This window comes from Benincasa hispida, chromosome 8 (assembly GCF_009727055.1).
Source record: "Benincasa hispida cultivar B227 chromosome 8, ASM972705v1, whole genome shotgun sequence".
Classification (NCBI taxonomy): domain Eukaryota; kingdom Viridiplantae; phylum Streptophyta; class Magnoliopsida; order Cucurbitales; family Cucurbitaceae; genus Benincasa; species Benincasa hispida.
The window spans coordinates 53,592,520-53,664,608 of NC_052356.1; the positions used below are offsets into that span (position 1 = coordinate 53,592,520).

The 72,089-nt window shown below is 35.4% G+C and overlaps 4 protein-coding genes and 3 long non-coding RNA genes across 8 annotated transcripts in view; 5 read left to right on the plus strand and 2 right to left on the minus strand.

Moving 5' to 3' along the window:
- Positions 1-11,263: 11,263 nt before the first annotated feature.
- On the plus strand, positions 11,264-12,171 carry LOC120083286 (15.4 kDa class V heat shock protein). The gene is made up of 2 exons (XM_039038961.1): positions 11,264-11,503; positions 11,600-12,171. Exons 1-2 carry the CDS (start codon positions 11,356-11,358, stop codon positions 11,854-11,856), a joined length of 405 nt encoding a protein of 134 aa, XP_038894889.1. The 5' UTR covers positions 11,264-11,355; the 3' UTR covers positions 11,857-12,171.
- A 6,204-nt stretch (positions 12,172-18,375) lies between these two features.
- Positions 18,376-20,508, minus strand: LOC120083267. Its single transcript, XR_005483394.1, has 5 exons — positions 19,762-20,508; positions 19,612-19,671; positions 19,410-19,542; positions 19,258-19,324; positions 18,376-18,437 (listed from the first exon to the last, which is right to left on the minus strand). It is a non-coding gene; the product is annotated as an uncharacterized LOC120083267 (long non-coding RNA).
- Positions 20,509-30,791: 10,283 nt separating this feature from the next.
- Positions 30,792-32,394, plus strand: LOC120082788. The gene is made up of 2 exons (XR_005483286.1): positions 30,792-31,171; positions 31,508-32,394. It is a non-coding gene; the product is annotated as an uncharacterized LOC120082788 (long non-coding RNA).
- Positions 32,395-34,522: 2,128 nt separating this feature from the next.
- Positions 34,523-35,804, plus strand: LOC120082787. The gene is made up of 3 exons (XR_005483285.1): positions 34,523-35,417; positions 35,508-35,572; positions 35,664-35,804. It is a non-coding gene; the product is annotated as an uncharacterized LOC120082787 (long non-coding RNA).
- A 2,957-nt stretch (positions 35,805-38,761) lies between these two features.
- On the plus strand, positions 38,762-39,930 carry LOC120084129. Its single transcript, XM_039040028.1, has 2 exons — positions 38,762-38,873; positions 39,443-39,930. Exons 1-2 carry the CDS (start codon positions 38,762-38,764, stop codon positions 39,928-39,930), a joined length of 600 nt encoding a protein of 199 aa, XP_038895956.1.
- A 192-nt stretch (positions 39,931-40,122) lies between these two features.
- On the plus strand, positions 40,123-40,617 carry LOC120084130. Its single transcript, XM_039040029.1, has one exon. The coding sequence runs from the start codon at positions 40,123-40,125 to the stop codon at positions 40,615-40,617; it is 495 nt and encodes a 164-aa protein (XP_038895957.1).
- Positions 40,618-65,545: 24,928 nt separating this feature from the next.
- Positions 65,546-72,089, minus strand: part of LOC120082467 (abnormal spindle-like microcephaly-associated protein homolog) — a 17,888-nt gene continuing 11,344 nt past the window's right edge. The window contains exons 10-20 of one of the 2 annotated variants that reach the window (XM_039037650.1): positions 71,034-71,141; positions 70,809-70,944; positions 70,430-70,570; positions 69,295-69,465; positions 68,630-69,189; positions 68,298-68,475; positions 67,987-68,222; positions 67,204-67,393; positions 66,621-66,846; positions 66,375-66,530; positions 65,546-66,007 (exon numbers count right to left, since the gene is read on the minus strand). In XM_039037650.1, the coding sequence (XP_038893578.1) occupies positions 65,917-66,007; positions 66,375-66,530; positions 66,621-66,846; positions 67,204-67,393; positions 67,987-68,222; positions 68,298-68,475; positions 68,630-69,189; positions 69,295-69,465; positions 70,430-70,570; positions 70,809-70,944; positions 71,034-71,141 (2,193 nt within the window). In that variant the 3' untranslated portion in view covers positions 65,546-65,916. Of the gene's footprint in view, positions 66,008-66,374; positions 66,531-66,620; positions 66,847-67,203; positions 67,394-67,986; positions 68,223-68,297; positions 68,476-68,629; positions 69,190-69,294; positions 69,466-70,429; positions 70,589-70,808; positions 70,945-71,033; positions 71,142-72,089 lie in introns of both variants that reach the window. The other variant, XM_039037649.1, reaches the window with a different exon arrangement.

The following is a 72,089-nucleotide window of genomic DNA, read 5'->3' on the forward strand; positions in this document are numbered from 1 at the left end:
ATGCGACCAACCACTTACTCTCCCGGACAGTTAGTTATTGCTGACTTTACTTAATAAACAAGCGTTGCATCTACCTATAGACAGGCGTAGCTACAACTTCACACTAAGCAAATAAGGTTTACTCACACACTCACGCAATGCACACCTCTCGGTGGTTTGCTACATGCTTCATATCCCTAATCCACATGACTAAGTATGTGATACTTTAACAATCTCACTTAGTGATGCAATGAAAGTTAAAGATGCTAAGTAAAAAAGATGGAGATGGAGTCAAAGGAAACACAAGAATGCATTGAACACATCATGTATTGATTCCTTAATCACAAAATGTAATACAATACAATATAAGAAAAGAAGAGAAAATGGAATGACTAGCTGGAAGTAATGACTTGCTTCCAGCAGATATGTGTCAAGGCTGCCAGTGGTGCCATGGATGGGCGGTGGAGCTGGCTCTCTCGAGATTTAGTTCCGGTCGAAGGCTCCGGTTGATCGAACGCGTTCGCCTTTGCGATGGAGAGTTTCTCAGTATGCGGTGGTCCGACTTTCACGTTTGCATCCACTTCCTGCGTTAGCCATAAAAATAGAACATTGAACGCATAATAATGGGTTAGTCGAGATTCACATGCTGAACGAAGCAAGCTCATTTTCTCATGAATTCTTAACATAATTGCCGCATATTCTACTTAACAACCTTCATAATTCTAAATAAAAGGCCTAAGATGACATGCATTTCTGCAATTCATCATGACCTTCAAACACCTTAATCGCAAGGGCATCTATAAATGGACCAGCAACGTCGTGTTGGGATTGGTGTCCTAATTCTCTCAGAGTCTCGCTCTTTTTAATTATACACATTGTTTATGAATAAAATAATTGTTATTTCATTCTGACATTTACTCATATCCAATAAAAGAGCTCCATGGTTATCTTATGTAAACTTAAGCATGTATATGAGATATACAAGTGGATCATGCCTTAAGTGATAACCTAAATAGGTCTGTAGTATAAGGATTAAGGTGGGATACCTGATTCTGGTGACACTATGGATACGACCCGCTTTGTAGGGGTTCGTAAGTGTTGTAAACTACTATAGATGGTAGATACTGACAAATCATGTGGAGACATGCGAGCGGGGGTGTTCTATACAAAGAGTTTGTATAAGATCGGACCATGAGATGATTCATCTTTGTATATAACGTCATTAATACTGAAGACTTACATCTCACCTAAACAACCATAGGTGACACGACCTCAATCCTGAGTGTTTTGGGAACTTTTGCCTTTGAAGGCGGTCCTTTGGTTAGTATGGGTGAGAGTGGCCAGACTGTCAACTCAACATGCCTACCTTTTTGAGGACTTGTCTGATCTGGGAGCTGGGAGCTTAATTACACAAGATGGAATTCACTCCTTCCCCCGAAGCAGGGTTAAGTAGATAGATTGCTTCCTTAAGGGCTAATTTTGGGGCTTGAACATAATGGCCACAACTTCTCTTTGGAAGAGAGGACCCAGACATAGTAGGACTATGACTTATATTCATTTGAGGGATCAGTGGTACTTAAGAAGTTAGATGTAACTACAGGGGCATAACGGTTATTGGCCGAGTTGTACTTACCAGCGATCTGTGAAGGGTTGTCGCACTATTGATTGGTTAAGATGGACACATAATATATCTGTAGTAAGGAGAGTTCAGTTGTTGGTCTTTAGTGAAGTGCCTGGTAGTTAACGGATGGTGGAACCCGTGACTAAAGAGTTTAGTAAGTTCTTCATGGATCGTTGGAGCTTCGAGCTACAGGTCCATAAGATCCCCTTGGTAGCTCAATGGATTCAAGCTGAGGATCAGTTCTTGGTGTTGATTTGAAATGTTCAAATTGACAAAAGGTAATTTGATTATATATGATATGATCGGTATGGTGTATGAGATATATCAAGTGGAGGGTTAATGTAAATGAGATTTACATTAAGTACCATGGAATAGAAAAAGAGCTATGGTTTATATGTTTCATGAGATGAAATATTAAAACTATAGGTTATAAATATACTATGGTAAGTTAGTTATCATTTATATTTATAATAATATTAGTTATTGGATAACTATCTCTTTTTCTCTAATAACCAATTGAGTGGGAGGTTATTGGTGGTTTCATGATAACCGTGAGATAAAAGGAAAAATGTTTTCCTAATTTTATTAAGATTTGCTAAGTTGTTGATTTGAGATTTCCAATCACGTAATAGTTGTCAAGTAAATCAGATTTACTAAACGACGGCTTGGAGTTAGCTAAACGATCGTGAAGTTTTCTTACACGATAGACACTCAGCTAGATGAACGATCGCATAGCTTTTACTAAACGATTGAACATCGACCTATACGATAGTCTGTTTCATCTCCCACTTGCTCAATCGTTTATACGATTGTTCTTTCTCTGGTTTTCTGCCTCTAACCAAGTCCACACAGAGCCCACCCTCTGAATTTTCACACCGAGAATACCGAGGTAACCTTGTTGGTGATGTCATACTCAACTCAACATGGTTGAGGTTCGTGGAGGGCGTTCGTGGTGTTTGGGGTATTCGTGACCTTAGCGATCGCTTTGTTCGAGTTCGCTGTGATCGTGTAGTGTGGCGATCATGTTGGACGAACGTTCGTGTGTTGCTGTGTTGCTGTGATCGAGCGTTCATGATCAAGGAACTTGAAGATGAGTCTTCAAAGGTTGGTTAATTCCTTCCTTTGATCATATATGGAAGCATGCTGTAATTTCTGTTTTATGCATAACCGTATGTTCCCGTTTGTGGCTGTAATTGTTGTTGTTCATATACGATTGAAATTTAGAAAGATTCTTCCACTACTCATGGAAATCCTTGTGTCCGATTTCCTTCAATTGGTATCATAGCCAAGTTGTTATGATATTCCAAATTTCAATTCTGTTTTGAACTTCTTTTACAGTCGTGGTGGATTTTTCTGTATTTGTGTTTAATTGTTAAATGTTTTTATGGATGGCGTTGATGAATGTTTACGGGTTTAATTGCCTCTGTTTGAAGCTTTCTTTAAATTACAAAGTGTTAATTTGTAAGGGCCCCTATGTTTTTGGGCTTAATTAACATGTTATCGAGTCTGTAATTCAAAGAGTTTGAGTTAGTTGAGTCATTTTTTTATGAAGTTTCGAAGCATGGAGATGCGGTTCTCAATGAAGAAGAAGACCAAGAGTTGGTCGTGTCGTGTAACCTCAAGTAAATAATAGTTGGGATTTATCTAAACGATTTGTAATATTTATTTAACGATGGGGTAAATCGTTTACTCTATCGCGTAGCGTTGGTTGCCCGATTGCGTAAACATTAGAGGTAGACGATCGTGGTGGGAGCATGTGATGCTTATCGTTAGAAGAAGGCGTGCGCTAAACAATCGTGTAGTTAGCATGCCTCATAGCATAGTTACTACCTATACGATCACGCAGTATACAATACGAAGGCGCTCGCTCAGCGATCGTTTAGACGATGGTGTTTCGTCACAATCGTTGTCGTTTAGACGATTGTATGAGGCTTGCATTGTGCGCAGTGCGCTAGACAATCGCGTACCTCGTGCTTCATTGCTTGGTAAAAGGTACATAATAGTTGCTAAATGATCGTTTAACATTGGGAGCATTGGTAAATGATAGAGCGAAGCGTTTGTTCTTTCGTGTAGACGATCGCGGGGAGTTTGGTGCACGATAAGTGGAGACGCGTTACTTTACCTGGACGGTTCAAGACTCGGTTCACCTGTTTGAACTGGAGACTCCTTGTTTTGTAATAGTTATCTTTAGTTTGAAAGATTTGAGGCAATTTTACCCGGTTCATCAACTTTTTTTTATTATACATGTGATGTATGTAGTTTATATGGCAAAATGTTTGACATATAGTTAAAAACCCACCTTAGGTTGTGCAATTATTCATGCATCACGTATTATAAATGTTGTAATCTTGCATGAAGAAATTACATAAAAACATGCACATGCATCATGAAATATAAGAGTTATATTTTGCAACTAGTGAGCATTATCATGCATCATCCTTTTATTATAAGTGTTTATAGTCTAAGGGTGAATGGAAACATGTTATGTTTGTTTCGCTGCTGTTTTGTATAAGAGTTATAGAAAAGGTAGTAATGAATGAACAATGCATTGAACATGACACTTAGGCCGTTTATAACGTTATGAATGCTTTGCACGTGTTAGCTTTGTGTTGTGGTTTTGGTTGTTTCCGAGCGTTATAAAGGAAATTAGAACTAAAATCGATAAGAAAGAGTTGCATGCGGACTTAAGGTGAACTCAAGTTTTTTAAAAGGGTTTTAAAATTGGATGGAGATAGACTTAAGTTCAATGTTTCTAAAGAGTTTAGCAACCTAGATTAATATTTTAAAATCGATTTAATAGGATTAAATTGATTGGCATAAAAGATTAAATTTGTTTTAAATCTATCTATAAGGGACCTTTTGTCTAAGGCGGTTCTATCTAGACTGAGGTTCTTAAGTTGACGGAAACGGAACACCCCTACCTGGGAACCTACTTGGAAAGGTGAATTAGATAGATTTTCTACAAGCACGCGACAACTGGTCAAAGACTCCGTTAAAGAGTCTAATGGATGATGATCAAAAGTTGTTTAACAATCCAAGGTAAAAGTTACTCTTGGGCAAACCTAAAAGTCACAAATCCTTAGCCGTGTTTTTTCAAAGTAAACTAAACCCTACGATTCGGGTGCTGCCAATCATGTCAGTTTCTCTTACCAAGGATTTAATTCCTGGTAAACGTTGCCACAGGGAGAGATGACTCTACGAGTCGGTACTGGTGAGGTTGTTTCAGCTGTTGCTGTAGGCAGGCTGAAGTTATTTGTTGACAAGAAACGTTATTTGTTATTAGATAATGTTTTCATAGTTCCTCATATTAAGAGGAACTTAATCTCGGTTTCTTGTCTCATTGAACAAGGGTATACCGTCTCTTGTTCTAAGAATAAAGTGTTTATTTTCAAAAATGAAATGAAGATTGCTTATGGTTCATGGAAAGTAACTTATATGTACTAAGGTCATTAGTCATAAAAGCCTTGTTAAACACTGAAATGTTCAGTACGACAACAACAGCTAAAAGACCAAAGGTTTCTCCTAAGGAAAACGCCTATCTTTGTCATCTTAGGTTAGATCACATCAACCTCAATAGGATTGAGAAGTTGGTGAAAAGTGGACTTCTAAAGAGTTTAGAAGAAAACTCCTTGTCGGTATGTGAATCATGCTTCGAAGGCAAGACGACTAAACGACCTTTTACTGGAAAAGGTTACAAAGCCAAGGAAGCCTCAAAGCTTGTACATTCAGACCTTTGTGGTCCGATGAGTGTTAGAGCTCGAGGTGGATATAAATATTTCATCTTTTTCATAGATGATTATTCAAGGTACGGGTATCTCTACCTAATGCAATGTAAGTCTGAAACCCTCGACAAGTTTAGGGAGTATAAGATTGAAGTTGAAAACTTGTTAGGCAAGAAGATAAAAATACTATGATCTGATCGTGATGGAGAGTATATGGACCTCTAATTCCAGAACTATATGATAGAACATGGGATTGCATCCCTACTCTTGGCCCCAGGTACACCTCAGTAGAATGGTGTATCAGAAAGAAGAAACAGAACCTTGTTGGACATGGTTCGGTTTATGATGAATTATGCTCATCTTTCAGACTCTTTTTGGGGTTTTGCAATGGAGACTGCATGCTCTTGAACAACATTCCCTTGAAAAGTGTTTCTGAAACACCTTTTGATTTATGGAGAGGCCATAAAGATAGTTTACGCCACTTCAGAATTTGGGGCTGTCCGACACATGTGCTTGTGACTAACCCAAAGAAGTTGGAACCGCATTCGAAAGTTTGCCTCTTTGTAGGTTATCCTAAGGAAACGAGAGGTGGATACTTCTATGATCCGAGTGAGAACAAAATGTTTGTTTCTAAAAATGCTATCTTCTTGGAAGAAGACCACATCCAAGATCATAAGCCATGAAGTAAGCTCGTTTTGCGTGAGATTGAGACTGCTGATGGTTCAACAAGAGTTGTTGAACACACTGACAAATCAAAAAGAGTTGTTAAGGTCGGTACATCTAGTCAACCAACTCAAGAGTTGAGACTGCCTCAACGTAGTGGAAGGGTCATGAACCCACCGGATCACTACATGGGTTTGACTGAAGCCTAAAACATCATTTCTAATGATGAGGTCGAGGATCCGTTGTCTTTTAAGAAAGAAATAGAGGATTTCGACAAAGATGAATGAGTTAAGGCCATGAACCAAGAAATGGAGTCTATGTACTTAAATAACATCTGGGAGCTTGTTAATCCGCCTGATGGGATAAGACCTATTGGATGTAAGTGGATTTATAAGCGAAGGAGAGATGTAGATGGAAAGGTGCAAAATTTTGAAGCTTGACTCGTGGCAAACGGTTATACCCAAGTCGAGGGAGTTGACTATGGGGAAACTTTCTCACTTGTTGTCATGCTCAAGTCTATCCAAATACTCCTATCCATCGACACATTTTATGACTATGAAATATGGCAAATGGACGTCAAGACTGTCTTTCTTAATGGTAATCTTGAGAAGACCATCTATATGACTCAACCAGAGGGGTTCATAGTTCCAAATCAAGAGTAAAAAGTTTGCAAGCTTAATAGGTCCATTTATGGGCTGAAACAAGCATCTAGATCATGGAACATTAGATTTAACACTGCGGTCAAGTCATTTGGCTTTGATCAGAACGTTGATGAGCCTTGTATTTACAAGAAAATAATCAACAGCTCAGTAGCTTTCCTGGTACTGTATGTGGATGAAATCCTACTCATTGGGAATGATGTAGGGTATCTGACAGACATTAAGAAATGGCTAGTTGCCTAGTTCCAAATAAAAGATTTGGGTGAGACACAGTATGTTCTAGGGATCCAGATCATTGGGATCATAAGAACAAGAGGTTAGCCTTATCTCAAGCATCATACATCGATCAAATATTGATCAAGTACAGGATGCAGGATTCTAAGAGGGGTTTGTTACCCTTTAGGCATGGAATCGTTTTGTATAAGGATCAATGTCCTAAGATACCTCAAGAAGTTGAGGAGATGAGACAGATTCTCTATGCTTCAGTTGTAGGAAGCTTATGTTGTGTACCAGACCCGACATTTGCTATACAGTAGGGATTGTCAGTCAGTATCAGTCCAATCTAAGATTTGATCATTGGATAGCGGTTAAGACGATCCTCAAATATCTTCGGAAACGAGGGACTACATTGAGGAGTTATAGTGTGGTGAAGCATACAATCACAAGACACTCATATATAGTAAATACAAAAGGCAACTCTAGAACCTTCTCAGATCTGATATAGAAGCACTTGCTTGCAAAGTAGATAATCGAGTGAGTTAGTGTCACTCTAAATTGAGGAGTTTATAAAACAACGATATGTTGATTATAGTGAAGCTAATCAGGCAAAGATGATGCAAATCGTGAACTCTATGCTAGGTATGTAAAGGTTCGAAAATACGTAGAGCTTGTAAGCAGCTAGAGAAGAGGAGCTGTTTGGCTGAGGGAACCATTACTCTTTTCAATCATTTGGAAGTCCTTGTTCAAATATGGATTTGCTACACTCCATGTTTTTGTGATAAAATAGCTGGACTGTGCAATTCTTGAAAAGAGCTCAGAGTCATCATCGAGGCAAGCTTATAGAAACGAAGTACTCATTCAACTTGATCAGGGAGTTGTGCATTGTGATGATGTGATAGTTCACGAAGATTGCGTCGGAGCACAACATTGCCTGATCTCTTTACAAGAGGCTCTCACCGTAAAAGTGTTGATCGGGACACCTGGATGAGTCTGAAGTCTGCCGGGACACAGACGTCTTGTCCTAGGGAAAGTGGAAAAATGATAAACTAGGGTAAATGCCCTAGTTTATTGTACATTATACATGTTTTTTCTTGTATTGTTACATTAGTCTCCCGAGGCATAGAACAGAAGTGTGTGATTGTTAGGATTGGTGTCCTAATATTCCCTGGAGTCCTCGCTGTTCTATATACATTATACACATTGTTTATGAATAAAATAACACATTATTATTGTAAAATCATTTTGTGCACGTTTAACCTTATAACATAAATATAGAAACACAATAGGCTTGCAATGATTAATCTTATATATCTTAACTTAAGCCATGTATATGTGATATATAGAGAGTGGATCAATACATATTAAAGTTGATTAACCTATAATTAGGCTCTGCTTTGTATGTTATATTTTTTTAATGATTAATGGTGGTGGATATAATGATTCTGGTTTACTACTTTGTGTAATTATCGCTCTGTAAAGCCGTATGGTAGCGGAGTATTGCTCAGAGTGTTGTAGAAATACTATGATGCAGTAAAGATTGTACCTGGGCATTCATATAGTGGAGTAGTCAAGACTAGAACAGGGGGTGTCCTATACAATAAAAATGTTGTATATTATGACTATGGATCCCAATCGAGAGAGTTGTACTTAAACTCTTGAATATACTATACGCCGTTGATATTAGAGACTTACATCTCACCTAAACGACCATAGGTGATACGACCTCAATCCTGAGTGTTTTGGGAACTTCTGCCTTTGAGGGTAGTCTTTTGATTAGTATGGGTGAGAGTGACCAGATTGCCAACTCAACATGCCTACCTTTTTGGAGACTTTTCTAATCTGGGAGTTGGGAACTCAATTACACAAGATGGAATTTACTCCTTTCCTGAGGCAGGGGTAAGTAGATAGATTGCTCCCTTAAGGGCTGATTCCGGGGCTTGAACATAGTGGCCACAACTTGTCTTTAGAAAAAAGGACTCAGCCATAGTAGAACTATGACTTATGTTCATTAGAGGGATCAGTGGTACTTAAGGAATTAGATGTAACTACAGGGGCATGACGGTTATTGGCCGAGTTGTACTTACGAGCGATTTGTGAAGGGTTGTTGTACTGTTGATTGGTTAAGATGGACACATAATATATCTATAGTAAGAAGAGTTTAGATGTCGGTCTTTAGTGGAGTGTCTAATTGTTAACGGATGGTGGATCTTGTGACTAAAGAGTTTAGTCAGTTATTCACGTACCGTTGGAGCTTCGAGCTACAGGTCCATAAGGTCCCCTTGGTAGCTCAATGGATCCAAGCTGAGGATTAGTTCTTGGTGTTGATTTGAAATATTCAAATTGACAAGAGGTAATTAAATTATAAATTATATGATCGGTATGGTGTATGAGATACATCAAGTGGAGGGCCAATGTAAATAAGATTTACATTAAGTGCCATGGAATAGAAAAAGAGCTATGGTTTATATGTTTCATAAGATGAAATATTAAAACTATAACATATAGTATGGTAAGTTAGTTATCATTTATATTTATATTAATATTAATTATTGGATAATTATCTCGTTTTCTCTAATAACCAATTAAGTGGGAGGTTATTGGTGGTTTCATGGTAACCGTGAGATAAAAGGAATAATATTTTCCTAATTTTAGTAAGATTTGCTAAGTTGTTTATTTGAGATTTCCAATCTCGAAAATTACTCACGGAATAGTTGTCAAGTAAATCAGATGTACTAAATGATAGCTTGGAGTTAGTTAAACAATCATTGAGTGTTTTTATACGATAGACAATCAGCTAGACGATGAGTTAAATGATTGCATAACTTTTACTAAACGATTGGGCATCAACCTATACGATAGGCTATTTCATCTCCCACTTGCTCAATCGTTTACACGATTGTTCTTCCTCTGGTTTTCTGCCTCTAACCAAGTCCACACAGAGCCACCCTCTGGATTCTCACACCAAGAATACCAAGGTAACCTTGTTGACAGTGTCATACTCAACTCGACACAGTTGAGGTTCTGTGGAGGCCGTTCGTGGTGTTCAGGGTGTTCTTGACCTTGGCGATCGTTTTGTTCGAGTTTGCTGTGATCGTACAGTGTAGTGGTCATGTTAGATGAACATTCGTGTGTTGCTGTGTTGCTGTGATCGAGTGTTCGTGATCAAGGAACTTGAAAATGAGTCTTCAAAGGTTTGTTAATTCCTTTTCTTGATCATGTAGGAAAGCATGCTGTAATTTATGTTTTATGCATAACCGTATGTTTCCGTTTGTGACTATAATTGTTGTTGTTCATATAGGATTGAAATTTGGAAAGATCCTTCCAGTGCTCATGAAAATCCTCTCGGACGAGATGATACTTCCGCTCTATGTGTTTCCCTCGATGCACATCACATATGAGCAGAAATCGTTAATAAATCTAAAATTTCAAAATGTTTATATTATTAGTATAGTGATCAATTTGTTTGAAACTTTAATGAGTTCTTACTATTAGCATATGAACAGAAACCGTTAACAATTCTAAAATTTTAAAATGCTTATACTGTTAGTATAGTGATCAATTTGTTTGAAACTTTAATGAGTTCTTACTGTTAGCATATGAGCAGAAACTGTTAATAAATCTAAAATTTCAAATTGCTTATACTACTAGTATAGTGATCAGTTTGTTTGAAACTTTAATGAGTTTGAAAAGAACCAATTTGTAGACATCCTTTTCTTTTCCCTATATAGATATTCTTATTTTTTTTTCAAATTGTCTAATTCTTACATCAATTTTCTCAACAACCAAAATAAAAACTAAAACTTTAAATTAAAATATAAAATCTCATAAAATTCAGAAATCAAAATATTCGCTTAAAACATCCAAAAACTAAATAACCAAATACAAGAATAAAATGTATTTGACTATTAACACATACTCGATTAACAATAGGGATAATTTTGAACTGTTTTTTTTAATGTTTAAGAATATTTTCTTATATTTTTTAACGTTCAAAGGTATTTTTGACACAAAACACTCACGTTTTTTAAATCCAAAACTAATGATAAAGATATTTCTAAATTCAGTCTTAAAATTTAAGAATATTTTTTACACTTTTGAAAATTCAAGGATATTTTTTACACAAATTACAAAATTTAGGTTGTTTTATATAATTTAGCCATATTTAAATAACTCTTTTACATATATATATATTTGTTTATATAAATATCTATCGATACCCATACATTGAAATTTCAATATTTTAATCAGGACTCAAACCAAAAAGCAACAACTTGTTGTCACTTTTTTTTTTCTTTTAATTAATAAAAAAAACCAACTTCTTGTCACTTTACCGAAAATGCCCTCAAGGCTGCTGCAACTTGCAAAAAGATCCAATGTTCTATTTAAAGGTTGGAAGAGCATCTTAAAAACCCTATCCACTCTGAGTCTCACCGGCCCCGCCAAAAAAAGAAAACCGCCGAACAAAAATCTTCCTCGCCGGAACCGGTCAACAATGGAGATTTCAACTTCTAATCCTTCTTCCCTCCACAACTCATTTCCTCCTCGTCTCCTCTTTCCTTACTTCCATTACACCATTCCTCACAATTACGTTCACTGGGTTCAAACCTCCGATTCTCATCTTTTCTCCGCCGATCTCCCTGGTACGCTCAATTATTCCGATTCCTTTCTTCCGTTAGGTTTCTCGTACTCACTTAATTTCTTAACCTTTTTTTCTGGCTGGCTAATTTGATGTGTAGGTGTTCGTAAGGAGGAAATAAAAGTGGAAGTTGAAGATTCGCGGTACCTGATTATTCGAACGGAGGCCGTGGATGGAGTTACGGTTCCGGCGAAGAGCTTCTCCAGGAAGTTTCGCCTTCCGGTTTTGATTGATGTAGATGGGATTTCGGCTGGATTTGAGAACGGAGTTTTGGAGATTACGGTACCTAGGTCTTTCAGGAGAAGCTCTGTTATTCATTCTCCTGATCAACTTCAACTTCTTGCTAGGGCTGCTTGATTTAATTGGGATTCGAAACTTAACAGCCGATTTATCATTTCGGATTCGAGTTTGCTGCTTCTGCCTTCTCTTTTCCGTTTGTTGGAAATTTGAATTGGAATGTTGCTGCAAATGGCGAAATTTCAATCTCTGTATAATTAGTTTGTCGTGAATGTGAAGAATTTATGTATCAGTAATCAACAAATTGTTATGTTGTTTACAAAATATTTAGATTAATATTGTAGTTTCAAACGGAAAAAAATTAAATAGTCTCATAGAAGGCAGCAACACAAATTTTAAAAATAATAAAAAGTAGCTCACAGGTTGAACCGGCAAGCACTTTTGCACCTCTACTGTCACGGATACATGTGGTGGCGTGGGTCCATGCGACCAACCCAGATGGGGATTCTTCGATTTTTCGATTAGATGGAGAGTGGGAAAAAAATTCTTCTTGAGCTAAACGGGGACGGGGACAGCCCGCTCCTACCCCGTCCCATTCTCCGTCCCCACTTCGATTAACTTCATACATATTTATTTTTACCTAATGTTATGTTGTCATTATTATTATTATATAAATATTATATTTAAATTTCAAATTTGATTATTTATTAAAAAAAATGAATAGATATATTTAAATTTAAGATTATATATGTGAATAATTTGATTTATATTTATTTCTTTCTAATAAAAAAAATTTAATTAGTTTTTTAGGTCAAAATTTGAAGAATTTATCTTTAAATTCAAAATAGTCAGTTAAAACTAGATAAATTAATTATTTGATTACAATTTGTTCATATTGGCTTTTTACAAAAAAAAAAAAAAAAAAAAAAAAAAGGAAAAATTCTCCGAAGAATCTATCTTATGGGAAATTTTACGGGGAGGGAATGAGATGGGGAATGGCATCCCTAATCCCTTTATTATATAATCAATGTTGTTTTATTTCATACGTATAAGTATTGTTTTTATTTTTTTATTATTTTATTATTATTGTTATTAATTCTATTTTTATTTTTTCCCACATAAATATATATATGTAATTTTTAATCATTAATAAATTATTTAAAGAAAATTATTTGTTTTACTATTAGTTTTTTTAGTATGATATGACGTAAGAGAATTTAAACTATTAGACCATGTGGTTACTAGTACATTAATATAAGGGTACTCAGACTATCCAACCCAAAATATAAGTGTTGGGTTGGATGGATTAGTTTTATTCTTGGATTGAGTTGAGTTAAACTTTTTATATTTTTGTTGGGTTGGGTTGTGGGTTAGCTAAAAAAAATTTGAGTTGTTTAACTCAACCCGAATTTTATATATATTAATAACATATATTTCTATTTATTTAAAGTTTGGTTACTTTGTATTCATTAATTTGTGAATTTTTAATATATTTTTTTAAAATTGTTATGATATTTGTTTTTGTTTAAAATTTGTAATAAATAATATAGACATCTGGTATTTAGTATCTGAATTTTATGAGATTTTAGTTATTAGTTATGTGTTGTATATAAATTTATATATTTTTAATTAAAAAGAAAAAAAAATTAAAATTTGACAACCCAAACCAATCTAAATTCTAAGAGTTGGGTTGGAGAATTTATTTGGGTTATTTGGGCCCAACCAATCCGAATTTTCGGGTTGGTCCTAAAAACACCCTCAACCCAATTCAATCCATATACATCCTTACATTTGTATACCAATTGAACTATGTTCATTATGGTGTTTTAACTTTACTTTTATTTTAAAAAACTTTAATAGGTATTTCAAATTTCATTATTTACTTATATATTGGAAACTTTTATAATTTTAAATTAATATTGCTTAATTTAGATGTTGGTTCAACTTTAATTTTTTATAAAGGTTAAATTACTAGTTTAACCTCTAAAATTTCAAAAATTGTGTTTAATAAATTTCTAAAATTTTAATTTTTTTTCCTAATATGTTGTAAATGTCTAACATATCCACAATTTTATATACAATAGGTTTTAGACATATCAAAATGTTTAAAATTAATTATTTTATTGAACAAACAAATTAATTTTGTATCTAAGTGAACCTTATGATATCGATCTAGTAAGTAATAGATAGTATATTGACTTTTTAAAAAAAGAAGAAAAAAATGTGTAATATGACCTATTAGACACAAAGTTAAATTTACATATGAAAGAATAATTAATTTTTAACATTTGTGAATATATATGTAAGAGATCTATTGGATATGAGGTTGAACCATAGGAACCTATCACAAAATCAAAAAAAGTAATCACACACTTCTATTGGAATTAAATCCCTTTAGTTGGATACATTAAGTGTTTTTTTTTTAAAAAAAATAAATGAATGAAAAACGTTAAGTTATTGTATTGATATTGACATTTTGATTAACATTGTACTTATTTTCTAATTAGCAAGTAATAATTATAACTATCACTACAATAATATTGACTTTAGATGTCAGTTGGTATTTTATGAACGATGATAGATTGAATACATGATGTTAGTTCCGGAAAAAAAAAAAAAGTCTCATTTTACGATTTTTTTTTTGTGGATTAACATAAAATTTATATAAAACGTCCGTTGTAAATCGTCATCTCAATGATAGTTAGAATGTCAATGGTAAACCACCATCTATGACATAAAACGATAGGAAATAAATTTTCAAATCGCTCGAAAATTAAAACATATAAGAAGTCAGGTCAAAACCACCATTCAAACAATGGTTATAATGGCAGTTTATTATTATTTATTCGTATTTTTTAACATAAAAATATGCATTTTTAAAATCTCCAAATGCCATCTAACCAACAAAACGACGTTGTTCAATATCTTCTCTCTCACTTGTTAATCTCAGTGCACGATGACTGACGATTTCTTCCTTTCAATCGACGACGACTGACGACGCAAGGTTTGACGACTTATAGAACTCAGCGGCATAGAGTTCGACGACTTACACCGTTCTACGATGCGGGGTTAGACGACATTTGGTGGAGCACAAATCCACTCGAGAGAACACAAAGCCATTGAAATGAATAGGCTCTCTTGTGGATGAGTTAGGGCAGTCTTCTTTTAACTCTCTACTGGATGATTAACGAAGATCCAAGTAAGTGGCTTTCTTTAAATCATTGTCTTCGAATACCAAATTTCTAGATGATATTTATGTCTTCTTCCTTGTCTTTCATGGAAGGAAGCTCATATGAGCATTGGACTGTTCTAGTTTTGGCTTGCATCCCCACTTTATTTTGTCAAATTTGATCTCAAGTTATGAAAATATGTTGATCGGGGTTATTAAGATTTCCAACATTTTGTTATTTCCACGAGTTTAAGAGGAGTATTGGCGTTGATCAAGACAATGGTTTGAAGATAATAAGAATTACAAGTTGTATTATAGATCCAGTTTCGATGGTGCACGATAGAGAAACTCATATTAAATAAAATTTTAAAAAAACATCACATTAAATATTTTACATTATTATTCACGTGGATTTGATTTCAAATTAGATTTTTCTTTGATTTCTTTTTTTAATATCAAAACTCTATCAAATTTCGATAAACATCACTTTTCATGAAATTTGACCAAGTTTTGTATCAACGGATATATGGGTTATTAATATAAAACACCATATAATCTAAAAATAAAAAATAAAAAAAAATCAAAATTTATCCATTTTCAAATTTAATTCACATCAATCCAAGAGATAGATTTATTTAGAGGAAAAAAGTAGAGGATTTAAGCACCCACGGAATATCAAGATTTAGACCTTAATTCAATATTTACTTGATTTAGGTGTTATATCGATGTATTTAATATATAAATATTAAATTACAAGTTTAATCTCTAAAATTTTATAATTGTATCTAATAAGATTCAAGTGTCTATCGTGAAATTAATTGTGTTTTTTTAATTTGTAGGGATGATTATCATGAAATTAAAAAAAAAAAAAAAGTAAATAATGATATTTTGGTTAAAATTAAAGTTTGAAACTAACCAAATTAATAAATTAAATCATTGAAATCAATATAAATAAATAAGTTCATAGGTTTCAAAATGTTACAATTTTACTCTGATATTATAGTTTTCTTTCAATTTGATTCCTATATTTCGAAATGTATATTTTTAACATTGATTTTCTATTAAATACTTATTTTTCGTCTTTAGTGTTAATGTATGTTAATAAATTTATATTAATTAAACAAACCATAATTAATCAAGTTTCACTATTTTTCATCACTTTTAAAATTGAATTTAAAATTTTACTTCATAGTTATTTTAGATTAATTATAGTTAAAAATGTAAATCGTTTAGTCTAGAGACCAAATTGAAACAAAACTCAAATCTAAAGTGTAAATTTGTAATATTACTAATTTAAACTTTTATGTTTATAGGTATTAATTTAATTTAGTAATTAGTAGTTGTTGAATTGTATATTAGCATTTATTTCTAATTGTACCACAGAGTTTGTTTTATTTACAGTATTTGATTAATTTTAGATTTTGTCACAATTTTTAATTGTGTTTACAGGTATATAAGTATTCTTTCTCAAAAGAGCTATATAAATGAAATGGTTAATTTTAATTTTCTAAATTAACATATTGATTTAAGAACATTTAAATTTTGACACCAAAATCTTTTCTCTCTCATTTTTTTCACAAAATGAATGAAATTTAAAATGGACTATCATTCTCTATCATAAAATCAAACTGAAATTAGAATTTCAAAAAAAAAAAAAAAACAGAAGTTAATAAAATAAATCTAGAGTTGATTGACCAATAATATTTGGGTTTCATAGTTAATTAAAATGATTTAATGAAAAATGAAGGAGAGAAGAAGAAGAGAAGTTATGAAATAAAGAAGAAGAAAGATTGAGAGAGGATAGAAAGAGAAAGGAAAAGAAGAAAGATAGAAAATGTGAGTCATAAGTGAAATTTATTGGAAATTGGGAGAGAAGAGATGCGATTATTACAAAATTACGACATTTTCCTAAATATTTTCAAAAGTACCACATTTTCACAAATATTTTAAAAATTATAATATAATTTCAAATCTACCTGTCTCTAACACATTCTTCAAATTTTAGAAAGATTTTAATAAATCTACCGATAATTTAGGGCTCATTTCTATCCATTTCATTTTTTGTTTTTTTTTTAAATTTAAGATTATAAACACTACTTCCACCTCCAAATTTTTCTCTTTGTTATCTATTTTTTACCAGTTGTCTGAAAAACCAAATCAAAATTTGAAAATTAAAATGTAACTTTTAAAAAAAAAAATTTAGTTAATAATTCAACCATTGTAATTAAGAAATAGGTAAATTATAGTAAGAAATATAGAAGAAATAGGCTTAGTTTTGAAAAACTAAAAACAAAAAAATGAAATAGTTACTAAACGAAACCTTAAATTTTGTATTAGATTGATCATTGATTTAAGATACGAAATTGAAATTTCATTGCTTATTTGATACTTTCAAAAAAATTCTTATTCACACAAGTCAATTTTGTATCTAAAAGATTAGTTAATTTTTAAAATGGTTGAATATACTTGGGATGGATCTATTAGACATAAATGTGACATACTTGATATTTTTTAAAATTCAAAGCCCTAACACAAATAGTTCAAAACTCTACTATTTTTGTAGGTTAGAGGTTAAATTTGTAATTTAAGATACATCATATTGTAATATAATTTGTTTCCCTATAAAATTGTAATGTTAAAAAATCTCAAGATAGAAATTTAAATTTTATCGTGTATCTTAGGCTCGATTTGATGACCATTTGATTTTTTAAAATAAAATTTATAATAATATCTATACTTATAAGTTTTTTTTGTTCCGTTATTCATTTTCTACCGATAGTTTAGAAGATAAGTCAATTTTTTAAAATTAAAAAACGTAGTGGGAAATTGTCATAAATTAAAAAAAAAACTGAAACTATTTACGATGAAAATGTTTCTAGTTTTAAAAAATTCCCAAACTACCCTTTTTATTTGAATTTTCACGTGGCGATTTCTTCTTCACGAGGGTTCATTATTGTCGACAACTTGGTTCTCCTTTTCTTTTTCCTCTTCTTCTTCTGTCGCTCCTTCTCCTTCTATTTTTTTAAGAATGTTCTAAATGCTTTTAGCTTCTTTTATTCAATTTTTCTTCTTCATTTGATCGAAGTTTAATTAGTGAACGCCTCTTCTAATTTTTTCTTCAGTATCTTCTTTTTATTCTTCAATCAATCTTCTTCTTCCGTTGATTGGAATCCAACTATTTTAGCTCAAATTCAACTCATCGAAACTCAACTCAATCGAAATTTGACTGATCGGAATTTAAGTCGAAATTCAACTCTATCATTGGTAGATTGATAGAGTTCTATTGAAGTCTAACGACAACTGTATCGACCTGACCCCCTAGGACCTAGGTAAGACCGTTACTAAAATAAATGCATGCAAAGAATTTAAAACGACGCTAAGTTATTTGAAATAAATGCTAATTAAAACAAGAGAAGTTCAAACATTAAGGGAAACATGAAAAGAACTCTAAATCTCATGATGTAGAAGCGTAAAAACTAGTCACAGTGGCTCGATCATGAATTCCGCTACGCCATCGCCGGTGCATCTCTACCTGAAACATCAACATAAGAAAGAATGAGTATGAAATACTCAGTAAGTACTGGAGTCAGGCTAGACATCTATGTCCTCTAGATACCCACATATGGCACATAAACATATGGAACAACCAAGAGACTGAGTCCTATCCTATTGTAGTAAAGTATGCCCACAAAACTGATTAATCCCGAAGGAAACACAAAACTAGTGAATTCCAAAGGGAACACAAAACTGGTGAATCCCGAAGGAAACACAAACTGGTGAATCCCCAAGGAAACACAAACTGGTGAATCCCAAAGAAAACACAAAACTGGTGAATCCCGAAGGAAACACAAAACTGGTGAATCACGAAGGAAACACAAACTGATGAATCCTAAAGAAAACACAAACTGATGAATCCTGAAGGAAACACAAATTGGTGAGCATCTAACTAATCAATGAGGATATTCACACAGTCTTAACGTGCTAAGATTCAACATTGTACGGTTCTAAAACATACATAAAAATTCTTGATATCATGGCTTCATCACATACACATATTTCTTAATAACATATTATACATCATCCATGTATAACTTACATCATAAATCCACAACATGCAAGTATGCCTCAACACCAGCAGATTAGACATCGACATATGAAAACACATACTATCACATACTAACGATCAAGTACTTAGGTGTGTATGTAAACAAATCAGAATTCGTACCAGAACATACTTTGATTCAGGTCATATGGCCAATCAATATGCTAACATTTACCATAATGTACGCTTATCATGCTAGCATACAACTAAAGCCTGGCCCGTGGGTAGTTCCAGTAGTAAGATTACTTACTCAAAATTATGTTTAAGCGACAAGCAAAATAATCTTCCTTCTAGCTTAGATGAATCTTGAATCAGGCCTAAACATAATCCAAATTTACAATTAATAAAAAAAAACTTAGTTCCAATAACCAAATTAACCAAATAATTTCCCAATAATCTTACCCAAAGTGTGTTGTTTTGAACATCACCCCATGCTACAAAATAAAAACAACCCAACAACTCTGGTCACAAATCCAACCTTTACTCTCGATGGACAGCCGCTTTGAACCTTCAATTCCAATCTTTTATATGACAACTGAATCAATAAATAAGCCATTACTTAGTGGGAATAAAAAAAATGATCAACAAAGACCCCAAAACTTACCCAAAAGCTTGTTAAAACCACATCCAAATCCTCTTGACAGCACACTTTTAACTTCAAAGCCTTGATTTTAAAGCCCAAACAAATATGTGTCAATAGATTGAAGCAGAACACCATTAGTCAATAAATCCAATTAAAATAGGGCAAACTTACCCCAAATCCACAAGTGCCGACGACCCTTACTGTGCAGCAAAAATGATGAGAAACGACGAATCCGAAGCACCCTTACGTGATTGACGACGAGCGACCCAAATGTGAGGCATAGTGGTGGCCATCTAGGTGTGGGTCTTTGGATCTGGGCATGAATGACAGTGGAACTTGAGACTTTGGGCGACGACCTACAACCCACGGAGACCAGCGCGGGTTGGCGAGCGGTACCATTGGGGTTCGACAGTCGGAGACGCGGCTGAGGAGAATCGGACGAAAATGGAACGGACGTGAGCAACTGGGTTTATGCAGAAGCGCGACGCGCAGTAAACATCCGACTTCCGATCTGGGCGGCGATTGAAGGCTGGGTAGTGTGCCTGGGGGAGCTTCGACTTAGATTTGGCAGCTGACGAGGCTAGGTGACTCACGGTGGCGCGACTGCACCCTACGAACGGTGAGCGGCGTCGCACGGCGCGAGGGAGGCGGTCAATTGGATTCGACGGTGGGTCACACGGATCAGATGATTGGGCGGAGGAGGACGTCGACGGCTTGAATCTGGTCGGGCTGAGAGTGACGGACGTGCGGCGAAGGAGTCGGCTAGGCAGAAGCTTACAAAGCGAGCGGTGTGGAGACCAGCTTGGGCTCGAGCGGCGGTAGTCTGGAGAGCTGGGCGACTAGCGGCGTGTCTGACCGGCGGGATCTGGCTAGCCGAAACACACGAACGGCGGCGACTAAAGGAAGAAGAAAAATGAGGGGGGGGGGGGGGGGTGGTTGGCAGGAGCGTGAGGGGGAGGGTTATTCTTTTTATTTTTTTAAAATAATAATAATAATTAATAATAATAAAAGGAAAATAGTATAATTATAATTAAATCCTTTCCTTATTCCACTTTATACCATTTAAATTTCTTTCCTTTTCCAAGAAAAATAATTTCTTGCCATAAATTTTCAAATTGAGTTTGACAATTGAAAAAAATTTGAATAATTTCCATGCCAACACTTAAATCCTCGCACTTATACTTTAAATTAGTTTTAAAAGAAAAATAAATTTAATATTATTTTATGTTTGTGTCTAACTAGTTTTGAATACATAATGGGTTTTTAAAAAAGAAAATGAATTAAAAAAAATAATTTAATATTATATTTTGTTTATGTCAAACGACTAATTTAGTTTAAATTTTCACCATTGTTTTTTCTTTTTCAAGATCCAATGATCCAAATTAAATGTGGTTTTAAACAATTTTTTCTCTCTATTTAAGCATCTTTTTCTCCAAATCATAACAACAATTTTACACTTCTTCCATAACTCAAAGCCACCATTGTTGTTCTCTCTCTAAGATTCAATTTTTTTCCTTTCATCTAATTTTTTAGAGAGATATTTTATGTATTATGAGGATTAATTTGTTATGAGCTAAAATTTATAAATCCATTCTTGTAGAGAGTTTGTCAAGTATGCTCTTTATTTTTACAAACATTTTCTGAGGGTTGCTCTTGATCCCGAAAAATGAGTTGTCGTAACGGTTTGATCCTCAACAGTGGAAAGAATCGAGTTTGTTCTTGGGCTCATAAAAAATGTTGTAGCGGTTCGGTTCTAAGCCGTGGGAAGAGTTAAAAGACTTCTAGTGAAGTACCCAAGAGGAGCTTAAAAAGTGAACGTTAAAAAGTGAACGTAGGTCGGTTGTGCCAAACCACTATAAAATTTTCGGTGTTAATTTCTCTATCCCTTTTCTACTTTAATTTTACAATTAATTTGTTGTTATATTTTATTGCATGAAATTAATTACAATATTTGTTCCTTAAATTAATTGTTTAATGTTTATTTAAGTTAGTTGAATTGATCTTTACATATTTCATACCAATCTTTTTATTAAAATCAAATTGGGTGCTTAAAAATGCTAATTTTATTTACTTGGCTATTTTGAATTAAATTTATTTGCATGAATTTATTGTTTAAATTACTTGTTAGAAAAAAGTTTGTTAATTTGTTTAATTGGACTCACATTAGGAAAAAGTTTTAACTAGTTTATTAACTAGTTTGATCAATCATGAACATTTTCCTTCTTCAATCTATGTTTAATCACTTTTCAATTACTCTAGAATAATCTATTAAAATCAAATTGATGGAATTCAATAAGTTGAACAGCAAAAATTCTATCACTTATAAATAGGATAGAAGTCTTTCACTGTCTATAACTGAAAGACAGTAATGAAAATCTATGAAAATCTATCTTTGTCTATCAATGATAGAACACTATCATTGTATATCAGTAGTCTATTATTTTCTATCACTGATAACAGTAGTGGTCTACCATTCTATCATTTGAACAACTTATTTTTTTTTTCCTTTCTTCAATCTTTGTAAGGAATGTTCTTCACGATTACTTTTTCAGTTACTTTGGAATAACTTTTTAAACATAATAACAGGAATATTATTCACCTTATTATTCTTATTCTCCTTCTTCTCCCTCTCTTCTTCCTCTCATTCTCCTTCTTTTCATCATCTCTTCTTTTTCTTCTTCTCTCTTTTATGATAGACATCTATCATTGATAGAAAATGATAGATGTTTGACATTGTCTATTATTGATATACATTGATAGTCATCTATTAATGATAAAATTCTCCTCATCCTCATTTTTTCTTATCATTCTATCTTCTAAATGAAAAAAAAAAACCAAATATTGATATCCACTGATAAACAACGATAGTTGCTATAGTTATCTATCAGTAGATGGCTATAATAGTATGATTGTCAAAACTTCTATCATTATATATCAGTGATAGACAACTATCAATGTCTATCATTGTGTATATAGACAATGATATACACCACACGACCGTTCCATTGATGCTAAAGTTTTCAAAGGATTATAATGCAGCGGATATTCTAATGCAATGCAACAAATGAAGATACAAATCACATAAAAGCAAGAAGTTACTATCACAATCTATGATGATAGACAATGATAGAATACTATAACTGTCTATGTCTATCACTGATAGATAGTGACAGTTGTCCATCACTATCTATCAATGATAGATAATGATAGAACATAATCAAATCAGCAAAACAATAAGTACAGAGAAATAATGATCAAATCAACAAGTACAAACGTTATCAACAAAAACTATCAACAAAAACATATTAATTTTATAAATCTCTAAAGTAGTTTATTTTCAACAAGTACAAAGAAACTTTACAAAGCAAAAGTTCTACAATTTACAAAACACAATTCTACAATCATGATTGAGATTCATATTCAAATTCAAATTCAGATTTAGATCGCTGTTGATAAATCTTCAAGTGAAACATTGGAGCATTGCCTATCATCAATTTCTCCATTGTTGTCTTCTTCTATGGGAGATCTGCTTCTTCTCAGTTTCTTCTTTGAAGAGACTTTCTCCTTATTTTTATTATCTAATGCCTTTTTGGTTGGTTTTCGCTATCTCTTTTCTTTTTTCTTTCTCCATTGATATATTTCTTTCTTTCCTTTGTCTTTATTCCTTTTCTTTTTGTTCCCCTTCCTTTTCCTCCAAATCCATAAAATATTTGAAGGTTGTTGATTCAGCTTCATCTTTTGTAGGAACAAGTTGAACAATGGAAAACTCCACATAAACACATTTAAATTATCAGTGAAAAAATTGATAGGATAGACATAGTGATACTATTGTATTATTGTCTATTAGTGATAGACAATGATAGTAGTCTATCAGAACAACAAAACTATAAATAGAGTATAAACGGTAGGCTGTCTAACACTATCATCATCTATCAATGATAGATAACTATATATCAAGAACTATCTATAAGTGTAACATTATGCAACAAAACTATAAACAAAAACAGAGTAAACAGTTATCATTATCATTGTCTTTAGTGGTTTGATAGACAATGGTATAAAGCCTTTAACACCACATGACTTTCCATTGTCTATCATTGTCTTTAGTGGTTTGATATAAAAAAAATTCTATTTGAGTAAGATTTTGGAACTAGCAAAATTAATCTATAAAAGCAACAAAACTATAAATGGTGTATAAATGGTACCGATTTATCACAGTGTATCAGTGATAGCTAGTGACAGACCACTATCACTCTCTATCACTATTACCATTTGATCAATGATAGGTATATATGGTAACTAAACATATCTACGAGCAATGAGAAAATAAACAATGATAGTAGTTTATCAATGTCTATCACTGATATACACTGATAAAGTTAGTCGAAGTGGATTTCGGGGATAATTTAAATGTATCCATCACAACAAACTGCTAGTCTTAGTGGCAAGACCAGGTCGAACACAAGGAGCTCTAAAATTTCTTAATTAAAGCGTTTTCAGTCCGAGTGTAATCGAAAGGGGGTTTTGAAAATTTTTTTGTAGCAAAGAAATTTAAATGCATAAAATAAACATAGAGTAGTTGATCGAAAAAAGGCCTAGTTTGGGTTGTTACAGAGTTCTCCTATTCAATGCATATTCAATGCATTTTATCATAGAATTCTTATTACTAGATTCAAGCAATTATTTATACCTAACCAAATTAATTGAAACAACCAGTTAATTCGACCTAATTAACTAATTAGCCTAATTTAAATCGATGAACAACATGCAAATTCAAGTTGGCCTAATTGCATTAAAATCTAGGAAAAATTTAGATTGAATATATAACAGGAACAACCTTAATTAAATATTCGGTTGATTCGATTCTAGGTTGGTTAGAACAATACTAATCTACATGACTTGCAAGCTAATCTAACTTATTGCTTCTAGTTGATTAACACAAGATTAAGTGTCACATATCAAATGTCAATAAAAAGCGATAATTATAAAATTTCCAATCATCTATTAATATAATCATAAACATTAAAAAAAAAAAATCGAATCTGGTAATTACAAACAACTAGTCTGAAAACCCACAAATACATCAATCAGTAGAAAAATCCAAAATCCAAGCTAGAAATGAATATCTTAGCCGATAATATTCATAACAACCGCCAAAGAATTACATCCCGTTGACCAAAAAGAGAAGAAAAGATGAGAGGAACCGTATGGAAGTCGGTTGGATGGAAGAATTATGACCCAATTTGGCAAGAACTTAATTTATACTAAGGTCGCAGTGTAGCGATGCTAGTAGGAGCGTAATTACACTCCAATTAGAGCGTAAGTCTCAGGCGTAAGACTAGCCTACTGACTCTAGTACATTTGGGTAGTCATGTGCACGTTTCTTAAATTTTTGTCAAGCTACTATGTTGTGGGTAGCGTAATTACGCTACCTTGTTTCTTTACATCCTGCCTTGAAGCGTAATGTTGGAGTGTAAAGCAAGAGTAGTCACGCTGTGTGGATTAGTGTCATTGCCTTGTAACAGCATAACGCTACGCTGTGTAAAGGGTAGTTACGCTGGCTCATGGGCATTTTTGGTAATTTTCCTTCTTTGAAACCCGAATGCTCAAATTAACTCCAAATTGCTTCAAATTGACCTTGAATGACCTAAATGCTCGATTCTACCTCTTGAGTGTTCAATGCCTACAAAATAGCATAATAAACACATAAAATCCTAGAATAAATCTCGAATTAAGAAAAGCTAGATAACATATTTTTGGTGCTATTAAGACTACTATCAGATAAACAATAATAGTAGTCTATCAGTGTCTATCACTCAAATGAAAGACAACGATAGAACACTAACACTCTTTTTCAACCTACTATTATGGTTTTTTTTTTATCACTCATTCAACCTTTTATAAATAACTATATATCAACAAGATAACATTATCTACCAACAATGATAATTAGTTATCACTAACAAATTTATAAACACATCTAGCAACAACACAAAGAGAGTAATATTTTAGAAGCAAATACAAAACTAGAAGTTTAGTTCCTTATAGTTCTATCAGCAACAAAACATGCTAAATTAAACAGTTTCTTAGCATAGTTAACAATATTACTCTTTATCAACATACTCTTAAACCTAAATGGAAAACTTATTTGTCAGAAGAAAAAGAAACTAAAAGTTTAATTCTATAAATGATAGAGAGTGATAGAATATGTATCTCTTAAAGGTTGGAACAATTAGGATTTGTAGTGATAAAGACACATTCATCGTAAGGAAAAACGGATGAAATTCCTTAACACATCACTAACGCATACAAAAGTTGCAGACCGAGCTAACGCAAGGACATGCATCCAAATATGTTCGAGGCAGAAGAGATACACTGACTCACGCTTTTTTTTGTCAAATCACCACTTCCAGGTATGTGCATCTGACTGACGGCATCTGAAAAGCTCTAAAATGAAAGGCAGCTGGAATTTAATATGAGTCTTGTCACAAGTTGTTGAAGGAAACACCTAAAAATAGGGAAGCTTGCTGCCAAGAGAAACAGTTATACACATTAGAAAACTTAGAGGATTCAGATAGCCAGAAGCTCTACCATTACAAGAAGAAGATAGAAGGAAAAGATCCATTGCCATCATTGATCAAGAAAAGTTGTTGGAGACTAAGCTTGAAAGAGAATTCTTTATCACCTCTTCACCAAGTTGGTTGCAACAAGCATTTAAACCAAGCCAAATAGGACAAGAGATTGAACTCTGCGGCTTGACTTCTTTATTTTATTTTACTTATTACTTTCATTTACCATCCCATTCAATTAAGTTGAGATTGTTGTAAATATATTTGGAGAAAAATACTCTGTTTACATTCAAATTCGTGTGTGGCTACCATTTTTCTGACTTGTTGCATATTTGGATTCCATGCTTTAATCATCTTGATCACTTGATTGAAATTATTACATAGTTAAACTATTTGAGAGAGTAGGTTAATTAAAGAACACATTGAGTCATAACGCATAGAAATTTTGGAGAAAAATACTTGCGTTTTTACCATTCTTTGTCACCAATGCCATGCACCCTAAAGATAGGAATACATGTGGCATTCGCATTGAGAAATGTTGAATAACACGATCTAAGGAATGGATACCTAATGCATACACATACACTTGGTTTATAAACAAGCATTCATATCATCTTCATTCCACTCTCACACCTTCACACACACTTGTTCATCTTGCTTGGAATCAACGCATACCCCTAAGCACTTAACACCATTCACCCATAAATTCCTCTTTTGACCTTGAACTCCTATGTTTTCTTGTAGGCGTGCATCGAGATAGTGTAAATAATCTTCACTCTCATTAATTTGGGAACCATCTACAATTGAAGCAATGCAAGGACTGCGTTAGGTTATCTTAAAATCCCTATGTTTGACCTTAGACTTACTAGGAAACCTGAGTCAGATTTATACTTAGGTCTAATTTAGGAAAGCTTGTATGCATTACACAAGTGTGCCACATCCACTTTGACGCATCGCCTACTCTTCTCATATAGAGAAGAAATTCGTCATTCATCTCCATTCATCTAGTTATCATCTTTCACCCTTATTCATAAGCACTTTTTGATACAAATCACGAGGCAAACAAGTTTTAGATGCCATTATCAGGGATTTTAGCAGCATAACGAACCAGAATTTTGCTTGTTTCTTTTGTAGAAAACTTTCAGCTAAAGAAGTATTATAAGTCAAGCCCAAGCTTGTAAACATTTTATGAGAATGGAGAATACTTTTAAATTCGTATATGACCCCAGGGTTGAAAGGACCTTTAGACGAAGGAATCGATCTAATTATTGTCAAAGATTAAGGCAACAAAGACAACAATAACAACAACAGATGGTGGACGATCAGAGGAACCAAAACTTAGCTCAACAATTAGCCAATGCTGCCATGAACTCGATCCTGATGGCAAATAATAGCATGCGTCCAATGCGACAGTATTTGTTACCGATATTGTATGACTTTTTGCTAAGGATCATATATCCAATGCCTGATAGGACAAGATTTGGGATGAAGTCTGTCATGCTCCAGATGCTTTGATGGAACATGAGACATATACAGCGGAATTAGGATCTAATTACACTCTAATTGCTTCTAATTTAAAGCAAATAAGCATGCAAATGGAGGAAAAAAACAGTAAATAAAAGTGGATAGCAAACAACCTTTGTAGCTTCCGAATACCGCTTTTCCTTGCTGAATCTCGATCCGAACTCTTCTGAACCACCACTAGAGTTGACCTACTATCCTCTGGACTCAAAACCGGGTTGTGGGACCCGGTGGATGAAAGCGTTTCCGCTCCTGGCCTATTGGTTGATGATAGGGTCTCCAAATTTATGACCAACCCTTCCTTCAGTGATCTTACAACACTTCTTGCCTAATGGAGTACAAGACAAGTCCCCGGAGCATCTTAGCAGACACTGGAGAGAAATCCCTGTCTAAGCAGATGTCTACTATCCCTTTCCTAAAAGAAGGCCTCCCTCCTTGGAGCTCGTCCATTCCTTGGGTAAACTACTGCGGAAACATGGAAGAATTGAAATCCAAGTTATGAGAGAGAAAAGAGATGGAAAATAAGAATGAATTTAGGTTTGAGTTTTTATTTCACTCAAAGAAAAGAGAATTTTCCAGCCCAAATTTAGAAAACTCTTTTGGCAAAATGGCAAAAGTTTTTAACTAAATTGAAAAGCCCAATTTATAGAAAAAAACCATGCAACAATTGCATGAACCAAATCTATAAAAACCCAACACCTATAATTCACTATCTTAGTGGGCTTAATGTCTCCACTATAAGCCAACACCTAGCCCACTATTTTGTTAGTGGAATTATCCAATAAAAGTTTAGATTTTCCCACTAACTGTGTCAAAGGGCAAAATAGTCATTTGGTCAAAGTCAAACTTTGACCAAAAAGTCAACATTTTGACTTTTTATGATTTTTTCCGTGTTGACTAATTTTGACCTCCCGAGCATGAATCCGCATTCATTTTCTCGAAATTCAAATCACATTTGAATATAAGGTCAGTCAAAGTTTGACTTTTTAATGTAAAAAAGTCAACTCTTTGACTTTTTACATCTTTGACCATTTCCATTATTTCCGAGCTTCCGAATATGAACGTATTCAAATTCTTGATATTTAAATCACATTTAAATATTAAAGCTGTATCTCTAAACTGAAAACTCGACCATTATATCACATATACTTGTCGGTTTCTCTCTCTTCACCTAATTCGAACAATTCGAATTATTCTATCATATTGTTCTAAGTTTATTCCATATGAGCTAGTAGGGGAACTTGATGGACCTATAGATCATGGGCTCCAACGATCCGAGATTAGCTGGCTAAACTCTTTAGACGGAGCTAATCAACATTCGTTAACTAACGGATCATTCAACTAGAGTCCCGTAGTTGCACTCCCCTCACTATAGATATATTTGTGTCCATTTGATATAACCATGATTAGTAAGATAATCCTTCACAGGTTGTTCGTAATCTCGGCTGGGTCATAAAAATCGTTTAACTCCCAAGACTACATCTTGTTCCTTAAGTTCCACTGATCCTCTAATGAATAATTGGTTTAAGATCCAACCTATAAACCAAATCCCCCTCGGGCCAAGGAGAGGGTGGGGCCCCTTGTTCAAGACCTGGATTCAGTACTAAAGGGAACAACCTATCTACTATCCCTATAACGGGTAGGAGTGAATTTCGTCTTGCACCTTATGTTCTCAGCTATCTACCCAATCTTACCCCTGAAATGGGAGGCTTATTGGGCCAGCGATATTGAGCTACCCTCACCTATGCAGATCTAAGGATAATTTCAAGTGAACAGGAGTTCATAGTTAGCTCAGAATTAAGATTAAGTTACCTAGGTCATCAATTAACAAAATAGTCAGTTTTATACATAAAACGACATTTAGAACGTAAAAAGTGACTATTTCATGGTTTAGTCTTATGTAAACTCTTTACATAGGATGCCCACACTCATATATCTCTATATGAACGATTCAAGATCACATCGTTTGTACTACCTACAAAGTGGACTGCATCCATAGTGTCTCCAGAATAAGGCGCCCAATCTTATTCATATACTATATAACATTTTGGCTATATATTTGAACTTGATCCACATTTATGTCACTACATAAAGTTCAAACTACATTAAATAGCCTCAGGACCTTAGTTTATTGGATTCAAGATTACAATTTCAATAACAACTTTATTGAAAAACAAAACAGAATATGTTTATTAATTTACAAACTACGAGTTTTAGGATATAAAATCCAATATGCTTCAAGTAGCAGGAAAATTTGGAGGCCCCGTGGGGAAGATCCACATACCCATATAAATGCTTCATGGAAACTTGTAACTCATTTGTGATTCTTAGAATCACATCGGAAACTATCAGACTATTCTTATTCCCCTACTCTCTCCGTGATGATGCCAAGCAGTGGGCGAGTTCTTCAGAACCTGGTGAGATAACAACGTAGAAAAGTTGGTGCAAAGTTCATGCAAAATTATTTTCCTCCCACCCTCAACACAAGAAGGTGTAGGGAGATTATGAACTTTGAACAAGGAGTTTGAGACCTTGCGGCATGGGAAAGATTCAAGGGATTGGTCAAGAATTTTCCCAACCACGGACAACCCTTGACTGTTTAGAAGGAAATTTTTTATGGAGGGTTGAACAAACCTTCCCAGATGACAGCAGACGTAGCTGCAGTTGGTGGCATAATGGACAAATCGTATAATAAAGTTAAGAAAATTTTAGACTGCAACGCCAAGCACAATATGGAGTGGGTTGATGATACTTATGATTCTATAATATATGGTAGAAGGCGTTCTCAGAATGTGAATGTGATTGACTCTAATGTAACAACCACCCTCTCTGCACAGGTGGCTAGGATGATAAACTTGTTGCAACATTTATCAATGGGAAACGCAGCATAAACTTAAAAGGTCCAGGTGGATGCATTCGTGCAACCCATGGAGGGAGTGGGGAACTTTTTTCCCCATTCACCTTTCGGGTGGCTGGCAACGGGGAATCCGCCCCGAGTATTAATATTATATAATTATATTATTATTAATGTATTAATTTTAATTATTATTATGTTAATTATATATTATATATTATATATATATAATAACTTTTTCTTATTGAAATGAAAGCAAAAACCCTAAGCTAAGTCCCTTACTTTGACTCTTAGCACCTCCATCTCCCTCAGCCTCACGGAGTCACGATTTACCCTCACTGGACTCCTCGTCGCCACTCCAATCATGCACGACAGAAACCCAAATCACGTACGTCAGGATTCTCCTCGCCACCACTCCACCAGCGTCGTCTGCCACCGTCTGCCACCAGCACCTCTCCCTCCAGCCGGAATCTTTGGTTCCCAATTTCGTTCACTTTCAGTTCCAACCGCCGTCTGATCTATTTGATTGTCAGATCTATTCACAATTTTGGTGATTTCGCTCACTCACACCCTCAAATCTATTAGTTCTCAATTCCTTCACTTCAAGCCCAGTTGTCATCGTCTTCTTCTATCTAAGGTATGTCCAAATTCCACTAACTATTTGATCTCTCATGATGAATTTATTTTGGGAGTTGCTGTCATGTTTTTTTAATCGTCTTTGGTTTTGTAGGAAATGATTGTTAGTAACTAAGTAGTAGAAAATAGCTTAAAACAGTAGTAAAAACACGAAAAGATTGCAAGAATTTGACAGAATCAGCTTTTGAGGAAGAATTTGTGATATTTTGCAGAAGAATTAGCTTGAGAAACTTCATCCCATTTGAATAATTTCTTATAATAAGAGTGATAATTACGTTGATTAATTTTTTTTCATAATTACAATGATATGTAATTGTTATTATTTGACTATTTGTAGGTGAAAATGACTTTATCGAATAATAATGAGTTAGAACAAGGCGGTTCAACTCCAATATCTATGAACATGAGTGAATCAACCCCAATGAATAGTGTTTCAAGTGATAATAATCAATATGCACTTATAGCATTCGATAGTGATGATAATGAGGATTTTCCAAAACGTAATAGGTTGACATCGGTAGTATGAAACCATTATAAAAGACAAAAAATAAATGATACCATGAAAGCAATATGCAATTATTGTGGAAAAAAGTTGGGAGGAGAATCTAAAAATGGGACAAAACATTTCCATGATCATTTCAAAATTTGTCCCTTACGAAGACAAAGAGATATTAGGCAATCATGTTTGAGACCCACTAAAATCAATGAGGGGAAAATAGTGCTAAGCCCAACTCTTTTTTATTACGAAGCTTCTCAAAGAGACCTTTCTTGTGCTATAATTTCACATGAATATCCTATAAACATGGTTGAACACAAAGGATTTAGAAAGTTTTTGAGTGGTGTTCAACCGATGTTTAAGATGATTTCAAGAACCACGATAAGGAGAGATATAATAAAAATTTATGAAGAAGAGAGAATTAAAACAATGAAGTTTATGAAAAACAATAGAAGCATGGTTGCCCTTACTAGAGACGTGGACTGCAACTAGCCAGACGAAGGGATACATGGCAATCACTGCTCATTTTATTGATGATTCTTAGATCCTACAAAGCAGAATTTTGACGTATTTTAGATCTTTTATATTATTATTTATTTTTTATTTGGTTTCACATGTAGTTTACATTTTAACACATTATTACATAATACTAGGTTTGTACATGTGTCACATCCACATACTGGACAGTTACTTTCTGAAGCATTAATGGAGTGTATATTCGATTGGAATATAGATCGTAAACTATTCACTTTAATAGTAGATAATTGTTCAACAAATGATGCAATGGTTGACATTTTATTAAGGAAGTTAGATTTAAGGACATTATGGTTGAATGGAAGTTTGTTCCACATTCGTTGTTGTGCAAATATTCTGAATTTGATAGTGAAATATGGATTGAAAGAAATTGGACACGAGGATTTCCATAAGCAGCAGAATGATCTTTCTAAATTTCAATCGTATATGAACATTACATTTACAATAACATAATGGAAACATACAGTTATGTGAAATACAGAAATTACAGCATGCTTTACAATAGATCAAGGACAAGAAATAATAAACCTTTTCAAACTCATCTTCTAGTTCCTTGATCACGAACGCTCGATCACAAAAACACACGAACGTTTATCCAACACGACCGCTACACTGCACGATCACCGCGCACTCGAACAAAGCAATCACCAGGGTCATGAACACCGAGAATAGCCTCCACAGAACCTCGACAGTATTGAGTTGAGTATGACACCACCAAGAAGGTTAGCTTGGTATTCTCGGTGTGAGAATCCAGAGGGTGGGCTCTATGTGGACTTGGTTAGAGGTAAAAAACCAGAGAAACCACAATCGTGTAAACGATTGAGCAAGTGGGAGATGGAACAACCTATCATATAGGTCGATGCCCAATCGTTTAGGAAAAGCTATGCGATCGTTTAGCTCATCGTCTAACTGAGTGTCTATCATGTACTAACACTCCATGATTGTTTAGCTAACTCCAAGCTGTCGCTTAGTAAATTTGATTTACTTGACAACTTCTCCGTGAGAATTTTCCGAGAATGGAAATCTCAAAACAACATTTTGCAAATCCTTTTCTAACTAAAATTAGGAAAACATTTTCCTTTTATCTCACGTTAACATGAAACCATCAATAACCTCCCACTCAATTGATTACTAGAGAAAAAGAGATAATTATCCAATAATTAATATTTATTATAAATATAAATGATAAATAACTTACCATAATATATTTATAACCTATAGTTTTAATATTTCATCTCATGAAACATATAAACCATAGCTCTTTTTCTATTCTATGGCAATTAATGTAAATCTCATTTACATTAATCCTCCACTTGATGTATCTCATACACCATACTGATCATATCATATATAATCGAATTACCTTTTGTCGATTTGAACATTTCAAATCAACACCAAGAACTGACCCTCAACTTAAATCCATTGAGCTACCAAGGGGATCTTATGAACTTGTAGCTCGAAGCTCCAACGGTACGTGAATAACTAACTGAACTCTTTAGTCACGGGATCCACCATTCGTTAACTGTCAGGCACTCCATTAAAGACCGGCAGCTGAACTTTCCTTATCACAGATATATTATGTGTCCATCTTAACCAATCAACAGTGCGACAACCCTTCACAGATCGCTCGTAAGTACAACTCGACCAATAACTATTATTCCCCTGTAGTTACATCTAATTTCTTAAGTACCACTGAATTCTCTAATGAACATAAGTCATAGTCCTACTATGACTGAGTCCTCTCTTCCAAAGAGAAGCTATGACCACTATGTTCAAGCCCCAGAATTAACCCTTAAGGGAGCAATCTATCTACTTACCCCTACTTCGGGGAAGGAGTGAATTCCATCTTGTGTATTGAGTTTCCAACTCCCAAATCAGACAAGTTCCCAAAAAGGTAGGAATGTTGAGTTGGCAATATGGCCATTCTCACCCATACTAATCAAAGGATCGCCCTCAAAGGCAGGAGTTCCCAAACACTCAGGATTGAGGTCATGTCACCTATGGTCATTTAGGTGAGATGTAAGTCTCTAGCATTGACGACGTTATATACAGAGTCTAGTCATCTTGTGGTCCGGTCTTATACAAACTCTTTGTGTAGGACACCCCCGCTCGCATGTCTCCACATGAATGGTCAGGATCTACCATCTGTAGTAGTTTACAACATTTGCAAACCTCTACAAAACGGGTCGTATCCGTAATGTCACAAAGATCAGGTATCTCACCTTAATCCATATACTACAGACCTATTTAGATTATCACTTAAGGCATGATACACTTGTATATCACATATACATGCTTAAGTTTATATGAGATAACCATGGAGCTTTGTTTATTGGATATGAATAAATGCAAGAATGAAATAACAATTAGTTTATTCATAAAACAATGTGTGTATTACAAACAACGAGACTTTGGAAGAATTAGGATACCAATCCCAACAATCTGGCTATAATTTCTGATGGTATAAAAAAGATTAGAGGTACTGCTCATTTTTGGACTCTTTCTCCAAAAAGGAAGGAAAATTTTGAAGAAGGAGTTTGTCAATTACAAATTTCATGCACTAAAAAACTGTCTTGATTGTGTAACAAGATGGAATTCAACATTCGTGATGCTCAAAAATGCTTTGGAATACAAGAATGTTTTTCCTCATCTAAAATAACGTGAACCACTATACATTTGTCTTCCTCAGAGACTGATTGGAATTTTGCAAAAGAAATGTATGATAGATTAGAATCCTTTTACTTGATGACTGAGTTATTTTCTAGGTCAAGTTATCCAACCTTCGATGTCTTTTTTTGAAGAAGTTTGTGAAATTAGGTTGGAACTTTCTAAGTGGCTTAGTTTTGATGTTGAGGAGATACAAGAAATGGCATCAAGAATGATTGCTAAGTTTGAAAAATATTGGAGTGTGATTCATGGTGTATTGGCAATAGCTACAGTATTAGATCCTAGGTTTAAGATGAGATTGATCCAGTTTTATTTTCCTAAAATCTATGGATCTCATCATACTGTTGAAATTAAACATGTTAGAGATATGTGTTGTGATTTGATGAAGTTTTATAATTCGAATTCAAGTACATTAGAAGAACCTCAACGTCCTACATCTACAATTAGTACTTCTTCGATTTCCAAGCGAGATGGAAGTAGTGACCGTTCCCAAATTCATGAAAACTTATTAGAAGCTTTGATGTATACTCAAGATTGGCTATGGTTGAAGGTATGAGTTAATATTATTGTTTAATTTATTTAATAAATTTGTATTATTTACAATTTAAGATCTAATTTCTTTTGTCTATGTCTTAAATAGATAAGCATACTCTTATAGATGCTAAAGTTTTGGAAAATGTTTTTGAGGATTAAGATCCAAATGATGTAAGTTATAAGTTTGTGTATTATTATTACTATTATTATTTTAATATTGATTATATTAATTTGTACAATATTTGTTTTTTTTTTTTTTCAGGAATCATCTTTGACAAAGTTGGATGAAATTTTCTAATGACTTGATTTGGCTATTTTGTAGCTTTTCTTTAAAATATATGTTGTGTCTTGACTTCTGATTTGTGAACCTTTTTATGTAATTGAAAACTCTATTAACTTTGTTACGATGATTATGGATGAATGTTTTAATTACTTAAGTTTAAGTTGAATTTTAATAAGAATTATGGATAATTATAGGCGGATGTTCTAATAATTGAGATTTAATTTTATAAATAATGAGAATTTATCATTTTAAATACATATTTTCAAATTGTCTATGTATTATTTTTAGTAGAAAATTTGATAATATTTCATTGAAATAAAATTGCATTGGAAATGTTTTAATTAAAATTCCATTGAAAAAATATATTCTATTAAAATTTAAAAAATTGAAAAAAAATGAAAAGCGGGGAATTTTTCCCTACAGGGAACCCGATCCCCGTGGGGAAATTTGCGGGGGACGGGGTGTCATACCCCCTCCCAAGTATTAAACCCCAAGACTGGGAAGGGAGCGTGAGAATGACTATATAACCTTTTAAGACAATACCTATGCTCAATATGTCCCCCATGTCTCTATAAATTTTTAATAGGTTTACAACATTCTCCCTATCTATCTATACATATAATTAAATTTTCTTTCTATTCATGGTCTGAGCCGTGCCCCAAGAGTTTACCAAATTCTTAGCTGGTGGTGGTGGGTAATGGACTCTTCCTTGAACACTCCGCTTTGCTACCGGAGGGGGGAAGGGGGAGGGAAGGTTAAGAAAACATTTTGAAGAGTGTAAGCTACTAAGCCCAGTGGGTGGTTCTTTTAAGATGAAATTCACTTTGAAAATCATCATTTTTGGGAAATCATTTACATGCCAACACTCGCATTATAACTCATGCACAATCAAAGATATAATCATGCAACCAGTAATCTTTATCCCAAAAGCTACATGTAGCATGCATATCATATTATTAATCAATACAATCATCTATGGAAACCTTCCTATGACCCCACTTTCCACCAATGTGCACATCAACCATTTTATTTATCCCGCTAGTCATGCTTAGGTACATGACCATATTTTCCGTCGGTCTTCACCGACTATTATTTCTCGCCGACCAAAGCCGACCATTATTTCCCGCTGACCGAAGCCGACCAATTTTTCCCGCCAACCACCTTTTGTTAAGCATGCTAACCACATCCTGGGCATAATCCAGTTTCCATAGTTATTACACAAACAATATCATGACAATCATCATATCACCAAAAGCATATATTTTGCATTTACTTATGCCTATATCTCTATATCAATGTATAGAGTTAAATAAATATTCATAATATGCCACAATAAATATTCATAATATGCCACACTGTATATATACTCAAAATCTTTTTTTTATATCAAGGCTATATAGTATAGTGTTCACAATATGCTTCACACCTACCAAAGTTATAAATATTAAAACTATATCACATAGGCAGTACCTAATATGCATGTCTTTAATTAAACTTCACAACACGTAGTAAAGTCATAGTAACACCCTAATATGCATTCAATTACTAAGACCTCATAGTATGTCAAAGCCATAATAACGTTCCTATCATGCATTTATATATATAAACATTCATAGTATGCCAAAACTGTAATAACAATCATGATACTTTAAAGCTGTAACACTCACGATATATCGAAACTATAAAGCTATAACTCACAGTTTTGCCAGTCTTCCCTTTCGTATTTTGTTCCCATACTCAGACCAAATTGGAATTTAAGCAGCACCTCCTTCGAATTTCCTTCCTTCCAGACCAACGGCAGCTTTCCCATTAAATGCTCACTATCTACTTAGGATTTTTACTACTGAAATTGTTTGGAATGAGTTTAACCTTCATGTCGAGACCTCCTATTTATAGCCATTCCCAACCTCTTTCCTCACGACAACTCACCATACAAATGGCTCTTCCTTATGCTACCCATGCTTACTCTGGCTAACCGAGCTTTGAGTTGTCTAATTCTGGGTTTGCCAACCAAAATTATCTAATTTGCATGTAATCTTAATCGTACACCACCTACTTAAGTTGATAAAAATCTTCCCGCATGTAATCTTCTTTTGCCACTTCATCTGCTTAATTTCTGATTTATTTATCCAAATTACTAATGAACGCATCCAATTCTCCTCAAATGCGTCCATCTATCCCAATCTCGCTGGTTTCGCTCTCGTGGCTCTCGCTCTCTCCAACTTTCTCGACGGTTTTGCTCTCGTGGCTTTTGCTAATGAATGTAACCTCCAACGCATCACACAACTCTATCATCTCACTCTCGTTCATAGTGGTCTTGCTGATCCCGCTCTCGCTCTCAGTCGATCTCGCTGAATTCACCCTCCACGCTCTCGCTCTCAGTGCTCTCACTAATATCGCTCTCGCCCACTTTCTCATTCAAAATACTCGCTCTCTCCGATCTCACTCTCTCCCATTTTCTTGCTCAACTGCTCCCTCCAATCTCGCTGGTGTCGCCTTCTCCCATTTTCTCTTCACTCTCGTTTGGCATCACGCATAAGACAACTGTTTGGTCCAATCTTCCATCACCGCATGCCCCTCGCAACATGTAGACAATACTTAAACCTTTGCGTTATTCCATACTTGATTCATTTATCTTGGTTTTCCTGCGTCTAAATTCCTCATAATTTCATTATATTTCTTGTTTTTATATCCTATTTCCTCATACCCTCAAAATTAGGGTTAGGGTATTAGCGGGGAATGGTATAGGGGGCAGGGACGGGGACGGGGATGCCTTCCCTATTCCCGCCCTGCCCCGTAGACATGTCTAGTTGTGTGGGCTGTAGAGAACCACACTCTTATAATGACTGCCTATAAAAACCATAATTGGTATGTTTTATAAAAAAAAATAACCCATTCTGAAAGAAATATAATCCTGGATGGAGAAATCATCCAAATTTTTCTTAGGAAGGTCACCAACAAGAGCAATCGCATCCTGGGACACATCAGCAACTTAGGCAAAGGTCATCACTTGAATTTTAGCAATAGCAACAACCTCAGCATTAGACCTTTAAGGGAGGGGGTCGGCATCAAATTCAATGTCTCTGCTTGAGAATCTATTGAAGGAATACATAACCCAGAATTATGCATTATTGAAGGGTCAAGTGTCATCAATCCAGAACTTAGAGATGCAAGTAGGGAACATTGCAAGTGAGTAGAAGAATCGGCTACACGGAGTATTGCCTAGCAACACTGAGGGCCCGGGAAGTAACAATGAAAAGGAGAAATGTCATGCGGCAACATTAAAGAGTTTTAGACCTTTAGTGGAGAAGAATATAAACCCAAGAAATGGCAGTCATCCTTCAGCAGCTAAGAACACAATGTAAACAATGGCATTTGAAAGAGAACAAGAAGAAAAATCACCTGGCTCTGTCAGCCATTCATAACCTAGCACGTCTAACACGGGGGCAACGTAGTACAACTGAGTGCACCATTCTCCCAATGCTTATAAAAAAAGAATGACGAGAAACAGTTCAAGCACTTCCTTGAAATCCTTAAGCAATTGCACATCAACATTCCCCTCATAGAAGCCTTAGAATAGATGTCAAACTACGTAAAATTCTTGAAGGATGTCTTAACGAAGAAAAGAAAGATCAGTGAGTTGGAAGCAGTAGCACTAACGTAGGAGTATAATGCGTTGAACAATAGCAGCATTGCTGAAAAGGAAAAGGATCTTGACAATTTTACCATTCATTATTCAATTGGAGGAATAAATGTAGGGTATGCATTGTTTGATCTTGGAGCAAGTATTAACCTGATGCCCCTTTCAATCTTTAAGAAACTTGGAATTGGTGAAGCTCAACCTACTTCTGTAATGCTTCAACTTGCTGACAGGTCTATCATGTATCATGAAGGAAAGGTTGAAGATGTCTTGCTAAAGGTTGACAAATTTATATTTCTGACGGACTTCATCATCTTAGACTGTGAGGCTGATCGGGATGTTCCAATCATCCTCGGACGCACATTCATTGCTATTGGAAAAGTTTTGATAGACGTGTACAAAGGGGAATTGACCATGCGTGTGGACAACCAAGAAGATAAATTTGATGTGTTGAATGTATTAAGATTTCTAGATGATGCAAAGCAATGTCAATTTATCGACTCAATTGAACTGTTTGAAGAAGAGGAAATGGACCAAGTTTGTGAGGTCCATATCTTGGGTGAAACTATGAGAAGATTTGCGCCGCTAAGTCTAAATGAGCGGTAGACGAAACCGGCGAGTCCTTCCCTGAAAGAGCTACCAACGCTCGATTTAGAAACTCTCATTGACCATTTAAAATATGCTTTTCTTGGACTTGATAATACTTTGTCTGTTATTATTTCAGCTAATCTTTCTCAGCCTAACGAGCTCTCTCTTTTGCAGATATTAAAGAAGCATATGCGTACAATTAGCTAGACGATGGCTGACATTCGAGGAATCAACCATTCATATTATATGCACAAGATTCGATTGGAAGAAGGGAAAATTGGAACAATCAAGCCTCAATGCAAGCTAAATCTTATTCAATGCATGGTAAAGAAAGAAGTGGTAAAGAAAGAAACTATAAAGTTGCTCAACGCAGGGGTGACCTATCCCATTTTTTACAGTAGCTGGGTAAGCCCAATACAAAGCATCCCCAAGAAAGGAGGCACTACTGTAATAGTCAATAGCAACAACAAACTCATCCCATCCATAACTGTCATAGGATGGCACATGGACTATAGAAAACTCAATGTGGCGACCAAGAAAGAGCACCTTTCCCTTCCTTTTATTGATCAAATGCTCGATCGATTGGCTGGTAAAGAATTTTATTGTTTCTTAAATGGATACTCTAGATACAACCAGATCCTTATCGCTCTAGAAGATCAAGAGAAAACAACTTTCGCATGCCCCATTGGGACATTTGCATTCTGATGCATGCCCTTTGGGCTATGCAACACATCGGAAACTTTCCAAAGATGCATGGTGGCAATTTTCTCTAACTTTCTTGAGCAATCTTTTGAAATATTTATGGACGATTTCTTAGTTTTTAAGGACTTCTATCAATCCTGCTTAGACAACTTAGAGGTTGTCCTTGCTCGATAAGAGGAAACAAACATGGTACTCAATTGGAAAAAATGTCACTTTATGGTGATTGAAGACATTGTTCTAAAAACAAGGTGTCCAAAGCTGGATTAGAAGTGGATGAAGCAAAAATTGATGTTATAGCCAAATTGCCCCTGTCTGCCTATGTTCAAGTTTTGAGGAGTTTCTTAGACCACGCAGGCTTTTATCGAAGGTTTGTGAGAGGAATTTCCCAGATTGCATGACCACTGAGTGCATTATTAGAGTTAAACAGACCCTACATATCCAATGAAGACTTTCACAACGCAATCAAGACTTTGAGGTATGCGTTAATTGGGTGTTGCTACTACAAGAGTTTGATGTGGAAATTAAGAGATACAAAGAGATACAACTGGGACAAGATGAGATTTAAGATGTGTTCTCTGATGAACGCCTACTTAGAGTTAAGGACAAGAAACCATGGTACGTAGGCATAGTCAATTACTTAACCACAAACAGTTCCCTGAAGACTTTAATGGCTAGCAAAAGAAACGACTTGTTCATGACAGCAAATTCTATTTTTGGGACGAACTATTTCTATACAAACAAGGCCCAGATTCCATCATGCATTGATGCATTCTCAAAGTTGAGATGCAAACACATCCTAGTTGAATGCCATGACTTTCCTTATGGGGGTCACTTCGGAGGACAAAGTATTGCTACTAAAGTCCTTTAGTGTGGGTATTTTTGGCCCACTCTTTTCAAAGACGCAAGGGAATATGTACTAAAGTGCAACCCATGCCTACGCACGGGTAATATCTCTTCAAGGGACGCAATGTCGCAGAACATACTAGAAGTTGAGCTATTTGATGTTTGGGGCATTGATTTTATGAGGCTTCTCCCTCATTCTTGTGGACAACAATACATCTTAGTAGCGGTGGATTATGTATCCAATTGGGTTAAAACAATCTTGGTGACTGTTTCAAAATTTCTGACCACAAACATTTTCATGTGCTTTGGGACGGCAAGGGCACTGATAAGTGATGAAGGTATGTATTTTCTTAACCGTATCATTTCTAAGTTACTTGCCAAATATAATGTCTGGCACAAGATAGCTACCACATACCATCCACAAACGAATGGGCAAGCTAAAATATCCAACAGAGAAATCAAGTCGATACTGGAAAAGGTTGTCACCACATCTAGGAAAGATTGGGCACAAAAGCTTGATGAAGCTCTTAGGCGTACATGATTGCCTACAAGACACCTAGAGGTATGTCTCCTTACTCGTTCGTATTTAGAAAACTTTGTCATTTACCTTTGGAGTATGAGCACAGGGCATTCTAGACAGTAAAGAAGCTGAACCTAAACTTGGAAGTCGCGGGAGAAAACCATAAGTTGCAACTTAACGAAATTAATGAATGGGCACGACATCTATGAAAACACAAAAATTTATAAAGAGAAGAACAAATTTTGGTCAGGACCATTCGTCAATAAGAAAGAATTTTGTATTGGTCATAAGGTACTATTGTTTAACTCGTGTTTGCAACTATTTCCAGGCAAGCTAAAATTCAGATGGTCAAGACCATTCGTCATTAAGACAATCTTTCCTCATAGGGTCATGGAACGCATATGAAAGAATGGTACAAACGCATTCAAAGTAAATGGGCGGCGAGTAAAGCCCTACTTTGAAGGAAACTTGGAATGCCAGAAATAATCCATCGAGCTACATGAAGCTATCTAAGGCTCACATTTAAATGTCCCTGCATTTGAATTAGACATACACTCAAGGGATGTCTTTTCTCTACTGCTTTACTGTTTTGTTTTTCTTTTATATCATGCGTTTGCTTTGATCTTTTCTTTGATTCTTGTTTGTATTTTTTCATGCAATTGATTATTTATCTTGCATAATTTTTAATGCTTGTTAGAAAACAAACTTTGTAATAGTTCAAAATTTAGGAAAGGGTACTTAAGTAGTGACGTTAGAACTACAACGCATGCTGATGAGTTGGAATATGAAAGGACGCTCTATGGGGAAAGAACCAATCAAGTGTTTGGGTGGCCCGAGAAGTTACTCTTCTCATTTGCATTAAATGAGTAGCCCGAATGTCACCCTCAGTTGCATCTGTCAACTTTGTCCCTTTTTCTCTCTCTTCTATTATGTGTTATAAAAAGACAACTGAGCCCCTCTTCCTCTTTTCTCTTCTTCTTCCCCGAGCCCTCAATTTTCCAGCCGTTCAAGTTCACCTATTCGCCATTCGTTCAAGCTCTTTCATTGCAAATCATAATGTCAGACACCTCGGATAGCCAAAACCTTTCCATGAGCTTCGCCAAAGACTCGCCGGTAAGCTCTTTCTCTTTTTCCGTTTCTCTATCGCCTGAGTCATCTCCTCCTCCTATCTCGAAACCCTTTGCCTTATCCAAACAACATGGTGGTTCATCTTTCACTTCTCGAAAGCTGCCCCAACCTAAACCCACCACAGCACGAACTCCAGCAAAACCATCAAACAGTCCTCCACCTCTGCCAAAACCCTACGAAAACCCCAGGCGTCTATGTCATCTACCAGTCTTGAGTCCTCGACGTTAGTAAAACCAACGCAACAACCTGCATCTAAATGCTCTACCAAATCAGGTACCGCACGACCTTACAAAAAGCCTGTTCCTTCACCAACTATCCCAGCCATCACTCCCATCATCCCAATGCATACCAAATTTCGAAGCACCTCCGACTGTCTCTTTCGCCTGTTGTGTGTCCAGTAGCGCCCTCATCATTGAACCCTTAGCCACAATTTCTCCCAGTGAAGTGGCCCAAACCATCTAAACTACTCAGTTCTCCTCGCCTATTCCTGTTTCTTTAGGATCACCGCATACACCTACCTCCACCCCACACATTACACCACTTGCACCTGCTAGCGATCCACCAAGTTCTGACAGCTCTGCTTTGGAACAAACTGCACACCCAAATGACCCTCAAGAGCTGGCTCACAGAGATGAGAAAAAGGTCTTCAGACCAATCTTAGCTAGCTTAGACCGAAGGCAAATGGAAGAGATATATCAGATGATGTGTCCAGTCCATACTAACGCATCAATAGAAGAAGAGATTGGACATCAAAGCAAGACTAGCACCTCAAGTCTGGTAGAGAGAATAATGGATGAGGTAGATTGCTACACGATAATGCTAGAGGAAGAGATGGAAGCAAGGACAGAAGGATTCGACCCTGATACATCCCATCAATGCCAATTTGATGAGAATGATGGGCCATTAGAGAACATTACAAGTGATACTGGGGTATAGAGTATGCCCTAGTTTATCATATATTGTGTTGTTTTATGTATTGTACATTAGTCTCCCGAGGCATTAGGACAAGTGGGAGATTGTTGGGATTGGGTCCTAATTCTCCTGTGGTCTCGTAGTTTGTAAACTTTTTGTACACACATTGTTATTAATAAAATATATGTTATTTTATTTTCATTTACTCATATCTAATAAACTAAGATCCGTGGTTATTTCATGTAACTTAAGCATGTATGTGAGACATACAAGTGGATCATGTCTTAAGTAATAACCTAAATGGTCTATAGTATAAGGATAAATGAGGGATACCTTATCTTGGTGACATTATGGATACGGCTCACTTTGTAGATATTAACAAGTGTTGTAAAATACTACAAATGGTCTGATCCTGACCATTCATGTGAAGACATGCGAGTGGAGTTGTCCTATACAAAGAGTTTGTATAATACCAAACCACGAGATGATTAGTCTCTTTATGTAACGCCATTTTTAGGATTGGTGTCCTAATTCTCTCGGTGGTCTCGCAGTTTGTAAACATTTTGTACACACATTATTATTAATCAAATAAATGTTATTTTATTTGCATTTACTCATATCCAATAAACTATGATCCGTGGTTATTTCATGTAATTTAAGCATGTATGTGAGAAATACAAGTGGATCATGCCTTAAGTATAACCTAAATGGTCCGTAGTATAGGGATAAAGAACGGATACCTTATCCTAGTGACACTACGAATACGGCCCGCTTTGTCGCTATTTATAAGTGTTGTAAAGTGCTAAAATGGTCTGATCCTGACCATTCATGTGAAGACATGCGAGCGAGGGTGTCTTATACAAAGAGTTTGTATAAGACCGGACCATGAGATGATTAGTCTCTTTATATAACGTCATTGATAATTGAGACTTACATTCACTAAAATGACTATAGGTGACATGACCTTAATCCTAAGTGTTTTGGGAACTCTTGTCTATAAGGGCGGTCCTTTGATTAGTATGAGTGAGAGTGGCTAGATTGTCAACTCAACAAGCCTACCTTTTTCATCTGATTGGGGAGTTGAGAACTCAGTTACACAAGACGGAATCCACTCTTTCCCCAAATCAGGGGTAAGTAGATAAATTGCTCCCTTAAGGGCTGATTCCAGGTCTTTTGGAACATAGTGGCCACACCCTCTCTTTGGAAGAGAAGATCTCAGTTCATATAGGACTATGACTTATATTCATTAGAAGAAACAATTGTACTTAAGGAGTTAGATGTAACTATAGGGCAAAATATACTATGGGCCCAGTCTGTACTTACGAGCGATTTGTGAAGGGTTATCACATTGTTGATTGGTTATATTGGGCATAGAAATATATCTGTAGTGAGAAGAGTGCAACTGTCGATCTTTAGTGGAGTGCCTAACAGTTAACGGATAGTGGATTTGTGACTAAAGAGTTTAATCAATTATTCACATGCCATTTGGAGCTTTCTGTGGCTTTTTGGCCCTTAATCTCAATTAATTAATTTTAATTAATTATTAATCAATGTTTGATGATAACAAACTCAATTTTTAATTACTGAAAATCTTAGTATTTAATATATCCATAGCGCAGAGCTCAGAACCAACGATTCCATCACCTCTTGAATCACTCAAATCGAAGCTAAACGAAGACGATATGACCGAAACAATGTCTATAGAGAAAATATCGTGGTGGATGACGTGGCATACTAGACCATTTGCATGTAGACATGTGGAAGCATATTGGTTGAATGGTGGATCATTAAGAGATTAACATACGATGGGACTTTTGATTTTTGGATTGATTTAAAATAAAAAAAAAAAAATTGAAATTTAAAAATTTAAAAGAAAATAAATTATATTATTTTTATGTTCTGTGTCTACGGCTTATTTTTACACTGGTGTATGTTTTTTATGTTGGATTGATTTTAAAATAATGAATTTAAAAAGAAAATGAATTAAAAGGAAATGAATTTAAATATTATTTTATGTTTGTGTCTAACGGCAAGTTTACACATGGTATATTTTTTATTTTTGGAATTAATTTTAAAGAAAAGAAATTTAAAGAAAAGGAATTTTATATTATATTTTGTTTGTATCTAACGACTAGTTTAGTTTAAAATCTCCACCATTGATTTATCTTTTCCAAATCCAATGGTCTAAATTAATTATGGTTTCTAAAAAATTCAATTCTATATATAACCTATTCCTCTCCAATTTTAAAAATCTAACAAATTCTTAACATCAAATCTATTCAACTCAAAAGTTCCATTGTTGCTCTCTCTAAGTTCCCAATCATTTTCTTTTCATCTTATTCTTGAGAGAGTGTTATTGTATTGTGAGGATAAACTTGTTGAGTGCTTAAACTTGTAAATCCACTCTAGTGAGAGTTGTATTGTGTTCTTCAAAAATTCCAACATTTATAACGGTTTGATCCTAAACCGTGGAAAGGATCGGGTTTGCTCTTGAATTGGTAAAAGGAGCGGTGGTGTAACGGTTGGGCTCTAATCCATGGAAAGAGTCAGAAAGATTTTATTCAAATTTCCAAGAGGCGTTTGAGGAGTGGAGTAGATCGAGTTTGACCGAACCACTATAAAAATTACAGTGTCTTCTTCTCTAACTCTTTCCTTTTTATTTTTGCAATTAATTTAAGCAATTTATTATATATTTTAGTTTGTTCTTATTTATTTGCTAAAATTTGATAGAATTAAATTATCACATTTTTGTCATCTTATTTGTTGCATAAATTGAATTTTTTTCTTATTATTTATAAAAAGTGTATTGATTAGTTTGTTAATTTAGAAAAAAAAAGTTTAATTAAACCCTATTCACCCCTCTAGGGTTGCCATATCGATCCAACAGCTTCAAGCTACAGGTCTATAAGGTCCCCTTGATAGCTCAATGGGTTCAAGTTGAGAATCAGATTTTGAGTTAGTTTGAAGTGCTCAAATTAACAAGAGGAAATTCAATTATATGTGATATAATTGGTGTGATGTATGAGATACATTAATTGGAGGAATTAATATAAATATGATTTATATTACATATCATAAAATAGAAAAAGAACTATGGTTTCTATGTTTCATATGATGAATATTAAAACTATAGGTTATAAATATAATATGATAAGTTGGTTATCATATTTATTTATAATATATTGATTATATGATCATTAATTCTTTTCTCTAATAACCGTTTGAGTGAGAGGTTATTGGAAGTTTTATGGTAACCGTGAGATAAAAGAAAAATTGTTTTCCAAAATTAGGAGTTGAATCCATTCGGAAAATTCTCACGGAAAAGGGCTATCAAATAAAAATTATTTTTACTAAACGATAGCTGTTGAAAGTCTAAAAGATCGTTTAAGAGTTGACTATACGATAGTTACTCTTTTGGTCGTTGCTACACGGTCGAGTAGCAAAGTCTATGTGATAGGCTTCATTTACTAAACGATCGAATACATCGTCTATGCGATAGACAGTGTTCATATCTCCCACTTACTCGATCATCTACTCGATCGCATACCTTCTGTCTTCCTCAATCCAAGATCATACAGAGCCCACAACTTCTGGATTCTCACATCGAGAATACCAAGGTAACACTTATGGTGGTGTCCTTACTCTATTCGTGAATCAAGTTGGATTCGATTGGGTTCGGGGAGCATCAAGTTGTTCACGCTGTTGGTGGTCTGTTTGTTGCGTTCAAGTGTTGTTGTTTGACACATTGGAGATTGATCGAGGGATTCTTGAAGAATGGTTATTCAAAGGTACGCATACTCTATCTCTTGAATCCCTTGTAGCATGTTGTAGTTTCTGTTGATGCATAATCTGTTAGTTTTCGTTTAAGATCATAATTGTTTGTGTTCATTCGAATGGAATTTTGAACGATCCACTTCCGCTGCTCATGGAGATCTGTGTTTGTGATTTCCTTTAACAAGGAGAAAGAAGAGATTTATTGTGGAGGAAGATGAAGATGAAGAAAATGATAATGAAGTTACAGCTGGTCCTATGGTTGTAATACAAGAAAGTAGCTCCGACTAAAGTGAATTGGAACGTAGACTCAAAAAGTATAGGCATGCGCATCAATGGCAAAGGAAAACAACCCTTCAAAGAGATTTGAAGGAAGAAGCCAGGGCATTAGCCCGTGAGGCAAGAAGATGTGAGGTAGAAAAAGGAGAGAAGGTGACAACTGCATCACCAAGACAAGTCAAAGGAAGGAAGTGGAAATTCAGTGATATTCTTACTGAGAAAGGGTTCTTCCCCGAGTGCAACCCATTGCCTGAGTACATCACGGACATAGTAGATGCAATGGGTTGGCATCAGCTCTGTGTAGGCCCTATAAGGATTTACCCTCGCCTTGTCTGCGCCTTCTACGGAAGTCAATTCGATGAAAACAAAGATGCGGCACTGGTAGAATACACCTTAGTGCGCTTTTCTTCCAACATAATCAATGAAGTGTTCAACATAGTCAACAATCCAGATGAAGAGGAAAATTGCATCCTCGAAAAAACCAACTCTAGATCAATTGAAGGATGTGTTATGAATTGTGGCCAAGCCTAGAAGTACATGGCAAATCTCAAGAACGGGTGTTATGATGATGGCTTCTAAGAACTTACTATCTGACGCCAACCTTTGGTTATACTTGATCAAAAATCATATCATGCCTAAAACGCATGATGAGACGGTTTCAAGGGAATGCATCTTGGCCATTGACTGCATCATGCAGTGCATCCCCCTTGACATTCGCAAATTAATAATAGAACAGATCTAGGCTATCAAAGGGAAGCCATGCGGCCAACTGTACTTTTCGGGGCTCATCTATGCGTTATGTGAACGCGCGGGCATCCCTCTGAGGGATGATTTCGAGGAAGTTGAAGGTCTCATGGATATCAAACTAATTAAGCTTCTACTCCGTGGCTTGTCCAACCAACCTGCCCTACCTCTCAAGACCAAGGCAACTAGACCTCAATCCTCCAAACGCGCGATAAAAAGGAGACACGTCAAAGAGTCTGACAATGAACACAGCAATGATGCTTCAATAAATAAGCAAGAATCAGAAGCAGAGTCGGTGTTGGAGCATGAAGAGACCCACTTAGACCTGAACCTCCCTCTTCCTGCCTTAGCCTTTCCCTCACCAGTCGATGATCCAAATAATCCAACGCCTCAAGATGAAACATATGAGGATCAAATTGGTGAGACTCATAGTCGTTGCTTTTCCCCTCCAAGTTCACCAATATTTCCTTCCTTTATCCCTCATACTACCGTTTATGTACCAACTGGGTTGGGTACAAGCAACGTCCAGCACACAGAAGACCCAGTTGGGGAAATACAAGAAAACGAACAATTTCCCACCAACGAAACCACCCCTCCAATAATTCAAGCCAATATGGATGAACTTAAAGAATTCATCCAAGCCTAAATAAGACCATTGGCCATATCCATCGAGGCACTTCACCTTCAGCTGGGAACACTACAATGCCAGAACGTGGCATTAAGTGACTACATGCGCCAACAAATGCAGAGAAGCTAGAATCAATTTAACTTCACAACTCAGTATATCAACCAGGTTCTGATGGGAATGTTCGCATTGCCCCCTCTGCCAACACACTTGGTCATGAAGAAGCCCTATGAAAGGTCCTGAAGCGAAAGTGCGGAACGTCCCAATTTTCCAAATTCACAGAACTCAAAATTTACATAAAAGAATAGGAAAAATTATGCATTTGATTTAGAAATTGCAACATGCTTGAAAATGAAATATAGAAAAAGAAAATTGGGTTCTAAACCCTTACCTATGAAGACTGGTTCTTCAATTAATTCCCTCGAACTCCAATTGGGCACCACAACAATGGCTACCATGGTATTCTCTGGGATGAGAACCCAAGAGTTTGTGGGCTCTGGCAATTTTGTTGAGTGAATGTAGAAAATTTGAGAGAACAGGAGAAACGACAACACACACAGAACCCTTCTATTTTTCTCTGGATGATGAAGGAAAAAGATCAACTCTCAACTACAGCCTCACTAACGTGATGGAGAGAAAGAAAGGGGAGGGACTCCCTCCCAAAAAATAATTTTCAAAAATAAATAAATAAAATAAAAAAAATTTATTTATTTACTTAATAAATAATTTAATATATATTCATATGATAACTACCTTATCATATAATATATATTAAACTATATGTTATATCAAATATAACATATAACCTATAGTTTTAATATTGTATCATATACAATATAACCTATAGTTTCCTTTCTCTCTCTAATGACTTTTAATATAAATCACATTTATATTAAATTTAACTATATGAATTCAATTTATATAATCAATATTTAAATCATATTTAAATATTTATTTCCTCTCATAAATACTTAATATTATAATGTATCAATACATTATAGTAATTATATCACATATAATTATATTAACTAAATTATATCACATATAAATAATTCCCTCAACTAATTTGAACAATTCAAATTAATTCATAAACTTATTCTCATTAATTCTCGTTGAGCTACCGAGGGGACCTCATGAACTTGTAACTTAAAGCTCCAACAGTACGTGAATAATTAATTGAATTCTTTTAATTAAAATATTCACCATCCGTTAACTGATGGGCACTCCAATAAAGAACGTCAACTGCACTTTTCGCACTATAGATATATTTCTATGTCCATTGGATATAACCAATCAATAGTACGATGACCCTTCACAAATTGCTCGTAAGTACAGCTGGGCCAAAATTACCGTTTTGTCCCTATAGTTACATCTAATTTCTTAAGTACCACTAATCCCTCTAATGAACAATAAATCATAGTCCAACTATGATTAAACCCCTCTCAGACCAGGAGAGGGTGAGGCACCATATTGTTCGAGCCCCGGAATCAGCCCTTAAGGGAACAATTTATCTTCTTACCTTGACGTTGGGGAAGGAGTGAATTCATTCTTGTGTAGTTGTTTTCCCAACTCCTCAATCAAACAAATCCCCAAAATGGTAGGAATATTGAGTCGGCGATCTGGCTACCCTCACATAGCAAATCAAAGGACCACCTTCTTAGGCAGGAGTTCACAACTCACTCAGGATTCAGGTTATATTACCTATGGTCATCCTGGTGAAATGCAAGTCTCTATTATGAATGACGTTATATAATGAGACTAAAATTTTGTGGTCCGGTCTTATACAAAGTCCTTTGTATAGAATATCCACGCTCACATGAATGATCAGGATCGGATCATTTGTAGCACTTTACAAAAATTGTAACATCTACAAAGCGGGTAGGATAAGGTATCCAGCCTTATCTATCTACTATAGACCATTTAGGTTATCACTTAAACATGATCCACCCGTATGTCTCTACATACATATTTAAACTACAAGATAACCTTGGATGTTAGTTTATTGGTTTGTGGTTAATACAACTAAAAATTGAAATAAAACATCATATATTTTATTAAATAAGATGTTTGTACATTACAATTACAAACTATAGAATCTTACGAGATTTAATGCATCAACCCCAATAGGTCAGGCCCTTACAATTCATGGATGAAGACCTTGCACCTGAACGCAGGGGCGATGCACTTGAAGGAACTCGTTTACAAGAGATCTATAAGCGGAAGCAGATAATCCAAATCCCATTTTGATTGAAAAACACAAATTTACATTAAACAAACAGATTATGCATTCTGAGTAAAAGTTACAGCACGCAATTTTAAACAACAAAAAGGGCTCAAGTGATTATACCTTTGAAGAACACTTCTTCTCGTACAACCCTCGAACAGTCACAAACTCTTCAAACAGCAACAAGGACTTGAAGACCTTCTTAAAAAAAATCACGAACCAAAAGGTTGAAGACACTACCACTTAGAATCCTCAGTATTCTTAAGATGAGAACTCAAGAGTGGCGGGCTCTGACTATTTTGGTTAGGAGGGAGTTTGAGAGTTTGGAGGAGGAAGACGATTGAGGAAGCTCTCTATCGTATAACATTGAAGCCTCAATCATATAGTCTCTCTGATTTTCGTGTAGATTAAGTTATGGAAAAATGAAATCATATTTTATTTATCCCATTTGCCACAAAAACCACTTAACAACCCACTAAGGTAGTTAGAGAGAAAAAGGGATTAATTATCCAAAATAATAAATATGATAACCAACTTATCATATTATATTTATAACCTATAGTTTTAATATTGCATCATATACAATATAAACTATAGTTATTTTTCTCTATTTTATGGCATTTATAAATCATATTTATCTTAAAATTAACAACTATGAAACTCATTGATAGAAAATATATTTGAATCACATTAAAAAATTTATTCCTCAAATTAAACTATAATGTACCAAATACATTATGTCAATTATATCATATATAATTGAATCAATTTAATTATATCATGTATAAATAAATTCCCTCTTATTAATTTGAACAATTCAAATTAACCCAAAAACTGATTCTCAACTAAATCCTTTTCAGATACTAAGGGGACTTATGGGCCTGTAACTTGAAGCTCCAACGGTACGTGGATAATTAATTAAACTCTTTAATTACATTTTCGACCATCCATTAACTGTCAAACACTCCACTAAAGACCGACAGCTGCACTCTTCGCATTACAGATATATTTCTGTGTTCATTAGATATAACCAATCAACAATACAATGACCCTTCACAAATTACTCGTAAGTACAGTTGGGCCAAATTACCGTTTTTCCCCTGTTGTTACATCTAACTTCTTAAGTATCACTGATCCTTCTAATGAACAATAGACCATAGTTCTACTATGACTAAACCTCAGTTAGATGAATCTCCAAAATGGTAGGCATGTTGAGTCGGCGATCTGACCACTCTCACCCATACAAATAAAAGAACCACCCTCATAGGCAGGAGTTCACAACTCACTCAGGATTAAGGTCATTTACCTATGGTTAACCTAGTGAAATGAAAGTCTCTATTATAAATGGTGTTATATAATGAGACTAAACATTTCGTGGTCCGGTCTTATACAAACTCCTTTGTATAGAATATCCCCGCTCACATGTCTAATACATTAATGATCAGAATCAGATCATTTGTAGTACTTTACAACATTTGTAACATCTACAAAGCGGACCATACTCATAGTGTCACAAGGATAAGGTACCCAGCCTTATCCATATACTATAGGCCATTTAGGTTATCACTTAAACATGATCCACTTGTATGTCTCCACAGATATGTTTAAGTTACAACGATAACCTTTGATGTTAGTTTATTGGTTTGTGGTTAATGCAACTAAAATATCACATATTTCATAGACAAAGTGAATAAAATATCAAATATTATTAATCACTTACAAGTTTGTTCGTACAAGGTTTACAAACTATAGAAGCCTACGAGATTTAGGGTAGTAACCCCAACAGCACTAACACTGTAAAATTTTTTGGGGGTGTTAGCTTAAATTTTATATTTTGTCGATTAAATTTCTATCTTTTGTATGTGTTATGATTAATGATGAACTACAATGTATTCTTCCTTGCATTAATGAATGAGAATTTATCAATTTTAATCCTTGTGTCTATCTTTCTGGATTCATTTCTTGATTTCTTAAATTACTCATGTCTTGTGTCTTGCATTGATACCTCGATGATATTGCTAATGTTAAAACCAACAAGTTTAAGTTAGGTGTTAGAAATCTCAAGTTCAGAACTTCTCTAAAAGTAAAACATATGTTTCATTTCCAACGCGTGCAAGCCTCAACTCAAACTTTCTTTTCAAAATTTTAAGAAATTTTCATAATTCTCTTTCAGTAATGAGGATCTTGAGAATCTCCAAAATTTGGTGATAGGGGAGGTCCGAGTTAATGTGTCCTCTTGTATATGAAAAAAAGGGGAAAAAAAGAAAAAAATATATATATACATATACACATATATATATAACAATTTTAGACGTAATAAGCAAACTCAACTGTCAACGCAAAAGGGGAAGAACTCTAGGTTATAAGAGAAATTTGGTAATGACACTTAGCCATAGTTGGATGCTCACATGATACCCATGAGGGCAAGCCAAAATGAAGTTAAGTAACCAGACCAACGCATCCCACTCCACTATCTAAGCCCAAGAAAATCTGATCATTGTAAATGCATAAATACTTAGATATGAGTTTAGTTGTGAAAGACACTTGCTCGTAGTTGGATGTTGGCATGACACCCATGGGGGTAAGCCAAAACGAAGGTATGTCATCTGAATCAACGCATGGGTAGTCCTAAAGGAACAACAACTTGCATTCTGAAAGTTTTTTTTTTACAAGAATAGTTCTAACGCATTGTTGGTTTAGAAAGATGAAAATGTTTTAGAAAACAAAGAATTGTTGACATAAGGGCTTGCCACACAAGAGATGAGATATATATTTCTTTAAGAGAAGGAAAAAACCTGCATTTTTCAGACACCGACCTTAAAGCACTTATAAGTTGACATGATGAGAGGTAGAGCTAGTGTGTCAAGATGATGGAAGTATGATAAGGAATTATTTTAGGAATGCTCGAGGACGAGTATTATTCAAATTTGGGGGTGTGATAACTTGTAAAAATACAAGTTATTGTCTCTTAAAGGTTGGAACAATTAGGATTGTAGTGATAAAGACACATTCATCGTACGAAAAAACGCATGAAATTCCTTAATATGTCACTAACATATAAAAAAGTACTTTCTTGTTATATCTGCTTCACTAATGCATCTAATTGCAGGAATTCAAGAAATTTCACCAAGTGTTGCAGACCAAGCTAATGCAAGGGCATGCGTCCAAATATGTCCGACGCAAAGGAAATATATTGCTCGCGCTTTTTCTATCAAATCACCACTTCCAGGTATGGGCATCTGACTAGTAGCGTCTGAAAAGCTCTGAAATGGCAGGTGACTAACCAGGGCATGGAATTTAATGTGAGTCTTGCCATAAGTTGCTGAAGGAAATGCCTACAACTAGGGAAGCCTACTGCCAAGAGAAACAATTAGGCACATTAGAAGACTTAGAAAATTTAGGTAGCTAAAAGCTCTATCATTGCAAGAAGAAGATAGGAGGAAAACATCCATTCCATCGTTGATAAAAAAGAGTTGTTGGAGACTAAGCTCGAGCGAGAATTCTTTATCACCTCTTCACCAAGTTGGTTGCAACAAGCATTTAAATCAAGTCAAAGAGAATAAGAGATGGAACTCTGCGACTTGACTTCTTTCTCTTCTTTTACTTCTCACTTTCATTTACCATCCCATTCGATTAAGTTAGATTGCTAAGGGTGGCCATTCAAGCCGCAAAAATCGAACTTGAAGAAGCTTTGACTCAAATACCTCAGTTTTTGTTTGTTTATAACTAACTTTGTAAACGATCAGCTTGTATACTCTATAAATACCACTGATTTTAAATTCAACATAGAGAGTTGTCATCATTTTCCTTAGTTTTCTGTAAGCAACATAAACTGTACGCAATCTCCATTAGAAAAAGAATTCAAATCTTTTCATGGACGTAAGCAATGTTGTCGAACCATGTAAACACTATGTCTTCATCTTCTTGCCTTATCTTTCTTGTTCATACCAGTGTTTTCTATACTACAAATCGTGCGCCATTTGATCATCATTCAACTCACATCGAGTAATCTTAATATTGAGTCAATCGTGCATCGTTCTTGCTATAGAGTAGCTTCGAGTTCATCGTCTTCACCGTCGAGTACGATCGAGTATTAGTTCAGTTGTCATTGAGTTCCATCGAGGATTTAATAGAGACTCCTCAAACAAAGAAGAGAATTCTCATTGAGGATCGAGTAGGAAGACGCCGAGCATCGAGTGACGAGTATCGAGGATTTGACAGAATATTTTTTAGCCTTTTCTTCATCTTTTCAGCATTGATCTTGGGTATTTGGGCCTTGCGAAGAGTGGTTTGCCCAACAATTTGTGGTATCAGAGCTTTTAAAAATCATCAAGGTCAACATTCTTGGAGCATCAAAATACTCAAGAAATCAAGACTTGATACTCGATCAAATCATAAATGGATGTTGCAAGGTACGAAATTGAGAAGTTTGATGGGAAGGGCGATTTTGGCCTATGGAAGGCCAAAATCAAAGTCATTCTTGGACAACAGAGAGCACACAAGGCCCTTTTGGACCCATCAACTCTATTACCCACTATATCAGCACAAGAAATAGAAGACATGGAGCTTACAGCATATAGGACTCTGGTTCTGAATCTCAGTGGCAGTATCTTGAGACAAGTAATTGATCAAGACACGACCTATAAGATGTGGATCAAGCTGGAAGGTCTTTTTGCAACCAAGGATCTCCTCAACAAGATATATCTATGGGAGAAGTTCTTCATATTTAAGATGGATTCTGTCAATCCTCTTTCATATAATTTGGATGAGTCACTAGAATAATTTCAGGCTTTAATGTCAGTTTTAAACCGACATTAAAGCTCTTTAATGAAATTTGCCACCGACATTAAAGCCCTTTAATGTCGATTGACCGACATTAAAGCCCAGAATCTGTCTGTTTTATCAATTATTGTCCATTTTTTAAAATTTCATTGTCGAATCTATTTTTTTGGTCAAAAAGTATAACATGACACATCATCATCGAATGTTGTGGCTATGACAAATTATTTATGTATGAATTACAAATTTATTACATTTAATCCACAAATTCTGCTATAAAATTATAATTTAAAAGGTCGTACAATAATTCAATCCTTGAAAACACAAATTACAAGTAATACAAACATTATGATTTTACAAACATTATGAGTTTAATGTCCCTCTTCACTTGGTAAGTATGGATCCTTTCATAACTCTTCTTGAATAGAACCCCTCAGCTTCAGCATTGTCTGGTTATAGGCATCTTTGTCTGACCACTGTTGTTCAAAGGATCACAAACAAAAAAGGTTTAAGACAAAGGATTGAAAGTGAAAATGTGAAAATGTGGTACATTCAAGACAGAATTCTTTACTACAGTTCCCCAAGAAAAAGCATAAAGAGGTTGCGATACCAAATCTTTACTCATTTATTGTACCTACAAAACAAGAAAACTCAATAGTTGAATAAATGAGAGAATCTTCTTTTTAAAACTGTGAGTCAAACATTCTTTTAGTGTGTTTAATTAGCATAATGCACATGTTTTCAAGCCAATCAATCGTTTAGTTCTTGCATCTATCGCTTAGCTCCAATGGCCCATCATGTAACTCAATCGTTTAGTAAACGATCTCGCGCATAGGCTACCATTTATCTACCATGCCCACCGTTTACCTCCATCATTTAGCACTAACGCCTTATCGTCTAACGCATTCGCCTATCGCTTAACATCACCGCCTATCGCTTAGCATTCCGCCTATCGTGTAGCGCGTCTACTCATCGTCTAGCGCAGTATGGTTATTGTCTAGCGCTCATGCCCATCGTGTAGTCCATCGCTTAGCGCCCGCACATCTGCTATACAATCATCCAACGCCCGTCTACACGATCGTCCAACGCCTGCGCATCTGCTATACGATCGTCCAACGCCTGTGCATCTGCTATACGATCGTCCAGCGCACGCCTACACGATCAACAATCATTCAGCGCCCGTCTACACGATCGTCTAGCGCATCGCTTAGCTCCGCGCATCTGCTATACAATCATCTATCTCATCGTTTAGCTCCCTACATTGCTACACAATCGTCCAGCGCCCACCTATACGATCGCCTACCTCATTGTGTAGCGCTACCCATTTGCTACACAATCGTCTACCCAGTGCCTTACGCTCAACATTTCGCTTTCACTACTCTTGCTCAGCATACCCAATGCAGGAGCAACTCTTGGCAACGTCTCTTGCCAATACTTCAACAAATGTATCATATACAACAAAACCATTAATCAAATCGGATTTCAAAGGCCATAGACACATAAAAAGTAAGCCCAAATCTAAGAGCAGAGAGACATATTGAAGTGAAACTGCAGTTGGCTTTCATTGAAACATTTACACAAATAGTTGAGAGGCGTAACATAAGAACAAAAATTTTTGTGAGTTTAAGAGAGGAAAGAGAAAAAGACCATACTGATTTGGATAAACAACGAACGGCGAACTTCAGATCTTCATATCTGGACTTTAGTTCGAACGACGAACGACGACACACGGATTAGCGCGTCTGCTCATCATCTAGCGCAGCACGGCTATCGTCTAGCACTCATGCCCATTACGTAGCGCCATCGTGTAGTGTATCGCTTAGCGCCTGCCTACACGATCGTCCAGTGTCTGCGCATCTGTTATACGATCGTCCAGCGCCTGCGCATATCTACACGATCGTCTAGTGCTGAGAGGAAAGTTGAGAGGCATAACATTGAAACATTCACACAAATAGTTAAGAGGCGTAACATAAGAACAAAAATTGCTATGAGTTTAAGAGAGGAAAGAGAAGAAAAGCATATTGATCTGGACAAACGAAGAATGACGAACGGTGGCACACAGATCCGGGCAATTTCAGATCTGAATTTCAGATCCAGGCGACTAGGTATGGCAGCGCGGGTTGCACAATGAACAGGCCTGCACGTAAGCCAGATCTACACCAAGACAGACCTGCATGGGTTGCACGGCGGTGCGGGTTACGCTACCATTGGCAAGGGTTTGGAAGAGAGAAGTGAGAACGACGAGGGTCTGAAGAGGGAAGTGTGAGAATGAGAGGAAAAAGAAAATAGGGGGAGAGGAAGAGGGAAAAATGAAAAAAATTGGGGGAAATAGAAAATAGGGGGAGAGTGAAGAAGGAAAAATTAAGCGGGTCTTTAATGTCAGTTTAAAACCGACATTAAAGGTACCCCTACAATGTCGGTTTAAAACCGACATTAAAGATCCACTTTTTAAAAAATACCAAAACTGACATTATACATCCGATTTCACTTTTTTCAACCGACATTAAAGCCCAAAATTCTTGTAGTGAGTTCAAGAGGATAGTCTCAGAGTTCAAGAGCCTTGGCGAGAAAATTGGCGACGAGAATTAGGATTTTGTGTTATTAAACTCTCTACCCGAAGCCTATAAGGAGGTGAAGAATGGCTTGAAATATGGCAGAGAATCGGCTACAACTGATGCCATCATTTCAGCATTAAGAACTAGAGAGTTAGAGCTTCAGTCAATCAAGTAGGAGCAACCTAGTGTAGAGGGGTTGTTTTCCAAAGGGAAGAACAAGTATAATCGGTCTAAGGGGAATAAAAACCAGTCAGGTGAAAAACATAAACTTAAGACCAAGCTGAAATGCAACTACTGCAAGAAGAAAGGACACTTGATGAGAGATTACTACAACTTGAAAAGGAAAAACCAAGAAAAAGAGAAGGATCAGAAGGGAAAACAACTAGAAGCTTCAGTGGTTGAAGGTTCCTACTTTTATTCTGATGCCTTAACCTCCACTAGAAACCAAACCAACCAAATCAGTCCTCTTGGGAAGCATGACTGGGTACTTGACTTCGGTTGTTCTATCATATGACACCTTAGACCTTGGTTTAATACTTACAAGGATGTAGATGAAAAATCTGTGTACATGGGAAACAATGAAGCCGCAAGATCAAAGGGGTTAGTTCAGTATCCTTGAAGCTAAAAGATGGATCAATCAAGCTTCTAAGAAATGTGAGACATATACCTTTGCTCAAGAGAAACTTGATATCTCTAGGCATGTTGGACTTCATTGGGTGCGAACTCAGAGGAAAAGGTAGAGTTCTTGAGGTGATCAAGGATTTAAGGTTATGTTGGCTGGTGAGAAGGTCAATGACCTTTATATTGTGAGAGGAGTAAAGACGATGACAAGTGCCTATACGGTTTCAACAGCAAGCTTAACAGAGGCTGACTTGTGGCACAAAAGACTATCCCATATTAGTGAAAAAGGGATGCAAGCACTGTCCAAGCAAGGAATTCTGCCCAAAGGTATCAGTGAGCACTTTTTCTTTTGTGAACACTGCATTCTAGGTAAAGCAACCAGATAAAGTTTCACAAAATCTCAGCACACCACCAAAGGAATATTGGATTATGTCCATTCTGACCTACAGGGACCATCTCCTACACCAAGCCTTAGTGACTCAAGATATTTTCTAATCTTTATAGATGACTTTTCTAGGAAGAGCTGGATATACTTTCTTGAAACTAAGGACCAAGTTTTTGAGAAGTTTAAGGAATGGAAAGCCATGATAGAAAATCAAACATCTAAAAGATTAAAATACTTTAGAACCGATAATAGGCTTGAGTTTTACAATGAACACTTTAATTTTATAGTGAGAATAGTATAACTAGACATATAATAGTGAGGTATACACCTCAACAAAATGGGGTTGTCGAAAGGTTAAATAGAACCATAATGGAAAGGGTTAGGTGATTGCTCTTTGATGCTATCTTAGGGAAAAATTATTGGATAGAAGTTGCAGCCTATACAATGTATACCTTGAATAGGTGCTCTCACATATCTTTAGAGTTTCTTACCCATGAGAAAAAGTAGACTAATCATTCTCCTAACCTAGATAACCTCAAGGTCTTTGGATGTGTAGGGTTTGTACACCAAAATAAGGGAAAGTTAAAGGCCATAGCAGTCAAGTGCATGTTTGTAGGCTTTACAGAGGGTGTCAAGGGATTTAAAATGTGGCATCTGATTGAGAGGAAGTTCATAGTGAGAAAAGACATCACCTTTAGGGAAGATGAGATGTTTATGTAAAAAAAAAAAGGGAAAAAGATTGAGGATGAAGGAGAGTCATCCAACACAGGAATTGAGGTGAATTTACCAATTGAGCAACCAATAGAGTCTAGCCAACCTAGTGACACAGGAGAAACTAAGGAAGATGTAGGGGTACATGAGAAGACAACATGTGAGCAACCTGATTTAAGCCAGTATGTCTCAGCTAGGGACAAACAAAAGAGAACTGTCACACCTCCAGCTAGATATACTGAAATGAACTATATGAAACTGGTTTTAAATGTTGTTGTAGCTCCTACTAACCAAGAACCAAGTTGAGGAATCAATAAGTTGTGCTAATGCAAGGAATTGGATTGAAGCGATGAATGAGGAAATGCATTCACTGAAAGTGAATGACACTTGGTCTTTAGTTCCTCTACCAATGGGTTACAAACCTGTTGCCTCTAAATGGATTTTCAAATTTAAAGAAGACGTATCTTGTGATCAGAAGCCTAGGTATAAAGCTAGATTGGTTGCAAAGGGGTTCACTCAAAGGGAAGGAATAAACTCTTTTGAGATTTTCTCTCTTATTGTCCAACAGTTCCATAAGACTTCTTCTATCCTTAGTTGCTCAAAATAATCGAGAATCGTATTAACTAGATGTCAAAACTGCTTTTCTTCATGGACATCTAGAGAAGACAATCTATATGACACAACCTAAAGGATTTGAAGTTAAAAGAAAAGAAAATCTCTTTTGCTTACTCAACAAGTCTATATATGGGTTAAAACCATCACCTAGGTGTTGGTATAAGAGATTCAATGACTATATTTCTAGCATTGAGTTCAAAAGAAGTTCATTTGACATATGTGCTTATGTAAATACAGGTTCTTATAAGGACAAGGTTTACCTGCTCATATATGTAGATGACATGTTACTAGCATATAGGTCCAAAGGAGATCTAACCCATGTTCAAAACCTCTTAAAAAGAGAGTTTGATATGAAGGACTTAGGAGAAGCAAGCAAGGTCCTAGGAATAGAGATCCAAAGGAACAAAGAGGAGTCTATTCTAAGCATCAATCAATCCAATTACTGTGAGAAGATCCTTAAAAGGTTCAACAAGAATGATACTAAACCTGTGAGCTTACCTATTGATCAACACTTTAAGCTTTCCTCAGTTAACTCTCCTAAAGATTCTGACCAAGACCATAAAAAACAGATGGTTATAATACCCGATAGTCAAGTAGTCGGAAGCCTAATGTATTTAATGATTTCTACCAGACCTAATCTCTCATATCAACTAGCTTAGTTAGTAAATATATGTCTAATCCTGATAAGAGACACTGGGAGGCTACTAAATGGATCCTAAAGTACTTGGTTTGGTCTAAAAAGTCAAGATTAGTCTATGAAAGGTCAATTGAACCAAACTTAGAGCTTTATAGATGTGTGGTTGCTGACTATGCTGGTGATTTGGACAAAATGAGGTCCTTAACAGGTTACCTTTTCCTTTATGGTCCTAATCTAATCAACTAGAAAGCATCACTATAGCCTATAGTAGCCTTATCTACAACAGAAGCTGAATATATGGCTTTAACAGAAGCAATCTAAGATGCATTATGGCTCAAGGGATTGCTGAAAAGACTTTGGAATAGATCCAATAGTCGTAAAACTCTATTGTGACACCAAAGTGCTATCCATTTGTCCCGAAATCCACAATTCCACACTAGAACTAAGCACATTAATATCAAGTATCATTTCATTAGAGATAAAATTGAGACAGGGGAGATAGAAATTTTAAAGGTTCATACTTCAGACAATACAACTGACATGTTAACAAGACCTGTTTCAAAGCTTAAATTATTTAAATGTTCAGAACAGGTTGGCTTTGAGTTTTCAGACACAGGGTATAGACAGATCGGTCAGAATCAGGAAGATCAAAAGATTGCAAGGCATTAGAGATAAGGTGGAGAATTTGAATAAGCTTTGACTTAAATACCTCAGTTTTTTGTTTGTTTATAACTAACTTTGTAAAAGGTCAGCTCGTATACTCTATAAATACTACTAATTTTAAATTCAACGTAGAGAGTTATCATCATTTTCCTTAGTTTTCTGTAAATAACATAAATTTTACGCAATCTTTATCAGGAAAAGAATTCAGATCTTCCCGTGCACGTAGGCAATTTTGTCGAATCACATGAACACCGTGTCTTCATCTTCTTGCCTTATCTTTCTTGTTCATCCGAGTGTTTTCTTTATTACAAATCATGCATCATTCAATCATCATTCAAATTGCATCGAGTCATCTTAATATTGAGTCAATCGTGCATCATTCTTCGCTATCGAGTAGCTTCGAGTTCATCATTTTCACCGTCGAGACGATCAACTATTAATTCAGTTGTCATCGAGTTCCATCGAGGATTTAACAGAGACTCGTCAGATGAAGAAGGGAATTCTCATCGAGGATCGAGTAGGAAGACGTCGAGCATCAAGTGTCGAGTATCGAGGATTTGGCAGAATATTTTTTAACCTTTTCTTCATCTTTCCAACGTTGATCTTGGGTATTTGGCCTTGTGAAGAGTGATTAGCCCAACAGAATCGTTTCTAAAAATCGAACCGAATCGAACCGAAAACTCAGAGAAATAAGAAAATGCGGTTTGGTCCAGTTTGAAGAAATTTTAAAACCGAATTAACTCGATTAGGTTCGATTTCAATTTCGAAAACCAAATTTGAAACCGAACCGAACCGTTTTTAACTTATATATATATTATATATAATTATATAATATATATATATAATATATATATATATATATATAATATATATATATATATATATATTATATATATATATATATATATATTATTTAATTTATATTTATATTTATATCTATATCTTTAAAGCAAGAGTAAAATCGAATTTAAAACCGAACCGAGTCAAACTGTTTCTTAATTAAAAAAAAATATAAAGATTTTTTAAAAATATCAAAACCAAATTTAAAACCAAACTGAATCGCATATGTGCGATTCGGTTCGGTTCAATTTGAACCAATAAATCGGTTTGATTCGGTTTCACATATTAGAAAATTCGGTTCAATTTGGTATGACCACCAAACCGAACCAAATCGAATCGTTTCTACCCCTAGAGATTGCTATAAACATATTTACTATCTTTAAATTCAATCTTAAATTTGATCAATCCACTCTTGTTACTCTGTTTACATTCAAATTTGTATGTGGCTACCATTTTTTTTGACTTGTTGCATACTTGAATTCCATGCTCTAATCATCTTGATCACTTGATTGAAGTTATTACGTAGTTAAACTGTTCGAGAGAGTAAGTTAACTAAAGAACGCATAGTAGGTTTAGAGAAAAATACTTGTGTTTTTACCATTCTCTATCACCGACGCATGCACCCTAAAGATAGGAATACATGTAGCATTCGCATTGGGAAATGTTGAACACGATCTAAGGAACAGAGACTTAATGCATACACATATACTTGGTTTGTAAACAAGCATCCATATCATCTTCATTCCACTATTACACCTTCACACACACTTGTTCATCTTGTTTGGAATCAACACATACCTCCAAACACTTAGCACCATTCACCCATAAATTTCCCTTTTTCCCTTGAACTCCTATGTTTTCTTGTAGGCATGCATCAAGATTAGTGTAAATAATCTTCACTCTCATTAATCTGAGAATCATCTACAATTGAGGCAACGCAAAGACTGCATTAGGCTATCTTAAAATCCTTGTGTTAGACCCTAGCCTTACCAAGAAGCTTAAGTCAGATTTATACTTGGATCTGATTTAGGAATGCTTGTACGCACTATACAAGTGTGTCACATCCACTTCGATGCATCGCCTACTTTTCTCACATATAAAAGCAATTTGCCATTCATCTAGTCTCATTCATAAATACTTATAGATACAAATCATGAGGCGAACATAATACTTAAAGGAAATCACAAATCCCAACAGTACTATCATGGTCTATTACTAATAGACAATGATAGTGGTTTCTTTACCGATATCTTACTATTTCAACAATAGTAACATATATGATTATTATGTTAAACTATATGACAAGTTTGGTTCCTTACCTTTGAATTTGTTAGTTCTATCATGTCTATGAACTATCAATATACACCTAGCAAATTATTGAACCTTTTAGGTTGAAACTCTTAAGTTTGTTGTCTAATAAATTGTCTAACAAATTTCTAAATCTATGAAATTGTTCTTTAAAAGTAAAATCTATTAGACCTAATAATAAATGTTTTGAACTTATTAGTTTCAGAATTTTAGTGACCTATAGGACATATCATTAAAAGTTTTTTTTCTTAATTAATTTATTTTATTTTTTAAACCGAGTTTAAAATTTAGATACCTACTAGATATAATTAAAGATAAAAGTCCATCTAACTGAAGAAAAAGGGAGTGAGGAAAAAGAAACCTAACCTTGTAATTTAACCCATATTTAAATATATCGGTAAATTGCACTACTTTTTCAGGAAAAAAAAATTATAATAATTTTTCCATTTTTTCCCCGCCCTTTTTCCTCTCTCTCTCTCTCTATCTATCTATCTATTTATTTACAACAGAACATTTTTTTTTACAACAGAACAATATTTTTTCTAAAAGATCTATAAAGCCACAGCTTGCCTCTTTTTTAACAACTTGCCTCTATTTTATTGAAACTGATGACTTTAACAGAATCAATGACCTTTTGGACTTCAGAAATCAGATCAGAGTGCACCAACCGCTGCAGCATCAAAATCAAAGTCTGATATTTTGAAGTCCCAAAAGCCAATCGACCATTCAATCAAAATTTGCGGTCCAAACAAAAAAGCTAAAACATGTGGCTTCTCAAAGTTGTGGCTAGACATGCAACCAATCACATCATCACTACGAATATCACTGCTAAATATCTCAAAGACAAACAAATCAGTAACAGGGCTACACAACAACGCTGTCTAGGGATGTGGATTGTGCATAAACTAAGCACACCAAATACAGATTTCCCACCCACAGGCCCAGATTTCAAAAGACAAATGCCAAGAAACTAATCTTGTTAGCCGTGGTAATCTGTACACTATGCTTTAAATATACATCTCTTAGTTCTATCACATGGTTCAAGTCCTAGAAGTTTCTCTCCATGGCAAGGTTCAAAACTCAATACTCATTTCATACACAACAGACAAACGAATATTAGTAGTTAGGCTTAGCTCACAAACTCATTTCCCATTTGTTATCAACTTTAGAAGTTCAACAGCTTCTTTCAATCGTCTCTCTATGTTCTCCCTCCCATCAAGACCCCGAGCAATCCTGCATTAAAAACAGTGTGATTGAAATATTCGGCACACGTATAAAAAAAAATAAATGTGGAAAGGAATAGCAGTGTGATAGAACCCAAATATTAAAAAGTAAACGATAACGAAATTACAAGATAAACCATATTTTTGAAATTTTTAAAGTACTTGAATCCTCTCAATCTCAAGATTATTCTCAAGTCCTAATTCACTCATCAAAATATTGCCCATCTTCTCAATTCTCCATCTCTCTATTTATAACCAAATTCCATAAGCAAGTCCCCTAACTACTTACTCATATACCCTTAATATCCCTCTAACACCCTAATACCACTCATATACATATACGCGTCTAAGTAAAACTCCTTGAGTTAGAGTCTTACCTCTTTTCGTTGCATGCCTTTCGTGTAAGTTCCTCCGCAAGATTATTCAGTCTCTTTAAAAGGGCACTTGACTTGCGCACTGCTTCAATGCCTTTTTCATATCTGCATATCTTCTTCAGAACTTCCGAGGCGATGAAGAAGCCATCCTCCTTATTCCTGAATACAAGTTATTGACAGATAGCACTTAGTTATAATGAGAAGAACTAAATTAGGCTTATCATGATGTTCTAAATTATCTTGACAAACCTTAGCAGCTCCCAAAGAAGAATTTCTACGGATCCATGGGTGTCAATTAGCACTTCAATAAGATGGGGATAGCGTGATAAATTTCTTAAAGTAGAGAGTGCGTGCTTCAGGACTTCCTGATCAGGTATGCTTCGGCTGACTGACCGAATGAGCTTCAGCAAAGTGCTAATAGCTCCCGCACCAACAAGGGTTTCGCAGCATTTTTGAGAATGTCCTGTCGCCATATCTACAAAAAGCATATTTGTACACCAAATGCTTATTTTCAGTCAAATGATAAATGATAAGGCATATTCAGGAAAAAGTGAATTAGTGTAAATTACTAGGACATCCTAGTGTGGTGCAATTGTTTTAGTTAAATAGCATGCTCACTGTAGAACCCCATACTTCATCCACGAACTGCCAAATTTAACTCCAGGAACATAAATTTTGTAGTCCATGCTTTTAACTCCTTGAACATAAATTATGTAGTTCATGGTCCATGTAAATCGTAGCAGAAATAAAAACTATATTTACGGTATTCCATATAAGCAAGGACAGCACAACATGCTTATGGGATACAAGTTATCATCGACGTATTACATACCTAAAGTTGCACAGGTGTGAAGAATGCCTCTAACACTTCTCATGCTAAGCAATTCTGAAAGTGCTACAACTAATCTGTTTATAATACGCTTGCCATCATCCACATTTGCAGCAGAGTTTTGCACTCTTAAGCGCAGGTCTCGTAACTGCCCTCTTGATCTTTTCCTCGCTAGGTAACCTTTCCAGTGTGACTATCAAATACAGGAAATATAAAATTTAGAAAAAGGTACACTTTCATTTTAAAACTGGAGTGAGTTATCTATTGTGTAGATTTTGGGTTTCAGAGTTTTGACATTTTTGCCGGTAAATAGCTATTCCAATCCAATCACAATTTTGTTAATGACGTTATTGAGTGAGTAATATGACAGTTAGAAACGATATGATGCCCTAGTGTGCGTGTGTGTGTGTGTTTTTTATATTAATATCATTGATTCAGCACTTTGTCAATGCGGCAGCCTATTTCTGCAACTAACCCCCCTCATTCTCTCCATTGGTTTACCGACTCTTATTTTTCACAGTTCACATTCCAAATCCTACATCTCTTCAGCTCATTGAGTAGAAGACCGTGTGAATGAAATTTGAAGCTCGTAGCATATGGTTCTTTGAAGGGCCATAGACTACAATATCTACTCCGATGGATTAAATAGACAAGGCGTCACAATGCCAGGAGTGAAGACAGACCTAGCAACCTCTACGACTTCTCCACTGTCATGTGTGAATTCTTTTGACTGCATGTAAAATGTAACTGATATAACGTTAAACAATACAGAATTAAAACACTTACTTGGATCAAAATAATCTGGTGTCTCTCTGTAGCAGCCCGTCGTCTAGATATCCACCCTCTGATATGAGACTGGATGACGATTGTGGACCTCGATCTTAATCTAAGCAATAAAACTCCCTTCCACCATCGTTGCAGTTTAAGAATTGAATTTAAAACTAGCTTCAACTCAAATATCTTGCAGCTACCTCTGGAGAAATAACCACTGCTAAACCCTGAACGAAGTTCAGAAGCCGCACCTAAACAATAAAGTGGTGTGAGAAATGGAATTAAAAGAACGACACAAGGGTATATTGAACGTGTAGACACTATACCTAAGAGCTTCATTCGAGAAATTTGTCCCCTTAAGAGTCGTTGAATTTCTATAGCAGCATATCTCTGCCTATGAAATGCTATACGAGCAATCATGCATCGCGTAGCATTCTGGATCTTTATGACGGATTCTCTCTGCAGCAAAAGATTTTTCCGTGCCAGCCAGCGACGCCAGAAACTCTACATTAATCAAACAATGCACATCATTTATATATATTAAATATTTCATAGGAAACAAACATGTTTTAAAACATTAATAGAACTTTCAAGAAATGAAATAGATGGATCAAGTATATCATGTCAAGATAGTCATATCAGACGCGATAAAAATTACTTGAACTAGAACAATGAGACGCCTCTGCCTATGACCTTCTCTCCTGGCAATCCATCCACGAACTGAAGATTGGATTACAATGGCAGATGTCACAACATTCTTGTAATGTCTATATTCTTTCCAAACTCTTAACATACGAATATTTTTCTGAATTACTATTGTTGCCATCCTTAGACTCAGAAACTGCCTTCTCAACAACCCGCCACGAAAATAACTTTGGATTTGAATGGCAGCAAGGTGTTTGTTGCAGGACGCTTCGCTTACCACTACATCCTTGTTCAATATAGGACACTCAGCAACTATTTGAAATCCAGATGCTTCTTTTATTTGATCACTAATGCCTATTTTTCCATCTGGGATTGATGCTATATTTAGATGAGTTACAGCTCGGTTATGTCTGTCTAAAGATGCTACGTCTCTGCTAATTTGGTTTTTTCTAATCATCCAATTCCTTGTTGCTCGTTGAATACATATTGCCGACCTTTGTAAAGTCAAGAGGCCACGTCTGTCCACTGTAAGTGTGCTACATCTCCCAACAATTTCAAGCTGTTTTGGTCTTTCTGTATCATCAATACAACAGCAGCTTTGGTGATGGGGAGTTTTTATTATTGGACCATCTTAACTACATATTCAGAAACAAACTAACTAAATATGAGACGCCATACCCCACGAAAGTGCGCGAGGAGCATCTGGTTCTGTACAAGACAATTTCCGCGTCCTAATTAACCATGCTTTGATAAATCTCTGTAAGAAGGAAATTTCATCCATCAAATTGATAAACTTGCGACGTTCAGCCAACCTCCTGTAATATGATTGAATTGTTCTAGCAGCATCTTCTGCAAAATTTTACAGAAGAATTCCAGTGACCACAAAAACAAAAATAGAAGTTCAAGTCTTATGTCAATCACTACTTTCTTGTTTCATTTTCGTTCTAAAACTTTCAAGAGGTTCTCTTTTACACTCAGGCTTCTAATAATTAACTACACAATTGTGTCGCATCATATTCATTTGTGTTTTTAGTAATGTGTATCTAGCATGTATTTTATAGTTAGGACCACAATTAGTGTTTGAAGTGTAGAAGTTGAAATATAAGAACCAAATAAAAGAAATGTTGAATTTCAATGAAGAAATAATATTAAACCTCGTAATAAATAAATAAATAATGAGGAAAAACGATAATTAGCATCCTATGCCCAGAGAAATGATTAAAACAGTCACGCATGGTCCTAGTTCCAATAAAAGCATAAACATCACTCATTACTGAGGGAACGTTTAGAGTAAGGAGTTGGTTATTATAGTCTTAGGTTATTATAGTTGGGTTATAATAATGTGTGTTTGGGGTCTAGATTATTTTAGTTTGGGTTATACTAGTATGTGTTTGAGGTGTAAACTATTTTAGTTTGGGAAGGAAATAGTAAACATTGTAGCAGTGAATAAAAAAATGATGAATGTAATAGTAAAAACTATAGTAGATAACAAATACTATAGCAAATGAGAGTTTTGAAACAGTGTTGACTGTAGCTAATTGAGGAATACAAAATAGTATTTCCTATAGCAAGAGGTGGTTATTATAGTCTTAGAATAATCTTTGCCCCAAAAACACCCTGAAATGAAAGAGTTAAAGAAAAGAAAAAAATCTAATTATATCAAACCGAGTCCAATTTTTTGGAATCTATGAACATTTAAAGATTAAGAATCCATCAGTCAACAAAGAAGACAATGGATGGACCAACAAAAAGTATACATTAACTGAATTACAATCAAGTAACATATATTGATCAATAGTTGACACCCAATTACCTCTTTGCTTCTTGTTCCTCTGTTTTCCTGATGGAAGGAATAATGAAGAGGCGTCTGGGTTTGAAAAGGATCTCTTGTTTTGTTCAACCATATCCTGCCACCATGCCCGAATGGTCTTGAACTTTTTGGCACCATCTGTTTCTGAAGGGAACGCCAGAACTTTAAGGCAAAAGAAGACTGCTTAAAAGCACTGATTTCATGCCAATGTTATCCTTTCTTAAAGAGAGAGTGGATAAAATTGAAAAACATGTATATGTAATATGCAGCAAGTACCAAGTCAAGTACATGTGTGTCCATGTCCTTATACATACAAAAAGAAGCAAAATGTTCACTGAAGGCACTCCCTTCGTGAACATAAAATCAGAGTGAAAAAAGCAACCTTCAGTATTCTGAACATCAAATCCTTCAATATTTGGCGCAGCCACTGAATTCAAAACATACTGCCTGGAACAGAAATGTATTTTATTTGGGCTTTGACAATCGCAGTCCAACAATTTATGGAAATTCAGTTGATCCTAGAAAATAGAATCAATGTGTATCAAGATATGAAACATAGTATGAACAAGAATGAATCCAAGTACAACGTGAGCATGTGAAAGATTACCACGCTTTTCTTCACTATCAATTCTGATGCAAGGAAAGTCAACAAAATTATTACACTGCGGTCACTACATGCACCACCATACTCAAGTATATCACTGATTTGCAGAATCTGTTATAAGAAATATAGTAATAAATACCTGTCCCTTGAGATAATTGTATGACAGATAGACACAAATTTAAATAATACGAGAAAACTGCTAATTTTTCAAATTCAACGATGTAATAATGTTGGAAATAAGGGACTTTGTTGATAGTTTATAACCCCAAGGGTATTTTAGTATTTTACTTTACCCTAGGTTTATTTCCTTTTTTATTTTAGGGCTTGCTAGAGTCTATAAATATGACTTCTATTGTAACTTTCATTGGGTGTTAAAAATAATAAAAAGAGACTCTCTATTGTGGTTTTTCTCCCTCCACCACCGCCGATTCAACCGCTGCCAATACCGTCGCTGTTACTTCCGTCTAAGCTGCAGTTAATCAGTACCTTCAGTCCTTGCATATCCGTCCAACTCTAGCGCCGCCACAACCTTTTGATGGAAACCCTAGCGTCGCCACCTTTTTCACATTGCCACCGGCGTTCCTCCCTTGTTACTGGGAGTTGTCATTGCCTATCCCTTCAAATTCACTACCAGTAGCCGAAACCTACACCTTGAAGCTGAGATTGGTGAGTCATCCGCCTACCACAAAGGTAAATCCCCTGTTGTGGCAGTGCGGGAATCTCCGACTCCTTTCCCTTTCAGCCGTAAGCAACCAATCAGCAGCCGCTGGACCTTCCTCATCATGAGCCACCTAGTTATGAACATTAAGGTTTGATTGGTTTATCTCCGGTAATGGTTCAACAACAGTTGGCTAATCTCCAGGCAAGTTTTTAGCAACAAATCGTTGCTCTTGGGGCAGCCCTAGGTGCTTCCACAAACTTAAATTCTAGTACAGTGAATTCTTAGGTTTAACTTAAATTCCAGTCTACCGATGTATCCAGAGAATCCAGTAACCTATTTCCCTGCTTTAACTACTGCAAACTGTAAAACTCTTAGGTTTGAGAAAGAATCAGAATACT

Coding starts and splice junctions, on each gene's coding strand:
- LOC120083286 (XM_039038961.1), top strand. CDS start 11,356: ATGGAGATTTCAACTTCTAATCCTTCTTCCCTCCACAACTCATTTCCT. Junction 11,504..11,599: donor TTTCTCCGCCGATCTCCCTG/GTACGCTCAATT, acceptor TTTGATGTGTAG/GTGTTCGTAAGGAGGAAATA.
- LOC120084129 (XM_039040028.1), top strand. CDS start 38,762: ATGTCTCTGCTTGAGAATCTATTGAAGGAATACATAACCCAGAATTAT. Junction 38,874..39,442: donor GCAAGTAGGGAACATTGCAA/GTGAGTAGAAGA, acceptor GAATAAATGTAG/GGTATGCATTGTTTGATCTT.
- LOC120084130 (XM_039040029.1), top strand. CDS start 40,123: ATGGCTGACATTCGAGGAATCAACCATTCATATTATATGCACAAGATT.